Genomic DNA, 60820 nt, shown 5'->3' on the forward strand with positions numbered 1-60820 from the left:
AGGTACCCACCAATTGTATAAAATCTGCCGTCTATCACCAAAGTCCGAAACATTGTATCAATAATAGTAATGCGGATTGTAGCAAAGCAGCTGGTATGTGGCATTCCACGCAACATCTGCTTTAGTTCATTCAGTAACAAATTTAATCAACCAAAACTTAAAGCGTCTGCTACACGAGTGTACATGATTTGTTTACAAAGTAGTTCCTAAGACACTATTGGGCACACGTATCCTGCACGTGAGTGCAATATGAAAGTGTGCAATATCGTAAAATACTGAACGATGCTGACAATGTAAAGTTAACGGAGAAAAAAAATGAGCATATAGTAATTATGCCTTAAGTATGGAGACGAATGTTATGGAGTAAAGATGATGTAACGAGTCTGATTTTGACCTATTTCGTAACACAAATCTATCATCGGGCAGCGTTTGATACCTTTAAGGCCCGTGTTTTTACTAAACATTTCAAATTTTCTTCCTCAAATGAGATTTGAAATGATCTTTTTACTTGTTCGGTTAGCAGCAATATATTTTTAGTTAACACTCGGAGAGCAGCTGTAATTAAAATACAGTTAAAAGTATCTTAAATTCAATTTACCAGAAACGTGTCTAATTTATCTCTAATGAGGAATTTGGTCTATTATAACCTTTATCCAAATGGTCTTTTATCCTGTCCACTATAATTGCCCCTGTATTGTCAGAGGTATAATAAAGAAGACAATGTCAAATGTACATTTTAAGGGAAAGTCTGGAAAATTCAGTGAAATCAAGTCTGAGTGATGAAACTATTATATACATACTATAAGTCACGACAAAGGGCTCGGTTCATTAATACTTTATTTATTTCATATCAGTTGTACAAATTTATAGTGCCATACAGTACTTATTATGAATTGTTATGATGTTATTTTATTGATGTTCGATATTGTATCATCAAACTATACAAAATTTATTATTGCAAAAATTAACTAGAAATGGATGTTTTTATTGTGCCATGTTAGAGGTCCTCATCCAGTTCGATTGGCTAGATCTGTTCGTACGGTTCTCACCATAGTCTCGGACAAATATAACCGGATTTGGGCTAATACAACGGGCATCGGACTGCACAAGAAAAGAAATGCGAAAACATACATTTAAAAAAAGGAAGATCTTATTTATATTTACCATAGCTAGTTATTTCTTCGTCTATATGTCTAATGGTCAGTTATTTGAGAATATTTAGCCCACGTGGACCGCTGGGAAAATGTTATGAAAATGCTTGATTCACTATATGTATATATAGTAAATTAACGCTATCGTTTCTTGAAGAAAATATACTTTTTTTTCCACCGAACACCAAGCAGCTCAATCTTCCAAACTTTTCATTTTTTTATACCCGACTTAAGTCGGGCTTAATATGTAATATGTCTGAAGGTCGTCTGTCAGCCGGTTCGTTACCATGTACTCGTCCAGCCGATATTTTTTACAAAGGTCAAGGTCAGGACAAGGAAAATGTGTACTGTTGTGACTTCTACCCCGTTCAAAGTATAACGTTTGAACCGCTTAAGATGTTTAAGTGACACATCAGGCAAAATAGCGCTGTTTCGCATGCCACCAGCCATAATTCTAAGATCAAGTCTACGACAATGAAAACTGTAATTCTGTAACTTGTACAATGATTGTCCGGAGTATAACATTTATGTGATCTGTATCATTTTCCATCATTCTTGAACCAAATACGATATGTTAATAAAGTTTTAGCCGCCTATATATCATGTACATAAAACGTGTTCACACCGCCACGAACCTCGACATCAAGAACACAGTAACTGAACTTCATCTTTATCCAGACCATAACTTTTGAATAATGTATAATATTTTAATAAAACTTTACCTAGCATATGCCATATCAAGACGATGTGCTGAGAACCGTAACCAAGTTCATTTTCCAGGCAAGGGAAAATGTCATTGCTTGACATGCATCCTTGTCTGGAGTATTATCAAACTTTAGTTAATTATGTATCATTCATATACGGTGTGTCAGGTACGACAGCGACCTCTTCCTGTCTCGAAAGCAGGAGCACTGGATTTTAGACTTCGGGGTTGTTTTAGTTCAAACTTAATTTCTGTAAATTTAATTCAGGCCAGTTCGTGTAATTTGAGATTTGCGGTTATGGGTCGTAAGCAGGTTTAAATTCCACTTATACGTACTGATTAAATACTTTTTGTTGTACGAAAAGAAATATTATAGTTGATGATTTGTCCAATATACATGAAGTTTAATGTTATAAGAGTAAGACTAATACATTTTTAACTATGATTAAACGTTTCCAGAACAGCAACTACAAACCTTGAACCATCAGTTACAGACGTATTGGTTGCACGTAAGTATGATTAGAGACACTCGTGGAATAACATTTCGGATTGTAAATTTGTCTCATTTGATCCATATTCTTTTATGTTTAATTGGAAATCCAAACTAATTCTGGTAAAGCAGGTATCAGCCTGAGATCATGTTTAATGTGATTGCATTAAACATGATTTCAGGTTACACCCTTATAGTCAAGAAGTAAAGAGCAAATCTCAAATCAGGATTGTGCTTTTGTGCTATTTACACATCCATATTTCTCATATATACTTATTCTTTGAATAAAGTATTGGTGATTAACGTATAAACTGTAAATGTTTAAAATAAAGGGAAATCAAATAATTCTAATAATAACTAGATCAATTAAGACAGTTGTTCCCAACCATTTTTGGTCCCGACCCTAATTTTTTTTTCTTCTGAGCCGCACGAACCCGATTTTCATTTTCATAAGTTTTTTCACCCTCAAAAAATTTAAATCCTGACGCCCTCCAAAACCCTCCAGAACGTCCTTGCGACCATGACTTGGGTCACGACCTGGGGAATGGAAACCATTGAATATCAGACACCTGAATTAAGATGTTTAAATTATTAATTTTACCCAGTTTTCGGGGAATCAAACATTTCTATTTTATTTTCAATCAGATTACTAAAGTGGTATTAAAGTATGGAAACATTCGTGCAGGTAACAAGGAATCAAACACAGCAATAACGCAACAATAGCGTAACAATAAGGTTCAATCTTAACAACCATTGCGATACTCAAAGATAAAACATACAAAAGTGTGACCAGTGAAATAAAACTACGGTGCATTATTATTTATATCATGTAGATCAGCGAATTTTCAAACACTATATAATGCGTCATTCCTATTTAACATTTTCATGACTTGGATAACCGGGTTGTAAGTTGTAGTCCTTATAAACAAACAACCCCGTATCCCCAATGTTTCAATATAGATTTTTTTTTTACAGATGGCGCACCTAGTCGAGCTCTTCACTTTCTTATAAAATGACGGAGATAATGTCTTTCGTAGGAATGTATGTAGAAATCAGAATTGTATTATTGTGATTACAGTTTGTATTTTAGAAGACGGTTTTCAGGCTCAAGGAAAATAAGTGTTTTTTTCCTTGAAAACATAAAAACATAAACATTCTGTCTTCAAATGGTTGTGCAATATTTTATGCTACGATACTACAAAGTGTGCGTTTTATTTTCTTCATTATTGCAAGATCTGATTTAAACTAAGTATAATTACGAACAACAGTGTAACAAAAATGGGGGTGGGGGGTGGCAGCAAAATTAGCTGATACTATTGAATGCAAAAAAAGAAAAACATTGCTTGAAAACAAAACAACAAACACTAACTAACTCAATTTACAGACTTGTTCAACAGCCAATCCCTTTTCCTATGAATATTGTTTATGTTTTAATTTATGTTACCTCACGAGGACTATATTTTGTCTTCAAAGCATTAAGTGGACTGAGCCTTTAATGCCGATAGATTACCAAAAGGTCTGAAGATAACTTAATGAGTACATTAACCAGTCTCTTCCGTTGTCCATCGTAGCTTTAATTCGTCAGCATTTTCCTTATCTAATCGTTGTATGTACTGAGTAACCTTTTCATGACTCTTTTGATATTTTTCTCTTTCCAAGCTGAGGACGTCTCGAATTGTCAATACTTTCGTTGTAATACCTTGTTTTCTGAGTCTTGCTCGTCGTCGAAGTTCCTGACGAAGCTGGTATGCGGCCTTCGATTTGTCGAAAAATATGTCTGAAAGCCGTGGTCGAAAGATGACAAGTTTATCGTTAGATTCACCATTAGTAGCATTTTCGTCAACACTTGTAATCTGTAAATCTCTGGGTGAAGAATTTTTGCTTCCAGTCATATCAGTCCTCAATAATGGCAGAGCACTCTGGTATCTTGTAAGATGTGTGTTAGGAAGTTCCGGTATTTCCTTATAAGGAACAGCCGACAAACTTCTAAATCGGAAATCGTCAATTTTTGCTGAATTACCTCTGCTAGAGCATGCGCTAACATTATCATCCTTTTTGATAGAATATTTGTTGTTTGTTTCAATGACGTCATTGAACACAGAAAATTTTACACTAGGTTTCTTAGCACGGGTAATAATTCCTTTTCTTCTTGGTGTATTAATACCAGACTCCGATTCGCTTTCCGAACCGGAATTTGACTCTGTTCCACAAACGTTCGATTCATCCTCTTTCTGGGTTTTAGGGGTCATAGACCTAGGAGGAGGGACCGTGATAATAGCTATCGGAGTGTCTGCTCCAGTTGGCCTGGAAGAGGTTTGAAAATATTTTGAATTCTTCTGTCGAAATTTATGAGTTTCGTATCTGAAGGTCTTTTGCATGGTGCTCTCCTGTATAGATATGTCATCCATTATCATATGGAAACGAGTCAAGACGACGCGGTTTCTGCGATATGCATCCTTTTCATTGTCACTCCAGTAAACACTAGGCGGGGGTAGTTTTCTTTTCGAAATATCCATATAAAACTTTGAGCTTTTCCGTTTCTGTGAGGAAACATTTCCTCTGTCATCTGCCATTGAAATTATTGAATTTCAGACAACACCATATTACAATTTGAATTGAACGTTTCTACCTTTTGTACGAGTCACGCACTTACTGTCAAGAAAAAAACATTATTCCGAGACCAACATCAATGAGTATATGATCATTTCCTAAACGTTTTAGCAGAAGCACGCCAGGCACAACAACATATATAAACATAAGACGAAATAACCACGTTAAAGTTATTGTATCGTCTGACGCGTTTTATGAATCTTCATATAGAATCGAACATTATTGGTGTCCGTTATTAGAAATTCCTCTGCAAAAATGAATACCCAGAAAAAGAATAATAAAGATACATCCTGGATTATATTTGAATATTCAAACTTGAATCGATTGTAGCTCATCAATCATTGAATGTTATCCATACTTACTATGTTTTATAAGGTGAACGAGGAGTTTCATATACATTCACAATAATTATGTATACTGTCCATATGAAACATACAACTGTCACCATCAGGAGGTTGATAAATTCTACAGCAATGTTGAATATGCTGTCGTCGTAAGTTTGGAAGTCTTACTATTATAACCAAACTGACACAAGACAAAGAGTATTAGATTCGAGATTGCATCAAGTTTCGATATCACTGAATCGAACACTGCGTTTCAGTGCAAGTCGAAATAATATCCACATGTAATGTTTGAAGGTTTCCTTTTTATATGAAATAAATTACTCCTTGCGACATATAAGTCGTTTCGATTCTGTATCTTTACGATCGGATATCTTAAATCATGACTGCTTTCCCGCATGCATTCTGTCCTTTGTATTTGAAATCGTCGTCGTCTGTTGATAAGAAACTCTTCAAATAATGGGTACACAAATGTCGTTAGCGTATTTGAAGCACTCATTAGTAACTGGGTTGAGGAAATGTTTTTAATACCCAGATCATCGATGAATCAAAATACAGTTTATCTTGTCAATATTTTCCCTCCATTCGCTTTCGTCTGCTATCGTTTGTTACCTGACTTTCCGTGCTGATTTCGCTGAATCGATTGTCCACGTCAAAAAGGGGTGGTGTGATAAACTGCACTGAAGCCATACCATTTGTTTCCGTATAATAAAGTAATATTCACGGCAATGGGCAAGTAAACGTCGTTAGCTAAGCGTTTTCATATCACATTCACATGGCGAAGTTTTCATATATCTTTGTATAAAGAGACAGTTTATACAAATACTATCTAGAGACATTCATTTCTTTGTTCGGCTCGTCAACCGGACTCTCAATACTTTTATAGGAATAATGAGCTTATAATTCAGAACCTCGTGTATATATGTACGGCGCCTTAAATAATAATAACAGAGTAGTTTAATCGATATTGAAATTTATACCTATTATTTGACAGTCCCAACTGACACAAGGTTGCTAACTGTAATACTAATTGTACAGAAATTATTCAGCGTATGTTATATAATTTTCCTTTATATCTGACTTAAATAGTTGAAATGATAAGGTTGATATACTGAGATTCGCAAACACGAAACAAAATCACACGTTATAAGTGTATGCTGACTGAATCATATCATGCTTGCATTTGACAAGATTTTGAATTTTAGGTAAATTATATTTGTGATCTCGACTTAAAGAATTAATAACAGCAAAACGACCACCACTTGCCAAAGCACAACGCGTGGCAATTTATCAGCCAGGAAAGCAAACGCAAGATTATATTCTTAATCCTCCCTAAACCCACTATTAAATGCATTTATATAAAATACAATTACAAGTGGAAAATAATTATAAAAATCTTGAACAGTGTGAAGGAGTAATAACCAAGTTACGGGACAAGTAATAATTTCGAACACCTTGTGTACCTATATTTACTTCAAAATCAAATTATACATTGCTCAATGGAACTCTCTCATATGAGCAGTTACGCGTGGCATGCGTCAGACAAGCATAAATCCTGTCAATATCCTGCATAAACGTTTGACTTGACAAAAGAATTTCATTTGAAATTAGAATTTAATCTATCTCAGTGCGCTGCTATCCAACATTAAAATATCGATCGTTTCAGAGGCTAAACTTTTGACTTCGTATGCATGCTATCATGAATTAGAGGCTTTTTTCTTCTGTTGTAAAATGTTCATTCAAGATTCCATCAATATTTTCTATCGGCATTGAAACAACTAGCCAATGCAGGATCTAAAATATATATCTAATAAACATCACATGAAATATTTGAAAATTACCCTCATTAATTCTACTCTTATTCGTGTCGAATATTTACCACGTTCTCGCAAGCACTCAGAACTCATAGGACGGTTATGGTGTAACTCCAGATGTATCTTAAAGTATTCGAATTATGGACTAATTTCGGTTGTGACCTGGAACAGTTTTGTTTATACAAAAACACCAAAAACTTAAATTGACAAGTATAACACACACACACACACACACACACACACACACACACACACGCTCGCACACACACGTATATAGCAGTGCACGTTAGGATTATAAAAGGTGTTGAAGTTACTAGCTTGCAAATGGCATTCATTTAGCATGGGGATACGTAAATTTCATTATAGAGCAGTTATCTGGCATAATTTGATCTCAAATGCACTCTTTAGACGAACGAAGCGATACTTTAAAGCTTCCTGTGAAATTTTCTACAAATACTCGTAGTTGTTCTGTAGGAAACCCCAGTAACCCATACCAATTTCGATAACATATTTACAAGCCATTGTCCACATAGATATATGTCTGTCTTCTATGACATTTTACCTTGGCCAATTTACCTAACTGTGGCGTGCTACCCTTGCGCACTTCCGTCATATATCGCAAATAAGATTTATATGTGATACGCAAGTGTGCAGCGGGGCAATACACGAAACTCAGTTGCGACGTAATTGTCCGAGGAATTCTGAGTGCGATCACATTCAATGGATACCTTTGAATTTAACCTTGTGGATTGACCTCAAGAAATTGCTTGAAGGTGATGTGATCCTTCATCTGAGACCACGCACGAAAGCCACGTGTAACGGAGAGCTGCTTTTGCCAAAATTGCATAATTTTATATTTTGTATTAAAATAAAACGAAAAGACCATTGATGCAGTAAAAAAAAATTGAACATATTTGCTGATATAAACATTCTTGCATAGTAGACACGCCCGCAAGACGACACGGTAACGAAATCGCAGATACAAAGACAAAGCGTACCTCTCTACACTAAAGCCCCAATGCCGCCGTTACTTAATCTGAAAAGATATTGGTTCTAAATATCGCTTAGTTCAATTAAAATCACACAATATCCACGTTTCATCACATTATGAGCCATGTAATGACTCCCTCGAACTGAGAAACCTGGTTATTTTTCACGTGTACAAATTAATCCGATGTTGATCGGCAACATCCTTGGGTCAATCAATTATAGTCGAAAACTGGAACACACGATTTGATGACGTCACCGTTTAAACCTAAAAGCTCACAACTCTATTTATATTACCTGGGTTTGTCATCTGCCTCAGAGACTGAATTACTGGATGGTACCTCTTTATTTTAAACTGAATATTTGAATTTAAGCCTAACATCTTGATTAATTCAAAGTACGATTTATGTCAGCTAGCATTTTAAACAAATCATTTCCTTCCTTCCAAACATTAGTTAGATTGGAGGAATGGTGAACATTTTAATTGAAAGGGAAGTTGTTGATTGATACATTGTTAAGTTTATGTCAATGTAATCATGTATGTACATTTGCTCAAATATTAATTACTGTTCGAATTTAAATACTGTTTCATCAAAGTCAGTTTCATCCTGGTTTATGAATAATATACACTTTAAAAAATAACAAATAAAAAGACTGAGATGAAATTATTCATCATTGTGGAGTTTTAATACGGAGGCTAAGTTCTAAATTGGATCTGTCATAACAAATAACAGGGTAGTACTATATTATTCTTTAAAACATACACATTTCGTTATAGCATCACAGTGTATATCATTCAATCCGGTTTGTAACGGATTACACCTTTAGGCGTGCCTTATCCCAAAATGACAAATACAAAGAAATGTGACCGTATGCGAATCGTAATAATGTTAACAATCGCCATTTAAATGTATGTGTAATCAAGTTGTAATAAATTACACCAATTACTGAAATGGTCGATAGTGAATGCCTACGTGACCTTTATGACATGTACTTTATCAAAGATTAGTTTGACTCTCTCTCTCTCTCTGTGCATCCATTTTGTATGTTTTTTTATTATTATTTATAAATCATATTTATTTTCTATAGTTTCTGTGCCTTGTAAATCTTTGAATGTGTTCAGATTTCTTTATTTACTTTGTATCGTAGATAATGCCTGTGGATGAGAACTAGATTGGCTGATTTACAAGACTGGTGTCAGGTAGAAAGGGTTTCAATCTTTGTCAACATCAGGTGGCCACAATATTTATGATATGGTCAGTGTTCCATGTTTCTGTCGCCATTTTATTTAGCTGTAGCCAGAAGTAGGTCATCGAATGCGGGCACTTCTTTTAACCATATAAGGAAATGTTGAATATTTTTACTTAACTAGATATTGATTGGTAGCAATAGCGTTAAATTAGTGGGGCGAATTAGGAGGTCAGTAAAGCTAGACTGGTGTTTAAATTTCTCAAGTAATTGCCAACTTTTCCATTAACGGCTTGTCAGATAGTTCTTTTAAAAAATCATTTCTTTCCGTCTAAACTTTAGTCAGATTGGAAAAGTGGGGAAATATATGATAAATGTCGGCCTTTGGACTTTAACTTATAAATGCTTTGATTTTTGTCATAGGAATTCGGAGTGAATGTGTATGAGATGGAGTCAGTTTGCTGGGTCGTCATGCGGTTGTGTCTGCTACGTATTACTGCTTATACCAGAGACTAAATTTAATCGTATTTTCGGGAAGTGTGCACTGTCGACAATCGGTATAGGGGTTGTTACGTGCAGATAAGATTACTGCTGCTGTCATCCGAATACCTGCAAATGCTGGACATTATTCAACGAGTTTCAAAAATTTGATATTAAATCATTAACTATTTCAGATTCTTTTTATCACATATTTTTTTTATTTCCGTGGAAATTATTTAGATAGAAAGAAGAACGAATAATTCGTTCATTCTGACAGACGGTGCACCTTTCATTGGTTGTGCATGAAATATAGTCCTAAACAAAATTTGAAATAGTAAAAGTAGATTGTACATATTTACAAACTATAAATCAAAGAAAAACCTTCCATCCGAATAAACAAAACATTTTATAACGACAAAATCATTTTTCAAAACAGAATGATTAATGCGATGTGATGCCACATTGATACGGCAAACATCAGGCCTAGAGGACATGTTTACGCTAAAATGTCACTTACAGAACTAAAAGTTACATTGTTGCGATTTTGATGTGAAATAGGATTACTGGATGCATTCCCACATTTACTGCAATGCATTTGTGACCAGATATTTACAGTATTTGACTGGAACAAGAGACTATACAGAAGACGTAAACAAATTTCTTTTTGAATCAGATTAGCATCCCATATCTACTGCGTAAAGATGCTGTGGTTGGATAAAGTTCTGTCAGTTAGGAGACCCATATATGTCCAAATTCTTCAGTGAACAGAGGTGAGTTTATTTACTTCTTTAAGTTAACATTTAAACCACGCTTAAGTCGGATTCTATATCTATGTTACAGATATAACGCTCCTTCTCCCCACCCCGCTATCAAATAAGCAATACCCTTAGTTTTACTTCTTATTGTTGTTCTTGTCTTGTAGTTTTACGCCATGTTTCTTATTATGATATTGTTATACATGACATAACAAACCCCTGAGCGGGTAACATATCCATATTCAGACAGCGGAGATAATTTTTCTTCAATTTCCTTTCGCAAGTTAAAAAATGACCGCCAAAATGTTTATTCAAAACCAAACATTCAAGAAGGCGGGGTTAAAAACGTTTACCCAGGATCACAGCCATTCAGTAAAGAGAATACTGCACAATAATTTCATGGCCTTAGTTGGACCAATGAGAATCACATAAAGTGATATTTTAACATGTGGTAATATCAAAAATATGTAACTGCACATACTATAGGAAAACTATATATATATATATATATATATATATATATATATATATATATATATATATATATATATATATATATATATATATATATATATATATATATATATAAAGAATACAAATCATATGCCTGATAACAATCCTTTGAAGCGCACTGGATCCAGCAAGGAATCATGTGTATCAGCGATTGATTAAGATTGATTAAGATAAATGCAATAAACTGACAACGAAAAGTGCAAAACTAGTATATAGCTAGCCTGAGCGCTTTCGACTATTTAATGAGCCTTTTTCGAAGGCAATTACAACACATAGACAAGACAAACAAATAAAACTGAAAAACGGTTATGTTTGCGAAACTTGATATGGCTGTTTTTACAGGAATTCAACCTTTCACTCTATTATGTGTCATCTAGTTTATTTCAGCTTGTTGCTGATACTGGACAATATTTGTATTGACCTAGAAATTAATGAGCCATAATGACATCTGTTATTTTATGTAAATTTATGTAAGCGCAGATTATATCGCGGATATTTCATTGTTATCGAAGTCATAGGCTATTACGCAAATTTAGAGAATTATTTAAAAGAAAATTTGTCGGCTGCAAGTGATAATTGTATTTGTGCATGGTTGTCTTTTTCTAGTCTTCTTGGTTTAAACTGGTTGGTTTCAGTGTTCTTTTGCGGCGTATCCAGTAAGATTCCTTTTCTTTCCTGGTTTGGGGAATCCAGTCGGGGATGTGAGCAGTTGACCTATTGCCACTTGTCAATCATTCTGCTCGATTGACCAATCGGCGAGCGCTATTATACACACCTTTACGTCCGCCATTTTCCTCCGACAAGCTGCTTCTGTCGATATCGACACGGCAATTGTATATATTTACAAATTTTGCAACGGTTCGGAGAAGTCGCCCCAAGGATCATATATAGTAATTCTGAGATGTCGCCATATGGTTAAGGCTTTATTTATTGTTGATTTTCTTCAACTTAATAACTTATTAAATTTATAAAATGTGCAATTTTTCAACTTTTCCATTTGATCAACTCCGCTTCTGTACTTAACGAAAAATAAGCGTTATCTGTCCTTTTTGCTCTGCTCTTCAAATCATTAGATGCATTTTAATAATATTTGTAGGGATAGTGTTATCAATATTTTTTATTACCTTTACATCTAAAAATGAAGCATGTGTACTAGATGTAGTATAAGTAAATTTAATCGTCAGGTGAAAATGATTTAGGCGATCAATAATTTTTTTCACTTCTTCAGTTGAATGCTTCCAGATCATAAATATGTAATCTAAAAATCTGAACCAAAGAGATGGATTAAACTTTTCGTTTTAAATAAAATCCTTTTCTAATTCACCCATGAAAGGGAAGAGTATATAGGAGCCATATTAATACCCATTATCTGTATGTAATCCGTATTATTAAATTGAAAATAATGATTTTCCAAGATAAGATTATTTTACAAATATCTTCGCTAGATAGTGTGCTATTATTAGGATTATTATCAAGAAAATATTTGCACGCTTCAATACCATTTGCATGCGGAATGTTGGTATATAGTGATGTTACATCTAATGATACCAGGATTTAAATTATCAGATAGATGTGGAATAGACTTCGACTTTTTAATGAAAGTAGTTGTATCTTTAATGTATGAAGGAAGTGATTTCATTAAAGGTTGTAAAACACTATCAATAATATTTGGATAGGTTTTCAGTATATGAATTACAACCTGATATAATGGGTCGTCCTGGAAAATTTAAAGGTAAATTATGGTCAGGATTTGTATGAGTTTTGGGTAATATGTAGAATTGAGGTGTACGTATGTTAAGAGGGAAAATATCAACTTCATCATATACGGAATTATTATTTTTGAGGTGTACGTATTTTAAGAGGGAAAGTATCTAATTCCTCACATACGGAATTATTATTTTTAGCGATCTCATTAATGCATGTTGAATTTTTTTATTTAATTTCTAATTGACGTTCAACTTCTTTAACATAATCATCTTGATTCACAATAATAATAGTGTTTGACTTATCGTCCTTTTTAATCACTATACTGTCGTCATTCATTAGATTATATACAGACTTAATTTCGTCCCTATAAATATTACTATGATATTGCTTTAATTTAGTTAATATCTCTTTTGTGATCGCGTATATATAAAAATATAAATATGAATAACGTAAAAGATGACTTAATTCTGTTATGAAAAGGTTATTTGGGTGACAAGTTTTGGGATGACTTCTCCAACCAATTGGGGCGACTTCTCCAGATACATGGGGGCGAGTTCTCCGCATGCCGACGTAACTTAGAGAAGTGCAAGCGATGGATAAATGCTCTCGCTTTCTGTCTCTGTCTCAGTGTTGTTTCATCTGGCAAATATTGCTCACCAATATCGTCTGGTATATATTTTAATGTTATCACGCCCGCCATTTTCACAGAATGTTTGTCGGAGGTTAAGAGGCTGTCAAGTCACGTGTTCGGTAGGCGGAGCGATCTACCTTCTGGCGTAAGGTCAAATTGATTGGCAATAAGTGTAATATCACTGAAAGTGTGGCCAAGGGAGAAGTGTTTCGCCACCGGGCTTCTGTACAGCTTCTTTGTCATCCAATCCGACCTATGAAGGTTGATCCTTTTGTGTAGCTTTTCAGTTTCTGCAGTGGGTACAAAAATGGCCCTTCGTATGCTAATACCTTTATGGGAAAATAACAGATGACGATATGGCTCATATATTTCTAGGTCAATATAAAATATCTTTCAGCATCCTCAACAAGCCATAGTCATGTAAAGTTTTACAAAGACAACGGTTTGTCTGTTTTATTTGTTTGTCTTGTCTATGTTTTGTATTTGCCTTTGAAAAAAAACTCAGTAAGAGTAGAAACCGAACTGCTTAGGCTAGCTAGATTCTAGTCATGCACTGTTCTTTGTCAATATATATATATATATATATATATATATATATATATATATATATATATATATATATATATATATATATTAAATAAACAAATTGTAAATGAAATAAAGAGGAAGTTATGGTCCCAAAAATATTTTTAATCAAAACATCAATTAGAAAATTAGAAACGTAATAGATGCAGAAAACCATTGGCTGACATGCACATAAGGAGTCAAAATAATGTGTTGGTTAGAGTAAAGTAAATACATTGAATGTCAACAATATATATATATATATATATATATATATATATATATATATATATATATATATATATATATATATATATATATATATATATATATATATATAAAGACCAAGGTACCTGTAGCATGTTCGTATCAATTAGTAAACGCGTGAATGCAACTTTCCCACTCTGAAAGGCAAAGTATTCGATTTCAAGTTGTTTAGCGCCAAGCAGTTTTGGACCCTTATAAACATTTCACAATATAGAAAGGCATGCTTCAGATGATTCGATGGTGTGAACGTTGGTGACAAAATTAATGGGTCTTTATGTTGCTTCAACCATTTGACTGAGAAAAAAGAACGAATATATATATATATATATATATATATATATATATATATATATATATATATATATATATATATATATATATATCAAACAAAGCTAATTTGTGTTCAGCTTGCATAGAGGTCAACACGCTTTTGAATGATTTTTGACGTATATTGGTTAAAAAATAAGTCAAACAAGAGAAGGCACATGAAAAGAGAATAAACTTTTTTAAATTATATATATTTTTTTACATAACTTGTGTAGTTAGACGAATATATCTTTTAGATCACTTTTTTTCAGCTACTACATAATTTTATAAGGAGGGTTTCCCCTCGATATATGTTACACAATGCCTTAAAATATAAAGCTAATCAAGTAATATATCCATCTAACATTTCTTCTATTGCTTTCTTACTGACTGATAAACACTGGTTCTCTTTTTCAGATATTTCGGCCACTGTAAAAAATTTAATTCAAAACAGGGTAAACTGTGTACATATTCACAGATCACTGATATCTTACCTATGGTTCTAGTCTCGGCTCGGAAAACGCTAGGTAGGCGAGTACCTTCCCGTCGGTCACTGTTTTTCCTCGGGCACTGCCTCCATCAATATACTGGCCACTATGTATTGACTATTATGTGCGAAAATCGTGTATAGACCAGCAACCCCCCCCCCCCACCAACCCAATCCAAACCAAACTAGTAATTCAGTCTATAATGAAAATTGATAACTAAAATAGTTGAGAAAGACGTAAGAAAATAGACAATATGGATAAAGTGATAATGCTTACTACCGATGTAAACAATACGCATACATACATAAAAAGGATGGTGGGTATTACAGGGCTTACTATTTTACATGGAAAATCATTGATGATTAAATGTTTACATGCAAGTGTAGACGATAAAATATATATCGTGTAAATAATATTTTTTTTAAAAAGTACACTAAAAATATGAGAAAGAGAATTCACACAAAAGGAAATAAGAAATATATGAATAAATAAATATAGATAAATATAAGAGGAATTACGTACACTAAATGAAAATAAACAAAAAGGCAAGAGAAAATACGAAACTGTTCATGATTCAGTTAAAAGTATACAGATGTATAGAAAAAATCTTACCCTGAATAAAAAAGCAGGAACCAAGTTGTTGGATGGATGTATATCCTGGCTAACTCATTTCGCTGTCAAGCTGATATACCGTTTATAGTTGTCTAGTAAGTAACTAAACCGATCCATCTAACGACTGGCATGTTCTGATTAATATAGAGTGCAAACAAAAAAAAAACAACAAAATAACAATAATAATAATAACAACGTCGTCTGTGCTTTGTTTTTGTCGTTAACATATTCTGAAAAATAAAAATATTTGCATATCAATGTTTTTTTTTTCTTTCTTTCCGGTGATATCCACCTTTTAATCTTCTCAGAGAGAGAGAGAGAGAGAGAGAGAGAGAGGGCAGGTTGGTTGACATCTCCAAGTCCGTATTTAGTTTGTTCACTTCAAAAATTATAACTAGGTTAGAATCACGGAACTTTCGAGATGGTTTTAACGTTGATTTCTCCTATAAATTTTCAATGACACATTTATGCTCGAGTTATCTCTTATTTTGCAAGGGTTCGAAAACGACGGGGCCAGTTCTGATGAACAGATGCGGTTTAAAAAAAGTATCTAAATTCATAAATTTCCCCTCTTCCACCATTACATTCTTATTCAAACAGTTTCTCCAATAGATACTAACGAGATCAAGTTAGTTTAGATATAATTAGTACAGTGTTTACACACTAACCTGAATACGTGACGTATATTAAGGTACTATTGAAGATTCAGTCAACATTTGATATCGGCCTTTTGATATGTTTACTTAAATGAGAACGCCAAATTGATTGGTATCAATCCATGAGGTTCTATAAACAAAATAGAATTGTTAGTGATACCCACATCCTTCCCATTGTTAGGGGTATTGTCATGTTGAACCGTTTCTAGTGCCTTTATTTATTTTCACCGCATGGACGAAATTATTAATTATATAGCTGCAAATTTACATATTATTTCTAAGGATAGTCCAGTGTAATTATTCAGTTTGAAGGTGATCGTCTAAGTATATCAGTTTTATATTCCGAAAGGAAAACTCCCTGCGAGGCCCCGAAAGTTCTTTATCTCTGATTCCGATGAAATTTCTTCTTCCCTTTTCTGACGATCCGATAGGAGTAATTCTGCCAAGCCACGTAAATAACACTGAGTAGAATCATTACATACAATAAATACAATATTAAATATACAATATTAAATATATAATATCACAAATAATTTATTTAATATACAAAAAATAAAACATACACACTATTAAATATTCAATATTAAATATGCAATATTAAATATATAATATCAAATATACAATATTAAATATAACACTTGTGCTGAGACGATGTGTGTGTGTGTGTGTGTGTGTGTGTGTGTGTGTGTGTGTGTACTTTAGATTTTTAATGTAGCTTTAACATTTTTTCAGCCATATCGCTACGATGTCTGCAGTGTGGCAGTTTACAATGATGTGTAGCACTGGGGCATCATGCTGCAGACATGTAGCATGATGTCCAACCCAGTCACATTATCCTGACACGAGGCCGACCAGTCCTAACACTAACCTCTTGATGCTGAGCGCTAAGCGAGGTAACTGTTAGTACCATTTTTGTAAGTCTTTGGTATAACTCGGCCGTGGATCGAACCCACAACCTCCTGCATCCGATGCGGACGCTCTAACCACTAGGCCACCGGAGTGGTGTGCTGAGACAAAGAATCGGCTGTAAATAGGGTTTGTGATGAATAACGCAAACAGGAAAAACGGAAAATATGTAAAACCGCCATGGTGGCGTTCGCAAACGTAAATTGTACTATTGTTTTCATAATATTTCTAAATGAGAAACAGCGAGAAATAAAAGTAGATGAATGGTACGTTCAGTTCCAACAATGCGTCATCATTTAGCACCCTTACTCTCGGGTCGGAGTTGTTTCTTGGCTTTCGATTGGCCATTCTAAACAACCTGTGAAATTTGTGCTGTAGCCGAAATCTACACTGGAAATTGACAATAGGGATATGCTCAGATTTCATGTATATGCAGCAACAAAAAGTATTCGGTGGTTTTATTTGTCATAAACATATATCACCGAAAACTGCAAGTAATAATGAACAAAAAAAATACTGTTTCTCATAAAACCTCGCAAAGCATTATTGTTCAAGTATGTGCCAATTATGTGTTAGTGACATTTTATTTTAAATTATAATCGTTGTAGCTAGTGCAAGTTACCTAATTGATCTTTTTTTTTTTTAAACCTAGCGTACAAAGTGTACTTAATATTTTCGAAAATGTTACCCTTGATCGGGCAAGAATCAGCCGTTACATTTGCTGGTGTCCTTAATCATGTTCACGCGAGACTAAATAATAGTTTTTTATACGGCGAGACGAATGGATCAAAGTTGTCATCGTAATAGGTTTTCGGACCAAAATGGAAATTCCGAGGCAGTTTGATTTTCTTAACGCTTAAATGAGTCATAAAGAATTTTTCGAGATGGTATCTTGGCTTGAACGTGCTTCTAGTGCGGTTACATGGGCCCATCGGTTTAATAAGATCAGCTACAATGAATTTGGCTTTGAGCTGTGGAAGGTAAAATCGGTCTGCTGCATGTCGTGGTGTTCTATTAGCCAATTGCAGATGAACGATGCCAGCGCGAACGGACATTCACCGTATTTTGTACGTTTAAGATATATATTAAATAGCTGACTTTCTCCAACGGGCTTTGGTGGGTTAGTTTTTTAACCCTCTGGTAGCACCTATAACCAGCAGATCGTCTTCAATATGTTGTCTTACGGTTAAGGTGCAAGTCCGCAATTCCACTCTCTTTCGCTTGCTCGTAACGTACTGCAGGGTCTATTGACATAAATTTTCTTCAGACTTTTTATTTTCGACCTCGACAATAGGCAGCTTCCGTGCTGATTTGGCATGGGGTAGGAGCTGCGTACTCACTTCCGCCTGTTGTTTCTTTGCCTGTTGTGTTTCCTCTTTCTCTCCTCATATCTTTCCTGTCTTACGTACACTACCCATTTTTGTCGATTATCGCTTACCGTGCTTTGTAGTGATGTTATCGCAGCGATCATTCTGGGTTGTTAGGTACGGGAGCCAGGCGTAGGCTTGGTTTCTTGCGTTTGCTTAATCAGCGCATGCGGTCTTCCTCCTTGTCTCTCCTTGAAGCCCTCGTCTGTTGTCGTTTATCTACTGTCTCCGCTGTCAAGATAAGAGTTGTTCTTTTTTGCCATGCCCGTAAATTCCACTGTGTTTCAATGTTGATGCATAGACCTTGGAGTGCATTCAGCGCTTGGATAAGAATCATGGTTTACATCTCTAGTGCTATTCTGTGCTCGCTGCTCAGCTCTCCGAGATTGTGACAATGAATGAAAAATCAGAACTGATGTTTGACAGAGTTTGAATTAACGTCATATGTATGTTTTGGGCCATTCATAAAAACTATTTAAATATACGCACAGTGTACTAATGAAATTAATTCTGATACAAGTTGGTAAAGGCATTCCCATAGGAGCAAAGAGGTAACCGAATCACGAATTTAAATTGCGAGTTACACTCTTTGTCAAATTCTGCATTAATTTGTTAAAATTCGTTACTCAGGCTGTCCCCTTCGGTCAAGTATTTGTTTGTCACATATTTCAGTAGTAATCATTCATATTTGGAATTAGTGTACAAAGTGTACAAAATATTACCAAAATATGTAAATCAATATGGGGTATAAGGCACTATTCAATAATTTACTTACTTTGTTTATTATTCCAATTTCTTGTCCAAAAGTATATTACTGTTTTTGACGGTTGTTCGGAAAAGTAAAACTTTTAATGCTTAAATAAAGGATTTTGAAGTCATTTTGAACACCCATATACTCGGCCATGTTCAAACAACTGGTCGCATCATATGGGGTGTGGTGTAGGAAGAATTCGACACCTCCATTCCTCTCCCGACTTGCCGCTACTACTCCAACCATTCAACCATTGTGTTTTCCTCGCTTTAACCACTGTGACTTGTTTGAAGAGGTACCGTGACTATTGTACATGAAGTCCAATCATCATTTTCAGATCCTTGCCTTGCTACTTCTGCTATCGGGCTACAATGTGAAATTAGGTCGACTTTACTGCACGAGCTATGGTAGGTCGTCCCCCACCCCCATCACGTACAATGGCTAGACTCCCACGATATGCTGTCTCCGACGGATGGTGGCAGACTATGTGAGTGTGGAATGTGTGATTGTGTTAAGACAACCTTACTGATTTTGAATTCAAATCATTTGCGGTTTTTAGTTCATGTACCGACTGATCTTCGATTTGAAACGTATGAGGTCATTCGGCCATGTTCGTCTACTCGTCGAATGGGAAACAGGAGCCACCAATCAACGTGATTTTACCCCTAATTTGAGTGCAATCACTCATTTCGGGGGTGAATTTAAAACTGCGCACGACCCACTAATTAATAGCTCGTCGAGTGGGAAAAGAGCCACCACCCGACGTGTTTCTACCCCTGTTATGCGTGCAAAGTACGCTCTTCGGCGGTTAAAATAACCATGCTTTCGAACAATCATGTCTGAGCGAGGAAAAGGATAAGTCCTACCGGAAGCCACCATACGTCACTAAACTCCCTTAAACGCCATGGGTATACAAAGGTTCCAGTTCTGCCGAAGTTTACCTAAGTAGGGCAATCCCTAAAAACCAATGATGTGTAAGCCATATATTTATTTAAGACAGTCCTATAAGTTACAAAGTTCATTAGGTATGAACATTCTAGTTTGAATTTTGTGTGCAAAATCTGCAGCAGTCCTCCAAAATTATAACCAATCCGAGAGCGAAGGTTACTCATTTTAATTTAGTATCGAACATTAATTTATAAATGTATAGATGTATTTTTGACTGTGGCACCATAACAATCAAATTGGTGATTTAAAAGAGCATTATCAAACGGGGTTTGCAAAAATCTGAAAAGAAAACCACACACAGTCAGGCAATTTTAGTCAGTCTGCCACTGGAGAAATCCACCTATACATCTTTTCCAGATGCATCCTCAGGCGGGCTAATCCAATTCCAGTCCTCTTGTGTGCTGCAATCCCAGGATACTATATAGCGGTATTCTCCCATTGGTTGATGCACGCCATTGGTCTGTTATTTGAAAGTCCAGAACACTTCTATTCACCTTTTTATCGCTCTTTTTCCCTAGCCTGATACACCTCTAGATTGGCACCCGCAGCGTCTGATCGTTTGGACTCCTCGACTTCGGTGTGTGTGTGTGTGGAGGGGGTGGGGAGGAAAGCAGGATGGCCATCATCTGTGTCGTTCTACCAAGTATACGCAGCTATGCTCGTGTCTTCCCTCTACGAGAAGCATGTTGGTCATTAGCTGCACGTGGCAGCAAGGGCCTATCGCATCTGGTTCCCTCCCTTCTCCTACCACAGCAGGAGCGATGTTGTTGAGGCTAGATAGCTGGTGTCTGACTGGAATAAATGAATGAATATTATTGAATGGAATCATGTTAAGAAGAGACTAACTGATCATTTGTCATCCTTGTTTATGCATATTAGGATTTGCTCGAGTCGTTAATGTCAGCACCGCTGACCTTTTAATTTATCTTCGGGTGAGTATAAGAACCACCGCCCGCCGCTTTCAAGTGTGGACGTATACTTTTTAATTGCCATGTCTGGTCGAGGCCACTAAATAAAAGGGGGCAGGCGAGCCGCCTTGACACCACTTGAAGTCACTCCTTGATCCTGGCTTATTGCTTTGATGCTCGTGGTCGAAAATGTACAGGTGTCATCTTGCCGAAAATTTTGAGAACGTGAATATCTATGTTATTTTCGTAAGTTGTAAGGAGTAAAGAGTATGAATGAGGTAAACATTATAAAAAGAGACGAATGATGTAATCATTATAAAAAGAGACGAATGATGTAATTATTATGAAAAGGGGGCCCCGAGTGGTCTAACGCGCTATCCGTTACTGATCACTGCCAGCTCACCTCTGTTGGGTGGGTTCGAGTCTCAGATTCGGCCAATGTGGTTATGTGAGAAAGCTTGCTAGTAGCTTCTCGTGGGTCGGTGGTTCTTTCGGGGGGTTTTCCCGGGTTCTTCCTTTACCATTAATACTGGCCGCCATGTATAGCGTATCGTGTGCTGAAAAGAGCGTCAAACCCTACTACAACAACAACAACATTATAAATAGAGAAATTTTAATCTGAGTTATTACTAAATATATATTAGTAAATTAAATTATGGAACCATTGACCCTAGGTTTGGGGATCTGAGCGTATTCAGTTTTGATCGCACCTAAATTTTGCACCTTACATGAATAGGCCTGTTGGTTTTGGGGCATAATCACCTTATACAATCTAATTGTTAGGGTGTACGTTTTGGTCATCAAATCTAGCGGGTTTAATGTTTCCTAAGATTATTTTATTTCTATTTTGTTTTGCTTTGTGCAGAAGGCCCTGATTGTTTATGGATTTGACCACATTTGGTCTCATTGGGGGTTATAAGTAAAGTAATCTAGATCATTTTAGTGTATGTTGCTGCCTCCTTGTGCAGCTGGGCCTGAAGGTCTGGGGGTTTGAACCATCTTATTGTTACGATAGCCACTCAGTTCTTTTAGTACTAAGGAATCCTATTTAATGAGTGTATCTCAATCTTGGCCACCTTGTATGGATAGACCGGATTGCTTGGACTTCTTCAGTCAATTACATCTTTTCAGTCATAAATCTCTTGATATAACCATCTTAGCATGCACAAGTATTAGTCAGTATTAAGAGTCGATAAAGTAAGAAGAATTTCTTTTTTACACGGTCGAATGCAACTCGTATTCATTACAATTGTAGCAATGCGTTTTTATGGTGATGTATTTGGAAATAGTTCACAGATTTGCCGCCAGAATCTGCTCCTAAACACAATCCATGAAATGTAATCACCAACACGCACAAGACACGTCGCGCAAACTTCCATGGTATCGTCTCGTCCTATGGAGTCATTTCTTTTATAGCAGTTGGTAATCCACTAAGTCTTGAATACAGTCAGTGACTTGCGCGGAATTTGGTTAATGCTTGTGACAGAAGTTGTGGCATGGCAAGCTTTATCATGTCATTGCATTTTCTCAGTGTCTGACCATCTAAACATTTTCAAAGTAATCATTGTTAGTAAAGCATTCCGATGATCAAGAACTCTATACTATTTCTAATGCTACATGATGTTTTTGTTCATTTGAATCGCGACAAACTCACTGTAAATGCGTTCACGCAGCTCCAAATGCAAACTGCAAATCTTCTCCTCTATTAAAATATCTAATAAGCGGATGGTACTCTAAACCGATCAAAGATGGTAGTGATAGCAAGGAGACATTTGGGCTCATCAAGTAAAGCTGCATCGTTATAATCCCGTTCGTGAAGAGTCACCCCACAATTGAAACACTGTACTTGTCCGAAGGAGAGAATCCTGCTCTGGCTGAAGATTTGGGAATGGGCAGAGTGACAATGTCATATTGCATTAATGGTGTCGCTGGGTGCAACATCACTTTGGTCGCACAGCACATTATCATATTACATTTAATGGAACTATGAGTCAAAATTGGGATCATCAAGCCGTTTCTTGGCTGACTTCATCATTCGCTGTGAACATCTGTACTCAAAGTAATCTCTCTTTAGTTTGTTGGAAAGTTTTTCCTTTACTGGAGATCGGTATGCCCGTGAGATAACGTTCGGCGATCGGAAAGTCAAACTCATATATTGTAGACGATCTGATACACTTTTTCAGACGGGCGTCTTACCATCTAATTACTTTTTTGAGAAATATATACTTCTTGAGGTTCCATCGTGCTCGTCTAAAAGGCGTGATCTTGACCAGATATTAAAGTTTATTCAAACACGCCAAAAGGTGATCATCCGACTCTAGTTATAGTTTAACGTCCATCCTTTGCATTTAATATGAGGTTTTTCTTTCAGGTCCCGGTACATCAAGCCGTAATGTTTAGGTCCGCCATTGTAAAAACTCAAATTAGTCTCTTCGAGATGTTTGTCGGTCGACGCGTGGCTGATGTCTATCAGGGCAATTTATGTAAATAGTCTTAACAACCATTGCGATACTTAAAGAAAAAGCATACAAAAGTGTGATCTATGAAATAAAACTACGGTGCATTATTATTTCTATCGTGTAGATCAACGAAGTTTCAAGCACTATATAATACGTCATTCCTATTTAACATTTTCAGTTTACTTGGATAACCGGGTTGTGATTTGTAGTCCTTATAAACAAACAACCCCTACCCCCAGTGTTTCAATACAGTTTTTACAGATGGCGCACCTAGTCGAGCTCTTCACTTTCCTATAAAATGACGGAAATAATGTCTTTCGTAGGAATATATGTACAGATCAGAATTGTATTACTGTGATTACAGTTTGTACACCAGAAGGAGGTTTTCAGGCTCAAGGAAAACAACACTATGTTTTGTTCCTTGAAAACATAAAAACATTAACATTCTGTCTTTAAATGGTTGTGCAAATATTTTATGCTACGGTACTATAAAGTGTGCGGGTTTTTCCCCTTCATTATTGGAAGATCTGATTTAAACTGAGTAAAAACAAATGGGGGGGGGGGCAGCAAAATTAGCTGATACTATTGAATACAAACAAAAATTGCTTGAAAGAAAACAACAACAAACACTAACTCAGTTTTCAGAATTGTTCAATAGCCAATCCCTTTTCCTATGAATGTTGGTTATGTTTTAATTTATGTTACCTCATGTGGACACTATTTTGTCTTCAAAGCATTAAGTGAACTGAGCCTTTAACGCCGATATGTTACCAAAAGGTCTGAAGATAACTTAATGAGTACATTAATCAGTCTCTTCCTTTGTCCATCATAGCTTTAATTCGTCAGCATTTTCTTTATCTAATCGTTGTATGTACTGAGTAACCTTTTCATGACTCTTTTGATATTTTTCTCTTTCCAAGCTGAGGACGTCTCGAATCGTCAATACTTTCGTTGTAATACCTTGTTTTCTGAGTCTTGCTCGCCGTCGAAGTTCCTGACGAAGCTGGTATGCAGCCTTCGACTTGTCAAAAAATATGTCTGAAAGCCGTGGTCGAAAGATGACAAGTTTATTGTTAGATTCACCATTAGTAGCATTTTCGTCAACACTTGTAATTTGTAAATCTCTGGGTGAAGAATTTTTGCTTCCAGTCATATTAGTCCTCAATAAGGGCAGAGCACTCTGATATCTTGTAAGATGGGTGTTAGGAAGTTCCGGTATTTCCTTATAAGGAACAGCCGACAAACTTCTAAATCGGAAATCGTCAATATTTGCCAAATTACCTCTGCTAGAGCATGCGCTAACATTATCATCCTTTTGATAGAATATTTGTTGTTTGTTTCAATGACGTCATTGAACACAGAAAATTTTACACTAGGTTTCTTAGCACGGGTAATAATTCCTTTTCTTTTTGGTGTAATAATACCAGACTCCAATTCGCTTTCCGAACCAGAATTTGATTCTCTTCCACAAACGTTCGATTCATCCTCTTTCTGGGTTTTAGGGGTCATTTGCCTTGGAGGAGGGACCGTGATAATAGCTGTCGGAGTGTCTGCTCTAGTTGGCCTGGAAGAGGTTTGAAAATATTTTGAATTTTTCTGTCGAAATTTATGAGTTTCGTATCTGAAAGTCTTTTGCATGGTGCTCTCCTGTATAGATATGTCATCCATTACCATATGGAAACGAGTCAAGACGACGCGGTTTCTGCGATATGCATCCTTTTCAATGTCACTCAAGTAAACACTAGGCGGGGGTAGTTTTCTTTTCGAAATATCCATATAAAACTTTGAGTTTTTCAGTTTCTGTGAGGAAACATTTCCTCTGTCATCTGCCATTGAAATTATTGAATTTCAAACAACACCATACTACAATTTGAATTGAACGTTTCTACCTTTTTGTCAAGAAAATAACATTATTAATGTTTATGATCATTTCGTAAGTTTTAGCAGAAACACGCCAGGCACAACAACACATATATAAACATAAGATGAAAATAACCACTCTAAAGGTATTGTACCGTCTGACGCGTTTTATGAATCTTCATATAGAATCGAACATTATTGGTGTCCGTTTTTAGGAGTTCCTCTGCAAAAATGATTATTTTTGAATATCTAAACTTGAATCGATTGTAGCTTATCAATCATTGCATGTTATTCATACTTACTATGTTTTATAAGGTGAACGTGGAGTCCCATATACATTCACAATAATTATATATACTGTCCATATGAAACATACAACTGTCAACATCAGGAGATTGATATATTCTATAGTTATGAATATGCTGAATCGATATAATTGAATCGAACACTGCGATTCAATGCAAGTCGAAATAATATCCACATTTAATGTTTGTAGGTTTCCTTTTTTATATGAAATAAATTACTCCTTGCGACATATAAGTCGTTTCGATTCTGTATCTTTACGATCAGATATCTTAAATCATGACTGCTTTCCCGCATGCATTCTGTCCTTTAATTTAAAATCGTCGTCGTCTGTTGATAAAAAAAAACCTCATCAAATAATGGGTACACAAGTGTCGTTAGCGTATTTGAAGCACTCATTAGTAACTGGGTTGATGAAATGTTTTTAATACCCTGATCATCGATGAATCAAAATACAGATTATCTTGTCAATATTTTCCCTCCATTCGCTTTCGTCTGCTATCGTTTGTTACCTGACATTCCGTGCTGATTTCGCTGAATCGATTGTCCACGTCAAATAGGGATGGTGTGATAAACTGCACCGAAGCCATACCATTTGTTTCCATATAACAAAGCAATATTCATGACAATGGGCAAGTAAACATCGTTTAGCTAAGCGTTTTCATATCACATTCACCTGGCGTAGTTTTCATATATCTTTGTATAAAGAGACAGTTTTTACAAATACTATCTAGAGACATTCATTTCTTTGTTCGGCTCGTCAACCGGACTCTCAATACTTTCGTAGGAATAATGAATTTATAATTTAGAACCTCGTGTATATATGTACGGCGCCTTAAATAATAATAACAGAGTAATTTAATCGATATTGAAATTTATAACTATTTTTTTTTGACAGTCCCAACTGACACAAGGTTGCTAAATGTAATACTAATTGTACAGAAATTATCCAGCAGATGTTATAAAATTTTTCTTTATATCTGACTTAAATAGTTGAAATAATAAGGTTGACGTATTGAGATTCGCAAACACGAAACAAAATTAAATTCAATCACACGTTATAATATATGCTGAGTGAGTAATATCATGCTTGCATTTGACAAGATCTTGAATTTTAAGGTAAATTGTATTTGTGATCTCGACTTAAAGAATTAATAGCCACAAAACGACCACCACTTGCCAAAGCACAACGTGTGGCAATTTATCAGCCGGGAAAGCAAACGCAAGATTATATTCTTAATCCTCCCTAAACCCACTATTAAATGCATTTATATAAAATACAATTACAAGTGGAAAATAATTATAAAAATCTTGAACGGTGTGAAGGAGTAATAACCAAGTTATGGGACAAGTAATAATTTCGAACACCTTGTGTACCTATATTTACTTCAAAATCAAATTATACATTGCTCAATGGAACTCTCTCATATGAGCAGGTACGCGTGGCATGCGTCAGACAAGCATAAATCCTGTCAATATCCTGCATAAACTTTTGACTTGACAAAAGAATTTCATTTGAAATTAGAATTTAATCTATCTTAGTGCGCTGCTATCCAACATTAAAATATCGATCGTTTCAGAGGCTAAACTTTTGACTTCGTATGCATGCTATCATGAATTAGAGGCTTTTTTCTTCTGTTGTAAAATGTTCATTCAAGATTCCATCAATCTTTTCTATCGGCATTGAAACAACTAGCCAATGCAGGATCTAAAATATATATCTAATAAACATCACATGAAATATTTGAAAATTACCCTCATTAATTCTACTCTTATTCGTGTCGAATATTTACCACGTTCTCGCAAGCACTCAGAACTCGGAGCACTCAGAACTCATAGGACGGTTATGGTGTAACTCCAGATGTATCTTAAAGTATTCGAATTATGGACTAATTTCGGTTGTGACCTGGAACACATCTAGTATCACAACAGTTTTGTTTATATAAAAACAGCAAAAACATTAAATTGACAAGTATAACACACACACACACACGCGCGCGCGCTCACACACACACGTATATAGCAGTACACGTTAGGATTATAAAAGGTGTTGAAGTTACTAACTTGCAAATGGCATTTATATACCATAGGGATACGTAATTTTTATTATATAGCAGTTATCTGGCATACTTTGATCTCAAATGCACTCTTTAGACGAACGACGCGATACTTTAAAGCTTCCTGTGAAATTTTCTACAAATACTCTTGGTCGGAATCAAGCGAGAGTAAAAGCAACTCTGTTCATTGACTGGAACCGAAACTCAATAGAAATAATCATTCTCGATTTTATACAATATTGCACAGTGAACAACCACCTTTACAGAGTCAAATTAAATAGTTTTTGCACTTCAGGCGCAGTTTCGTATCCTTTAGAGTACCTGTTCTGTAGGAAACCCCAGCTACCCATACCAATTTCCATAACACATTCACAAGCCATTGTCCAGACACACACACACACACATATAGATATATTGGTTTCCATACCTAAAAACTTGCATTCTAATTTGAGGTAACTTCTATCGTATTTTACCTTGGCCAGTTGACGTAACTGTGGCGTGCTACCCTTGCGCGCTTCCGTCATATATCGCACTTCCTCTGAGTAGCTTTACAGCATGAATAAATGAGATTTATATGTGATACGCAAGTGTGGAGCGGAGCAATACACGAAACTCATTTGCGACGTAATTGTCTGAGGAATTCTGAGTGCGATCACATTAAATGGGTACCTTTGAATTTAACCTTGTGGATTGACCTCATGGAATTGCTTGAAGGTGGTGTAATCCTTCAGCTGAGACCACGCACGAAAGCCACGTGTAACGGAGAGCTGCTTTAGCCAAAATTGCATAATTTCATTTTTGGTATTAAAATAAAAGGAAAGGACCATTGATACAATACAAAAATATGAACATATTTGCTGATATAAATATTCGTGCATAGCAGACATGCCCGCAAGACGACACGGTAACCAAATCGCAGGTACAAAGACAAAGCGTACCTGTCAACACTAAAGCCCCAATGCCGCCGTTACTTAATCTGAAAAGATATTGGTTCTAAACATCGCTTAGTTCAATTAAAATCACACAATATCCACGTTTCATCACATTATGAGCCATGTAATTACTCCTTCGAACTGAGAAACCCGGTCATTTTTCACGTGCACGAATTAATCCGATGTTGATTGGCAATATCCTCGGGTCAACCAGTTTTATTCGAAAACTGGAACACACGATTTGATGACGTCACCGTTTAAACATAAAAGCTCACACCACGATATTTCTGATACCTGGGTTTGTCATCTGCCCAAGGTTAGCCCTTCAAAGTATTATAGCGCACCAACTGATCACCAATGTTCATTCGAGTCTTATGTTTTTCTAATGCATGCTTTTTCTTCTCACATACACTTTAAAATAGCCTGCCTGCTTTCCTTTGGTCTCTCTCGAAACAGTTTGTCCATCATGTAGGCATGTTGTTGTTATTAGATTAGTCGCAAACGGAATTTGTCGAATGGATCACATCCCTAATTTGAAGCATTCCCGGAAAAGAACGGAATTAAGAGCGACCTCGGAGACTGAATTAATGGAAGGTACCTCTTTCTTTTAAACTGAATATTTGAATTTCAGCCTAACATCTTGATTATTGCAAAAAACAATCTATGTCAGCTAGCATTTTAAACAAATTATTTCCTTCCTTCCAAACATTCGTTAGATTGGAAGAATGTTGATAATTTGGAAAACGGCGGCATTGAGGCTTTAATTGAAATGGAAGTTGTTGATTGATACGTTGTTAAGTTTATGTCAATGTGGTCTTGTAGGTGCATTTGCTCATATATTAATTGCTGTTCGAATTTAAATACTGTTTCATCAAAGTCAGTTTCATCCTGGTTTATGAATGATATACACTTTAATAATAGAAAAATAAACACTATCCCAAAATGACTACATACAAAGAAAAGTGGACGTATGAGAATCTTAATAAAGTGAATAATTGCCATTTAAATGTATGTGTAATCAAGTTCTAATAAATTGCACCAATTACTGAAATGGTCGATAGTGAATGCCTACGTGACCTTCATGACATGTACTTTATCAAAGATTAGTTTGACTCTCTCTCTCTCTCTCTCTCTCTCTCTCTCTCTCTGCATCCATTTTGTATATTTTTTATAAACCATATTAATTTTCTATAGTTTCTGTGCCATTTAAATCTTTGAATGTGAACAGATTTTTGTATTTACTTTGTATCGTAGATAATTTTTGTGGATGAGAGCTAGGTTGGCTGATTTACAACACTGGTGTCAGGTAGAAAGGGTTTTAATCTTTGTCAACATCAGGTGGCCACCATATTTATGATGAGGTCAGCGTTCCATGTTTCTGTCGTCATTTTATTTAGCTGTAGCCAGAAGTAGGTCATCGAATGCGGGCACTTAAAAACCATATAAGGAAATATTGAATATTATTTTTACTTAACTTGCTATTGATTGGTAGCAATAGTGTTAAATTAGTGGGGCTAATTAGGAGGTGTGTTAAATTAGTGGGGCTAATTAGGAGGTAAATACTAAATAAAATGTAAGTGTCAGTAACGCTAGACTGTTGTTTGAATTTCCTAAATAATTGCCAACTTGGCCATTAACGGTTTGTCAGATAGCTCTTTTGACTAATAATTTCCTTCGATCTTAAGCTTAGTTAGATTGGAAGAATGGGGAAATTTATGATAAACGTAGGCATTTGGGCTTTAATTCCGCTTTGCTTTGATTTCGGTCATAGGAATTCGGAGTGACTGTGTATTAAATAGAGTCAATTTGATGGGTCTTCATGCGGTTGTGTCTGCTACGTATTACTGTTGATACCAGAGGCTAAGTTTCATCGTATTTTCGGGAAGTGTGCATGGTCGACAATGGATATAGGGGATGGTGCGTGCAGATAAGATTATTGCTGCTGTCATCCGCGGATCTGCGTTTGAATCTCGGTACTCTTACAAATATGACAATATTCTTTCTCAGTATATAATATTTTCACTCTGTCTACCACGCATTCTCATGTAGGATTCAAGGGTAGCACATTTCACTCTGTTTGGTATATATATATATATATATATATATATATATATATATATATATATATATATCTTTGTGTGTAGTTAGCGGCAGTAACATATCATTAAGTACATTAAGTATTACTTTCTCACAGAGGTGCGCCACCATGCAATGGCCAAAGCTGTGATGAATTGTTTAGGCAGACACAGTTTTATTGCCGAAACGACGAAAACATGATGTACCGAATTGCTGTCGAATAAAAGTAGATTGTAAACATTTTTGCAAGAGGTGAATACTTTTACGATTAAACACTACTGGAACTATTCAGGACGGGTAACTTTACATCCAAGGTAGAATGTCTTACTAAGGGACCATTTGCTAAATATTTTGAAATCATAGTATAGTATAGTATAGTATAGTATAGTGTGGTGTGTTGTGGTGTGGTGTGGTGTGGTGTAGTGTAGTGTAGCATAATATAGTCTATTGCAGTGCAGTGAAGTGAAAATGCAGTGTAATGTAGTGTAGTGCGGTGCGGTGCGGTGTACTGTAATGTAATGTAGTGTGGTGTAGTGTAGTTTAGTGTTGTGTTGTGTAATGCAGTGTGTTGTGATGCGGTGTAGTGTGGAGGAGCGTGGAGTAGCATAGTATACCATAGCATAGCATAGTATAGACGCAAGCCCTAGAAGAATCTTGATTTATTGCAGTCGTTCATTTCAAGCAAAGGTCTCAACCGCTTCATTATATAATATGGTATTCATTTTGTCTTGTTTTTGATGGAAATGAAATACTGAACACTTTCTTTTAAATGTGCCCGATTTGATCACCCATGATTTAACCCCTATTGTACTCAGTAACCTCCATCATGTATATGTACACGTATCTCTGTAAGTTAAGGGGTGGTAAGTCTTTACGGTGGTGGGGTGGGGGCTTGAAATTATGGGTTGGGGTATACATTTTGCAAACACAAAAACAGGATCTAATTTTGTGAGGAAACCGTAAGGCAGAATACATTTGCATGCATCATGTTGGGGCGTGTAACTTCGACCTGCACCCTTATACCTAACGACTGCTCCATCACAGATCAAATTTGAATGTTGAAGTAAGTCGATAAAATGTAGCATAAACTATTTTCAAAACATTTTTTAGAAGGGACGTAGTGGTGAAATGGGCTGGTGATGTTTTCATGTCGAATGACAAAATTGCATCCTTTGGGCGAATCCGAAATTAAACCAGCTGAAACAAAACAGCCATGCGTTGTAGACAGATTTTCATAGCAAATATCAATTTAAAACATGAATTTGCATTCGTGTGCATTAATTTTTAAAAACTCTTTATTTATCATTAAATGGCGAACATACCCATGCTCTTTTTTTCTCTCGCCCAACGTCCTTAATTTCCCATTTTTACTCTGGCTTTAAATTGGCTGGTATGCATGACTATCTATTAAATACAATGAAATGATAAGTGTAGAGTAAATCAAAATAACTTAAGACCGTCCAATACGATACTAGTATATTTTAGTTTTAGATACTATTCATTATGTTTTAAAACGACCATGAATGGTGTTTGTTTTAATTTGATGATGTGAAAAAGGGATGGATATATATATATATATATATATATATATATATATATATATATATATATATATATATATATATATATATATATATATATATATATATATATATATATATATAAAAGAAATTAGGTAAATGAATTGCAGATGAAATAAAGAGACATTTATGGTCCGAAAAATATTTTGAATCAAAACATCAATTAGAAACGTAATAGATGCAGAAAACCATTGGCTGACATGCACATAAAGAGTGAAAATAATGTGTTGGCTAGTGTAAAGTAAATCCACTGAATGTAAACAATATATATCAATTAATAAACGCGCTAATGGAGCTTTCCCACTCTGAAAGGCGAAGTATTCGATTTAAAGTTGTTTAGCGCCAAGCAGTTCTTGACCCTTACAAAAAATTGATACGGTTTAAAAAAAGTTATAAATTCATCAATTTCCCCTCTTCTACCATTACATTCTTATTCAAACAGTTTCTCCAATAGATACTAACGAGATCAAGTTAGTTTAAATATAATTAGTACAGTGTTTACACACTAACCTGAATACGTGACGTATATTAAGGTACTATTGAAGATTCAGTCAACATTTGATATCGGCCTTTTGATATGTTTACTTAAATGAGAACGCCAAATTGATTGGTATCAATCCATGAGGTTCTATAAACAAAATAGAATTGTTAGTGATACCCACATCCTTCCCATTGTTAGGGGTATTGTCATGTTGAACCGTTTCTAGTGCCTTTATTTATTTTCACCGCATGGACGAAATTATTAATTACATAGCTGCTATTTTACATATTATTTCTAAGGATATTCCAGTGTAATCATTCAGTTTGAAGCTGATCATCTAAGTATATCAGTTTTGTGTTCCGAAGGGAAAAACCCTGCGAGGCCACGAAAGTTCTTTATCTCTGATACCGATGAAATTTCTTCTTCCCTTTTTTGAAGATCGATAGGAGTAATTCTGTCAAGACACGTAAATAACACTGAGTAGAATCATTACATACAATAAATACAATATTAAATATACAATATTAAATATATAATATTACAATTACGTTATTAAATATGCTATATTTCATACACACTATTAAATATACAACGTTAAATATGCAATATTAAATATATAATAGTAAATATACATTATTAAGTATAACACTTGTGCTGTGACGAAGAATCGGCTGTGAATAAAGTTTGTGATGAATAACGCAAACAGCTAAAATGAAAAACATGCAAAACCGCCATGGTGGCGTTCGCAAACGTAAATTGTACTATTGTTTTGATAATATTTCTAAATGAGAAGCAGTGGGAAATATAAGTAGAGGAATGATACGTTCATTTCCATCAATGCGTCATCATTCAACACTATTACTCTCGGGTCGGATTTGTTTCTTAGCTTTCGATTGACCATTCTAAACAACCTGTGAAATTTGTGCTGTAGTCAAAATCTACACTGGAAACTGATAATAGGGATATGCTCAGAGTTCATGTATATGCAGCAACAAAAAGGTTTCAGTGGTGTTATTTGTCATAAACATATCTTACCGAAAACTGGTAGTAGTAATGAACAAAAAGGATACTGTTTCTCATAAACCTCGCAAAACATTATTGTTCAAGTACGTGAAGGAAAACATCCACTGTCACCAAAACGTACAAAACCCATATTATCACCCAAAACAAACATGGACTGCGCGGACCTAAAATAAACACTTGCTCACTTTCTTTTAATTACAAACACTAATTACAAATACAAAAACATACAGACTATTTTTTGACAAGCCACCTCAACTAAGTGCTTATAGACACACTATTTTCGTTATATATATAAAACAAAGAAACGAAGTGCTTATAGACACACTTCTATTTTTTTAAAATACAAACAATCACACATACACATATTTTTGGCAATTTAATTAGTATTTCGTTTTTAGAATATTTGGCAGCCATGAAAAGGGCTGTTTTTGTGGACGCGGAGTTATATCAATCTTTTGTGGTCTAAGATTGCGTCCCCGTCCGGCGACAGGCTTTCCCACAGGATAATGCTTGCTTCTTCTGAAAGAAAAGGAGAACTCTTTTGTATCTACACGGCAGTCAAGAGAACCTCTGTCTGGTTCCTGTTGTTGCTGCTGATGCTGTTGCTCTTATTGTTCTCTCTGCTTCTGATGTTTGTACTTCTCTGTCCATTCTTTTTTCTCCTTCTTGATTACTCTCTGAAGAGCTCTTTTACCAGGTCTTCGGTCACTTTCAACATTCTGACCTTCTCTATCATTTCAGGTTTGGGTATCAGGCTTTGCCTGACACGATGTAAAATGACGTAACATTCATTCAGCGTAGCTAGTCTTGAACACATATTCATAAGGAAATGAGTCAACAATGAATCGTCAGACCGGAGACTCGCCCGCTTTATATTGTTGAAGCGCGGACGCGATAGAAAATATCCATACGATTTTTTTGTTGAGTCGGAACGCTAGGATTGTTGATTTGAGGTAGAGGGATAGAGACAAGTCAAAGAGAATGTATCATCATTAAAAGTGAAAACAAACGACATACACATTTGTTTCAAAACATAAACTTTTTATTCAAACAACAAAGAACCAACAATTAACCATCATACATTTGTGTTTTCAAACAACTTTTTATATAAAAATAAAAACCTATTTTTGACAAGGTTGAAACGTTGTGAAGTGAAGGTAGACTTCCGTCGATGTAAGTCATTGGGGCTATTGATGTACAGAACGTTTCCTAGCTAAAGACAAAAGATAATCATAATGGTTACAAAAGCATTCATCTACTTTGTCATCGTTTCTGGAAGAGTGACGATCAAAATAAGTCACTAAATGTTCTAAAGAATATCCAAGAATGCGTTGATGAAGAACATACACATAATATTGTCCACACACCATGGAATATGTGCCTTTTAATTTCACATTATTGAATCGTGTCGTCTGGGCTTTTCTTCTCATAAAGTCGATGATGTCGTCTTCCAAAGGTGGCAATCCATACCAATCAAAATACTCCACACAACCATCACGGGAGAAGTAGACGGCTACACAGTGGGTTCCTGGGAGATGACTGTCGACCGTGTTGATAACATAAGCTTGTTGGTCTTGAGGTTTGCGATGAGGCAGTTCATCTTTACCACACACGACAGGATTCCAAGAAGCAGGGTACGAACTGTGATTCAAAAGGTAGGTTCCAAGGTATCTATTTTTGTGCTGCTTTTTTTATTTTTATTTTTCTTCCTGGTTTTGTTTCTACAGCTAATGATAAGTCATCAATTCAATCTGAAATTTTTGCTTAAAAATCTCTGACAGTTAACCGTTACTTCGCTTCGTCTCTACATTCTGAGCAAAGAGATCTTCGATGTGATGGATCTCTAGAGACATCATTGGAGGAGAGGATTGACTACCTAAGTCTTTATACCACTGATGCAAGACGGATTCTTCCAAGACGAGACTCCAGGCTAAGTCCAGATACTCGTTCAATATTTCTTCTTGACTCAGAATCAGACGTTTATCGTGTTGAATTTGACTGGGATGATCATTTTTACATCCATATCAATCTTTCTTGATCAGTTCCGTAATTTTTTATTGCCAGGTATTTGGAAAAACAGGAAACTAAATGTAGTTCTTGTCCTGGTCGTCTGGACCTCATCATTATGTCCTTTTCATCTTTGACTTGGGGTTCTGCCTCACGGTATCCTCTCATTCCATTTTCAAAGATTCTCCACTATTCAAAGAAGGAATACAGTCTTCTATTGGTTCTAGATTAGAATCACTTCTCTTAAGCTATTGATTTCTATGGTATTATCAAATTCAGCATACAGCGTTCACTTTTAAGGACACTGATCTTTTAAACTGATGTTCCACACGGTTCTTGTTTTCTAAGTCTTTCTAGCTTTTTGAGTGTGAAGGCTTCTGAAGAGGTGTCTTCGTCGTCTCTTTATGCCTTGTCCTTGCTGTGGCGTCAGGGAAGCAGGAATGACTGACTGGGCAGCGTCCATGGCATTTATAGAAGTTTCTAGACGACCCAAAATATCTTTACCCGTTGGCAGCAAGACATTTTTGCCTGCTCTCAAGAAAACTTCTTTGGGGCTTTTTTTTTCGATGATGACATTTAGGAGAAATTATTTGACGTGCGTCAAAGCGGCATCTTTCAAAGCGTGCAATCCCCGTGTCACCGTCGGTTTCAAAACGGGGACCACCGAACGAAAGGCTGATTTCAGCATATCTCCTAAACCATGTCGTTGCTGTCGAGCGACGACTCGGCACACTTGATACATGATTTGTGAGTCGTTAGAGAATCGTTTTCGAAAATATAGGTTCACCTTGACTTTTCCGATGGAGATTGGAATATTTTGTCCAAGATCTCCTTTTATATGTCAAAATACGACTTACTGACAGGCAGATAATGAGGATGCACAAATTACCGGTGAAAGTGATAGGTGTTTCTACCTTCCTCGTCAGGGGTCGTGGTAGAATCAACTTTGAGAGGAACAATACGCCGTAACGGTAGGGAGATGTCCCACCACGTTGTACGCCACCACATCGGAGTACACAAATATCAAATTGAGTCCTTGGTTCAGTTCTACCGGGGATCCAAACACCTTGTAAAAATCCATATTGCTGTTGATCTCCGGGCTCAAATTCTTTTTTACCATCTGTGGATGTCCACCCAAAATTTCAGACAAACTACCATTAAAAGTAATGACCATCGTTTCGGTATCCGAAAATTTCATCATTAAGAGTCAGTCACCTTTATGGTACTTTTGGGGCTTTGCCAAACGCTTCCTCGAACCTGGCAGCAATTGTGTCGACCAAATTTTGACTGCTAAATAAGAGCCTGATGGAATTTTCAAAATGTAGATGCTGAATTATGGATTGTCTTTCCTTGATTTATGGTACATGAAACCTTGATTTTATTCATCTCTTGTTTAAATTTTTCGTTCTTGATCTCAACGTGAAAAACGTTTAGAGTTTCTGTGATGGTTTGAAATTGTGTTGGGTGAATCATTTCCACCAAAGCCTCTTCACGATATGCTTCGTGATCCAATTGGATGGCCTGAGCTAATTTGGCCGTGAAACAGCACAGATTCTTTTGGGGAAACATCTCCATGGAACTGTTACTGGGTAACGTTAAATAAAATTCGTTGTTGTTGTTCATAATTCCAGAGTTCTGCTGTGCGAGGGGTCATTGGAAGTCAGAGGAGTGTCTCCGCCCGAAATGTTGTTGGGGTGGTGACTGATGTAGGACAAAAGTCTCCCGTTGCTTCCGTTTGAGGAGTATTTCAGGGAAGGATTGGGAAGAAAGTAACCGTTGCAACTGTTCAGCAAAATATTCCATAATTGTTTGTCTCCTTGCTGCAAACTCAAATTGACAATGGTCGCATCGATGACACAATACACCACAAAGAGTAGGCAGAGAAAAACGATGTAGGCTCACTTTCTGACATCACATCCACAAGGTTTGTTTTTGTAGATCTTGCAGAGAAGAATTTGGTGAAGGAGTGGTCACTGCGGTTGTAGCGGTAGCTGAGGCTGTGTGGAAGGGCATGATGATCACTTCTTTTCATAGTCGATGACTTGCGAAGCGTCGATCCAAGAATCAAAACTGGGTGAATAACCATTCCAACGTACTTTTACTTCTTTGATACCTCTTTTTCCCACCTTTTGGGTTCTTTGTTCGTGAATGATTTCGATGTCGTACACTTCGTCTTCTTTTTTGGTTATGCGTTGAAACTCGGGTAAGTAAATCGTTCCTTTTAACACTTCCCCGTTAATATCGTCCAGTGACACGAAACAATTCGGTGGTCCAGTTGTGTAAGTAACTTTTGTCGAAAGTGCGTTTGGTTTTTTCAGTCTCCTGTTATCATCACTCCACTTTTCTTGGGGGCTGTCACCGTTGGAGACGTACCAAACATACGCTCATAAACGGTCGCTTCGTTTTTGGGGTCACTTCTTGGGGGGTACATCCGATGCTTCGATGGTAAGATTGGTTGTACGCTGCGTAAAATATTTCCACATGCGTTCTCTCAAGTGCGTTGAAAACGTTAGACGATGATGGCTTTGGTTTCGGGACTCTCGGTAGTAAAAAATGAATGTAACGTTTCTTTTATTATTTTTGGAAACCTTTCTTCAGAAATTCTGTGCCTTTGTCGGTTTGACATCGAAGAGGGTGACGACCGCTTTGTTTCAGCACCCGTTGGAGGACTTGCACTAATTAACTGCTCGATTTGAAGGTCAATGGCACGACCCAGGCAAATTTGGAAAAGTCGTCGATGACACAAGACAAATATTTGTAGCCGCGATTGTATGTGACCAAATGAGAGACATCGGCTAAATCGGCTTGCCATTGATGATCTATGCCCTCCATTCGGGTATGACTTCTGGAAACGTTTCGTCGAATGGGTTTGTGTAAGGTATACGTGGCTTCTTTTCGTAACCATTGTTTCACTTGAGGTAAACGGAGAATTTCCAGTTAAGTTTTGGCAGCACGATGCAATTACTGAACTCCACCGGAACGAAGTAAATGCTAGCTAACACCTTCTACATTGTTGTTAATAAGTCACCCACTCTTCACTGATGCTACTCTTTTTCCTCGTGTGGTATTCTTGGTTTGTAAGGCTTTCCGTGTCCGGCGAGCGGTAGATGTCGAGGAGGAGTTTTCGCCCTTCCACTCGATTTCAATGGTCACATCTGAGATATTTGGATCCAGAGGTCCCTTTTATATTCTTGGTCCTTATTTTTATCTTGTTCCCATGAGTCCTACCAGCATTGTTTACAATACTGCTTTCAGCAAGGTTCTTAACAACATGGGGGGCGAAATTCCTTCGCGCTGTACCATCGTTTTCTTTTGACGCTTGGTATTTTCTTTCGGACGATTTGGCGAAGAACGTGTCGATGCTTTGCTAAGCATTCTTTCTGATGTTTAGACAAAGGTGTCGTACCCTTCAAGACATTCAGGCAACATTCACACAAGGTATCGATGACGTCTTTGGAGGCTGTTTGAATGAGTTGTTTTTGCACGGGTGAAACAGCTTTGGACAGGACAGACAATATGTCCCAATGTTTGGCTAAACGAGGAGGAAGTCCTTTGTTTTTCTCTTTCCTATTTTAGCCACAGAGTGGTGTATATTTCTTTTAATGACATCTTGGGCGTTCAGTAGAACGAAAACACCAATAGCCGTCCTTTACAGCAGGTCTTTTTTATACTGCAATGCGTCGCCACTGATTGTCTTTACGTCGTATCAAGTTGATGACAGGCATCACACTTCGTGGAGAGGTTCGCAACGGACTAAATCAAGACAGTTCTTCCTTGGATAAAGCCAGCAAACTCTGTAAAATGCCCGATTTCTCTTGGACTTTGATTTTGGGGGGCATGTACTTTGTGAGCAGCTGCCACTGCAGCTGAAGAGAAGTGTGTCACCGCTGTATAAGTTTTTGGAGACGTGGGGTTCCCTTGTTTCATAAAATGAGGAAGAACGGGTGTCAGATTGGTTAGGCAGGCTTTGCTAACAACGGAGAAGTGGAAGAACCTGAGGCTACTGGAGACGCGGTCACCGTCGCTGCATGTCGTGGTTTGCAACTGTAAGGTTGCGTCCTGGCCGAAGTGACTCTCTTGCGAGCTTAAGCTGTTTCCTGGGGTCTTTTCTGTGTACTTTTCTTTTTATTTTTCTGTTTGCTTTTCTTTATCTAGGGATGTGACAGGGTCTTGACACCGGTGGTCTTTGTCTTCTTTTGGGTCCCTTTTACTTTTTTGTGAGCGGCTTTGTCTTGCAGAGGACGTTGGGACAGATGCCGTACAAGGCACGAATCAATTTGACGGGAAGATGAGACTGAAGGGACGTCATGTTGACTCTGTGTGAAAAAGATCCAAAGTTACCGAGGCTTTTTATAGATATTTTGTTAAGTCTACGGTGGTGACGTTTACACAACAGGCTATCCGTCTTGGTACCAGTGGTGAAACAGATGGGTACGAAATCGTAAATAATCGGGGTAGTGAGTTTTAAATCCACTAGTATATAGACGTGTAGGGGGTTGAGTGGCATAGCCATACGTATGAGTCAGCCAAGGTGATCCTGTTTGGCTAAAAAAATTCACCTATTTATCTTTAGGGCTTTTAATCAAGACCACGTAATGAGCATTGAGACTGATGGTGTGATGGGATTTACTTTGTTGAAACAAATTTTGGGTGTTCTAAATGACAATGGCATTACGATGATGTCCTTTGCGCGTAAACCAGTTTAATTTCTTCTTCGTCTTCCCCTAACATGCCGTCGAAAATGACAAGATGGGTTTGACTGAGGTCAAACACAATCTCGTCGTATTCGCCAGGAACGCTTTCCACAAAAACGACTTGACTTTCTCGCAAGAGACTGTACGACGATTGCCACTCTTTGTAACACGACACGATTCGTTGAGGTGGTCAGTCGATCAAATGATGTTTATGTTCGATCAAACTGTTGACAAATTCAGTTTTGCCTGAACCGCTAGGTCCGGTAATTAACATGTTAAAGGGATGACGAAGATACAGGGCCTCCCACCTGGCACGCTGTAAGTGTTCGACGATGAATTTGAAAGTGAATGAAGAGGGAGCAGAGGCATTAGAGGTAGCCATAGTGAAGGATATGTCACGTTTGACAAGAAGACAGACGCGACAAAAGTTTTGTAATCTTTTAGGACAAGTTTATTGATTTTTATTAAATGGAACAACACGAAAGACAAAAATACATAAAAGCACAATGGTTAAGTACAGCGATAAAATATACATCAAAACGATCAAAGTGGAATATGAAAAAGTCATTGTACAAAATGTTTTGGGTAACAAAGGTGTCCTAGGGAAAGCGTGCAATTTTCTTAGTCTCTACATTCGGTATAGTCACACAGGTGTCCTCCCGGAATGGTCTTTCTGGAATGTTCATGACATTCCTGTCCCGAAGAGGTCGGTTGGCCTCGGTTTCTGATTCTGTTTCTTCTGACACAGTCACTAACACAGGTTTAAAAGTTACTTTTTTCACTGGACGTTTGAATTGAGGATCACAACTCTTGGGCATAATTGGCGACTTCTTTGGTCTAAGCCTCGAAACTCTAATTTGTCCAGTCAATTACATCTGTCCAGCGAGGTTTTAAGTCACAAGCTAAACACACATCGTCGAACACACCTTTAGTACCTAAAAGTTGACGACTCTTTTTTCCCCGTAGAGCTCGAGAAGTATCCAGATGAAAACGCAAAGCTTTTAACAAAATGAGTTTCTTGTGAACATTTAAAGGGACCAATTTCATGTTTTATTTGGTGGTAAGTACTGCTCGTAAAGAGTTCACTAGGAATCGATTGGTTGTTGCTGTTGTTGTTGTAGGGTTTAACGCCATTTTTCAGCATGGCGATAGGCTATACATGGCGGCCAGTATTAATGGTGGAGGAAGAAACCGGGAAATCCCCGGAAAGAACCACCGACCCTCGAGAAGCTACTGGCAAGGTTTCTCACATATCCACATTGGCCGAATCCGAGACTCGAACCCACGCAGACAGAGGTGAGATGGCAGTGATCCGTAACGGAGAGCGCTTTAGACCACTCGGCCACTCGGGGCCCCGGAATCGATTGGTAAACGAAATCTCGGAACTCTAAGTGAAGACACACGCCACACGTCGATCCCAATTCATGGGACACAGTTCTTGTAATAAGTGTTGGTAATCCTCCAAATCTTGAAAGCATCACTTTCCATGGTAGGTGCAGTGGTAGTAGTAAAAGTCGTAGCAAAATTTCCATGATGTGGTACTTCATCGCTGAGGATACAGCGTATGGCATCGCTCTCATCGCAAGGCACAGCATTGCACTACACTCGAGAATCGACGAACTTGAATGATGTCTGTTTAAAAGGATTAGTCTTTCTCGCTTGGTATTTGTAGTTACAATGAACTATCGGTCTTAGACGTTTTCCCTTTTTATATGCTGACCAATAGCGACGTGTCCGTCGTAAAGTAAAATGGTTGGGAATCTGTACTCGCTTCTGGTACACGATTCCATACTCTTTTTCCAAAGGTCACTGACGATTTGGTGTGTGGGTAAAGATGCAAGTTAGTCACTTTAAAGTTTCCATCCTGTCCAGACTGCAAGGCTTCTTTCAAGACCCCAAAGTCACCACTCGACTGGTGCGATAACTGAGGGTCAATCGTTTCACTTTATTCTCCGTGTGCACTTCTCCGTGTTTGTCCCGGTATTCGTAGCCGTAAGTTTTAGGACTGCATAAGCGAAACGTAGAATCTTAACGTCGGGGTATTCGTCCGTCCAGGCTCCAAACGGTCTCCTTCGACGTCAGGGTTACGTTGACACAGGAGATCGATGTAAATGCAACTGTCTGTGTCAAAGTGCAGGACGCGATCTCCTAACTGGTGTAACACTTCATAGAATTTTAAGCGAGCATGGGCTGTCATGTAAGCCACAATGATGACATTTCCTAATTCGTAGGCTTCTACAAAGTCCAGCCCTTTTTCGTAATTGACTAAGATCAAGTACTAACGAACGACGTCCATGTGTTTCATGTATTTGGTTTTGTCGTGAATCATCTGGAAGTAGCTGGAAGGTTCTGTCAAATACTCCGTCTTGGGGGGAAACACTGTCGCTGTGCCATTTTGCCCCACAAGCAATTCAACATCACTTTGGCAAACGATGGCCTTCCTTCATTTTTCTCCACTTGGTCTAAAGTGATGCCTTCCTGCTCCCAGTATGTTTCTTTGAATTTTGTTTGCTCTTCGGTAGTGTGGCACCAGGAAAGATAGCTGCTGACGTTTTGTTTCAGTTTCAAAAAGTCATCTGCATAGTCGGCGAAAATGCCTTTCTGAGTGTGGTCATCCTTGTGCTATTTTTGTGTCTTGGGAAAGTGGTAAATTTTGTACACTTCTAACAGTTTGTATCCTAGGTCCAGAGCTTAAACAATTTCACGCTGATCCACGTTCCCGTCAAGGCGCGTTCTTCCTGGGTGTGCTGACAAGGTCGGTCTTGGCTGCACGTTTCGGCACAAGTACGGCACAAAGGAAACATCAGTTTTCATTGGCGACGGTAAGGTAAAACGGGATGGTACAAAGCTACGGGAGGCAAGACTTTGCACTTGATGAAGCCTTCGTATTGTCGAATGTTGTCCATGTCGATGTGTTCTGGCAGCAGTTGCGTGCACCCTGCAGCAAAAGTGACACTATTTGCCAACGTATGGATACAGCTAACACACGTCAAAGTATTTGATTTCTTCTCTATTCTCCTAGTCAGCTTGGTACAAACTATTCCGTGGGTTCAGTTGGTTCAGCAACTTGTACCTTTCCACGATGCGTTTAAACTCGGGATCAGTTTTCAAACAGTGATCGTACTCGTGTTCCCACACTTACATCACTTGGTATCCTTGCCTTTCTAACTTCAATCTCCGCTGACAAGTGGCCTGGTACAAGTCTTCCATGGTCCGTTGTAAAAACTGATTTTTTGTTTCACACTGAGGGTAACAGAGGGACATCCATGACATAAGCATCCGTTAAACTCGTACACGATCTTGGGTTTTTCTAACTCGCAGCCATCCACCGAATACGTTCCGATGATCTTATCGCCTCCTCCTCTGCGAGCAAGCTGAATCCATTTGTCTTCCTTGTCGCAAAAGTAATATAGCCAGCGTAGGGTTTTGACCGAGTATTGACGATTGATAAAGTTCGTCGTTTGAGGGCTGATGGCAGCCAGTGAGTTTTCGGACATGAACCATTAGTGATACACTAGGGAACACGCGTTGGTAATTGTGCAAACTTCTTTCAAGTGATCAATCCCTCCGAGTTCCATGAATAATTCTCTAAATTTTCCACAGCAACGCCATGAAAGTCGAAGATGTCCTATGCGTGAGTCTTTTACCAAGCGTAGAAAGCTTGTCGTTGTTTGGTACGCATGTTGTCGGTGTCGTAGGTGTGAGCCTCAGGCAAATGGGGTAGAACGGCGTGTTGATTGGCTTCGATATTGAAAAAGTGTGGAAAGTAGCCTTTAGTCATTTCTATCATTCCAAACGTTTTAGGCATTCGACTCAAAAGCATGGCCAAGTAACTCATCGAATCATTAAACTGCACTTGTCCCACTTGAATGGAAATGATTTTGGCTCCTTTCAAAGTCACTTTAGGACGTGCGGTGCCTTGTTCTGTATAGTATCTCAAAAGAAACTGTCCATCGTATCCCGAAAAATTGTGAGCCATTACTATGGCATGGCGATGACAATCTCCGTAACGTTCGATGTCCTCTTGGCTCCATGTCTCGTCGATGGGGTCTAAGATCCATTGAGTGAAATCGGCTAGCGTGTTTTTTTTCTCTCACTTTTCAGGAATCTTGCTAAGGTGAGGGCAATGACTAAAGATAGGCTCTTGAATGCACTTCTCACACTCTCTGTCAGCCGCGCAGTATTTTAGGAATGTGAATGCTGGTCTCTTGCATGCATTTGAAATCGAAAAAGATGATATTCCCTTTCTTCTTGTGGTCATCGTTTTCCTCTTGATGTTATGAATGTAGCATTCGTATTCCTTGTCCACGATTTGGTGTCAAAGGTGAAATCGTTTCTTTCCTGAACATACGTGTGTCTTGGTATTATTGGTACGTATGCCTTGTCCACAAGTAGGGCACAATCTCTGGAGCTGACAAGCACTTTTCTTCTGTGAACCTTACGTCTACAGATGTTGTTGGTAACAGGCAGAGCTGAAAAAGTTCGCTGACAAGCAGGGCAATGCACTCGTTTTTGTCCTTCATCCAGACAGAGTTGAGAGGCCAAATATCCCTCCCATTTGGATCCACAATGCTTGTGTTGCTCTCGATTGTTATAGCCATATTCACATTCCTGACAGTAATAACCTATCCTAGGAATGAAGCAATACTGGTAATGGCATCGGAATGTTAATCCTGATGATAGACGTGAATATTTTCCCGTCTTTGAAATTTTTGCCTCGAAACTAAAGATGTACTCGCACTTCTTGAGGTTGGACTTTCAAGATGTAGCATGGATCCAAGACGTCTTACAGGTTTTGCATTTCATGAATGCAACAGGGTGTGTCTTTGGATAGACCCATTTGCCGTAACATGAGTTTTGCCTCTATTTTATTGTTTTGCTCGGTTCGACTTTCGAATGTTCTCCCAGGCTCTTTTCCATTCTGCCGTGTCATTCTTGCCGGCATACGTTTGTCCCACTACGATGGCACGGACTAAACACATCTAGTCTAGGGTGTTGTTAATTTAAACGAGGCTCGTTTTGGTGCTTTGAAAGTCGTCCACCAATAACACCTTTTTTGTAGTATTCGGCCTCTTTGGAAAGAGACACGAATGTCATGAACAGTGTCGCTTTTCCATCGTCGAATTGTTGCTTGTGTTGAATCTTGGTGATGACTTTGGCATGTGTCAATTCTTACGGGGTGCTAAACTCGATCCAAACGGGGGACCTCAAACTGTCGTGATGAATGAAAAGTCTCAAGTGATCGTCTTCTTTAGCTTCACATTATCATTTCAGTGTGCTTAATAATGAATCCCGCACCTCGGTGATGAACCCCTCTGCTTTCTCCAATGGTACTTTGGACTTGAAATCTTTAAACTTCGCCGTAAACGTGCAAGCCGTAGTTTTAAACTTTCTAGAGGAGCGCTTTTCCGTCTCTTGAAAGTAAATGTACTTTTGAGGGTTTATTGGTGGCTGTGGTGAACTTTGATTGAGTGTAGACTCTCTGGGTCTGGATTCTGGGTCACTCATGATATCTTCAAATTCGCTGGCATGAATGTGAGCCAAGATTTCAGCTACTGTGCGAGGCGATAAATCACGTTTCTGCCTCCTCGATGTCAAACCAGAGCCTTCCTTTTATAAAGAGCCTGTGTCTTCCCTTGCATTATTCATTTCACTCTCAAACCGACCAGAATGATGGAAGAGCCCATACATATCGAACTTCTGATCAGAGATTTGTGAGGTGTCATACGAAAGTTTTCTTCAGAAAAACCGACAGACTACTCCCCCTCCATTTGAGATAAAAGTCAAGATACTTGCTATATCTGTAAGAGGAAAGGCATTGGGCTACAGAGTGTCCACAATGTCAGAAAAAGCAAGACAGGTGTCAGAAGAGACAAAAGTCAAGATGCCTCTTATCATCGTCATAGAGAACGGACAATCGCCTTCAAAATGCCTTAAAAAACAACAGGAGCAACAGGAAGAGAGTGGAACCGAACATGAAGAAGAGGTATCCTCCCAAAGGAAGAACCAATACACGTCCAGATAAAGAAAAAGAAAAGAAAATAAGACGAGGAGAAATTGAGGAAGAAGAGGAGGAAAAACACGTGAAAGTGCAGCAATTCAAGAAACAGAGAGTGAACAAACACACAGAAGAAGTCTATGAACTTTTTGAAGTGTTGTGTTGTGAATTGGATTGTAAAATTTGTAGTAGAATATACCAGACACAAAACGTACGTGTCTCTTGGCTTTGATTGTTTTAGAATAAGGACCTACACTAACGCATTCACACACGTACATCATGGAGCAAAATAATGGATTTTGATTTTAATTGATTTTGGCAAAATGAAAGTGGCTGGCCCTGAAAAGGAGACCGTTGGGTATTTGTTTTTAAAAACACTCAGGTACGGGATGTAATCCGCTTTAACTGCCTTAAGCCTTTGCCACAGCCAAAGCCTACTTCTAGACTTGCTCCTGTCAATGATTTGGTAGAAATCACTTGGGATGGTATCTCAAGCATAGTAATAGGGTTGGACTGCTTGGCTCAGGCAGGTCTTTTTCTCTTCGGTCGTAATGAAGTAGTCTGATACATGTGCTTCAGACTGATTATATCTGTCAAAGCATCTAAGAATAACGTCACCGTTTGACTTTCACTGTCCTCCTTCTCTCTTAGACCTTGTTTTTTTCTCTGTTGCTTCTTCCCGTCGTTTCCTTCTTAATTCTTCCTCTTCTCGCTGTTGCTGTTGAAGGAGAAAAGCTTGTTCTGCTTCTTTCTGCTGTTGTAAACATTTCTTCAATTCTTCTTTCTGTCTCTGTTTAAAATCCTCGACGTGTGGTAAAGAAGGAGAAGGTGGAAAAGGTGGCAAAGGTACTGTAACCGGAACAAATTATTTCGAGGAAGAAAGAATATCGACTAAATCCCAATTAAAATCGGTCTCTTCTGAAGTAAGACTGTGTTGACTTTGGTAGTCGATTATATTCCACTGCTTCTCGTCTCCACAGGCGGTGCACCCCAATTCATCGTCTTCTTAGTTTTCGTCATGTTTGAAAACCTCTGAAGAAGTTTGTGGGAAAGAAGAAGACCTATGCAATGCCCTCCATATTTACTTTCTTGCAAAAACTTTTTTTTAGTCGGTTGTATAGTTCTTTGTGTGATAGATTGAAGTTCATCAATCTATGTCTGTATGTTGTATGTGTTATACATGTATATGTCCCGCCAAGCGTTCTATGTTTTGTCCCGCTGTTTGGTCAAATTGTGGTCAGCTCCTTGCTTCATTGTTACCAATCTTCAGTACCGTGACGTCACCTCACCTGTTCCGTTCCTGTTGTACCTATATTATTGGTAAGTCCCATTGACCCTATACACACACAAGACCTTTTTGACTGGGATTTCAATTGTCCCTATACATTTTATTACCATAATGTTCCACGACCTTATTCACTGGATTTTCCATTGTCCCTATAAAACTAGTCCCCAGAAGGTCCCACGAACCTTTTGATTGGATTTTCCATTTGTCACCAGGGTATCCCAGTATTGTACTTGTCTTGATATAACGCGCGTAAAAACGTTTTCTTTTGTCATTCCTTCCTCTTGAATCTAACTCCATTTTCTTGATTCCTCCTGTAATTCAGTCATATAGTAGTCCAGATTTCATCTTGGTTTTTGTGTTCACTGTTTTTGTTTAAATATCTTTGTTGGGAGGGATTAATTACTTCATCAGACAAAGAGCTTGATTAACTGGAAACAGTATCAGTATAATTTCTGGAAAGACTAGCAGCATTGATACTTACGTGAAATCAACAAGACCAAATCCAATCTAATATTTTAAATGATTTAAATGTTTAGTTTCGTGAAATGTTTCAAGTGTAAACAAGCTTTAGACAACGAGAAAGAAGAGAAGGACGAACTATGTGTCAGAAGCGCACGAATTAGGAGACTGTACAATGTCTGTCGATTGTGTTTAAAATGATATATACCATGTGTGAATGCAAACTGGCATAGGCAGTGGAAGCGATGAGAACGAAAGATAAATCAGTAAATACTGGAGACTAGATAACTCTAAAAAGATAACTTTTGTTAAATAGTTAATAAACTAATGAGCTAATGAATAAATTGCTGCACATATCATTTGAGAAAGACAGGTAGACAGAATGCGAAAAGGTAATATGAGCAATACATTTTCTTTTTGGAATAAATATACGTAAAAATGTTATGATTAAAACCTATGAAAATGAGTAAAGAATACAGCCACTCATTCTGATTTTGTTTGGAGATACATATATTTGCATAATTTAAAGTTACCAGCTAAAAAGGAAGAAAGTTAACTTCCGTATTTATTGAATAGGAGCGTAGATATTACCTCCCTTGGAATGATTCGCTCGAAACAAAAAAATGAGAATTTATGGCAAACATCTAACTGCAGATAACGAATAACGACATATGTATGTATGTATATATATATATATATATATATATATATATATATATATATATATATATATATATATATATATATATATATATATATATATATATATATATATATATATATAATTTTACCTCACTCAAATATTCTGACATTTTCTTACTTTAGTAATACAATTTCAAAGGACTGTGAGTTCACCAAATACAAACCAAGGGTTATGAAGCATCAATTAATGAGATGCAGCATCAATTCAGGAAATGTAGTAGCAAATAAATAGATGCAGTATCAGTTAATCAGATTTATAAATTAATGAGATGTAGTATCAGTTAATGAGTTTTTGTATTAATGAGATAAAATATCAGTTAATGAGATGTAGTATCAGCTAATGAGATGTATCGCTTAATCGTATGTTGTATCAGTGAGATGCAGTATCCATTAATGAGATGTAGTATCATTTAATGAAATGTAGTATCATGGAATAAGATGTAATATCCATTAATGAGATGTAGTATCCATTGATGAGATGTAATATCCATTACTGAGATGTAGTATCCATTGATGAGATGTAGTATCCATTAATGAGATGTAGTATCAGTTAATGAGATTTAGTATCAGTTAATGATATGTAGTATCAGTTAATGAGATGTACCCATTAATGATATGTATTGTCAGTTAATGAGATGTAGTATCAGTTAATGAGATGTAATATCAGTTAATGAGATGTATCACTTAATCGTATGTTGTATCAGTGAGACGCAGTATCCATTAATGAGATGTAGTATCCATTGATGAGATGTAGTATCCATTAATGAGATGTAGTATCAGTTAATGAGATTTAATATCAGTTAATGAGATGTAGTATCAGTTAATGAGATGTAGTATCCATTAATGAGATGTAGCATCCATTAATGAGATATAGTATCCATTGATGAGATTTAGTATCAGTTAATGAGATTTAGCATCAGTTAATGAGATGTAGTATCCATTTATGAGATGTATTATCCATTAATGAGATGTAGTATCAGTTAATTAGATGAAGTATCAGCTAATGAGATCTAGTTTCAGTTGATCCATTAGTCTGATGCAGTATCAGTTAATGAAATGTAGTATCAGTTAATGAGATGTGGTATCAGTTAATGAGATTTATAAATTAATCATTTGTTGTATCAGTGAGATGCTGTATCCATCAATGAGATGTTGTATCAGTTAGCGATATGTAGTATCTTTGAATAAGATGTATTATCCATTATTGAGATGTAGTGTCCATTGATGAGATGAAGTTTCCATTAATGAGATGCAGTATCAGTTAATGAGATGTAATATCAGTTAGTGAGTTGGATCAATTAATGATATGTTGTATCAATGAGATGCAGTATCCATTAATGAGATGTAGTATCAATTAGTGAAATGACATATAGTGATGGGATTGTTTTTGTCGAAGATTTCTTATGATATATTGTTAGTCCTAATGGAAATGACCTCAATCTAATATCCAATAAGATGCCATAGTGACCATATTGTTTTTACACTTAAAGACTTAAAGACTTGTTATGTTGTCAAGGTGGTCCTAAATGAAAAATTTTCCGATATGATGTATTATATGGTCGCCAGTGTCTATCTTTAAATACTTATCCGGAATGGATGGTCATATCAAATCAGGATGGGTTCTTACTAAACATCTTCTAACCATGTCAAGTTGGTCAGACATGAAAACTGGCCAAATAGACTTTCCAATATATTCGCCAAAGCGGGCATCTTGAAAATCTTGTTATCGCTACTCTTCCTGTACGGAACGTAATGTTGTCATGCAGTTTTCAACAGAAGACATTTGTTTGGTGTCTAGTCAGTCATAAAAGAAAAAAATGATGATCTAATGACCAATATAACCGCCAAAGCGACAGTAGCGCCTACAGAATATTTTTTTGGTGTTGGTGGTGGGGGCAAACAAGCAGTGTTCTGCTATGAAGTTTTAAGGATGTAGACCAAAACATGTTTAAAGGTGAAACCCCCACGCTTTGCCCCTATGTGCGGGCACCAATGCAAAATGGCCATCTTGACGATCTTGTTTTCATGCTGTTCATGAAAGACTGGTAGGATGAACATAGAATACTTACTAAAAACAATTATGATGTCTACTTGGTCGTAATGGTGCCATTTAGACATTCAATAGCCACATGGGCGATCTTAAATATCTTGTTATCATTATTTTTCCTAAATGAATGATCATATTAGCATGAAATTCACACTGAAAAACTGCTTAGTTGGTCGAAAACGAATGTGTTGCCGACCCGACATGCAACATGACTGCAACAATGGCCATCATGAAAATCTTGTTATCCCTACTTCTCGTTGATTCTTTGTCATATCGACATTGTACCTGTCTCCCCCCCCCCATCTTCTTATCATGTCTAGTTGATGCTAAATAGAAATAGTGCCAATCTCATGTCGAATATGGACACAATGGCATCCATCTTGAAATTTGTTTTATCGTTACTCCTCCAAAACGGAAAGTCATATGAACACAGGGTTTCCACCAGCAGACTTCTTATCATGCATTCTTTGTCCTAAATAAAATGGTGCAAAGCTGACAACCAATAGGTCAGCAACATCACCTAATTTGAAAATCTTGTTATGACTGAATAATTTCAGAGACGATTCATCACTCAGCAGTTTAAAGGAAGAAATGGTCTTACCTTGAATTCCTGGAAATTCTTTCGGCCAGTAGAGCCTCAGTTCTCTCGAGGACTTTATTGTTTTGGAATCGAACCTGTGAAAGAAAAGTTTTGTATGATTCACTCAATGTGTTCGGGTACAATGGACTATAGTGGCTACGACCCACAGGTCAAAATACCCTAAAGAAACAATATATTCTGAAAGATCATGAGCATTTAAATTTCGCGCTTGGCATTAATAATGTATACAAGAAGAACGGAATGTTTCCCAATGACAACTCCCCACCCCACCCCACCCCGCCAAGAGAAAACAATGGCTAGAAACAAAACGGTGACATACATCAACATACATCATTAATTTTGAATATCGAAACGAAGAATATAATCCACATGGAAAGAAAATAAGATTTCCATAAATGTACTGGTGTTACAATTTATTCGACCTCCTACAGCTGGTCTTGGTACACCGTATATAATATATGTATGGGAATGCACGTGCATAAAAGCCGCCACCCCGTGGCCTCTGGGATTTAGAAAAGGCTCGATGCACCCTTCTGCATGTCGTAAGAGGCGGCTAATAGGGACAACTTTTCTACCGTGTCCTGAGCTCCATGATGAGGTCCTTGAGGTTGGTGGGTTTTATTTGTAAGAGTGCAGTGTTAAAAACGACTTTGTAATTTATGGATCGGACACTTTTTTTGACCTTTATGCTTGTTTCTATGCCGTTTGTGGAGTACATTGTCCTATTCAGCACTATAGCCAATATTGGCATTGATGTGCCTTTAATCCACATACATACATACATACATACATACATACATACATACATACTTCATCGGTAACATATTATCTAACAAATTAATATGAAATACATAACACCAAGACGCGAACGAAACTTGCCGGACATTTGGATAGTGAATGACGTCGAGTGAGGTTATTGACATGGGATAAATCGTGTCTCTCGCGTGTTCTTTGTGTAAAGAAATGCTTTCGGGTTGCAAGAAATATTTACTGATAGTGTCCTTAAATTAAAATAAGAGTGCAAATCTTTCGATATTTTAAATGGTTTATACGCGCCATGACCAGTAAACAATCTATGATTATTTTAAATTCCTCCTTTTCCTTGTTTATTTTCCGTAACCATGCATTAGCAAAACATAGGTAAATAATCGTAGCGAGTTTAGGTCCTTCTGATGCCACTGTTTTTCAAACTTCCATAGTACAGCTTTTACATACCATGCATTCCAAACTCACAGGGTACAGGTTTTACATATCTTGGTTTTCAAATTCTCAGGGTACAACTATTAAATAACCTTGTATTTCTTCAATCAGACATTCAGAATTTTGAACTTAGTTGTGTCTGATAATTTGGGGGAATAGGTTAAAGGACATACGGTACTAATCATATGGAAAAATGGGAACCAGCCTGGAAATGGGTCAACATAAAATAGAGTATATATGGGTTTGGCTGACCAGGATTGATTAATAATGTAAGTTATGTTTTAGGAAAAAGAATCTTTTGAGAGCTTATCCTGATTGTAAGTGAAAAAAAAATAGAGACATTGTTTTATTGATGAAATTTCAGTTCTTTAACAGTCTTGAGTTTGGAACACTCATTACTAAACTTAGCACTTGATTCTTTGGTGCGGAAATGAAAGCACATGTTTCAAACACATGCAGGTCCAGAAAATGCCGCGGCTCCTATCCTTTCCTCAACACAGAAGCTAACATCCAGTTTTATCTATACTGATAAATATAGGTTTGATTATGAGCACTCAAAAATTTTTAAGTTGTTGAATCTTTATTATCATGGTGTTTGCATAGGTTTACTATTGGAACTGAATTAGTAGCGTGAGTCCTTCAAGCACATGCAGGTTAAAAAAAAAATGCCGCGGGTCATATTCTTTCCTCTACACAGAAGCTGACATCCAGTTTCATCTATACTTATAAATATAGGCTTGATTATGAGCACTCAGAAATTTTAAGTTATTGAATTTTTAATATCATTGTGTTTGCATAGGTTTACTCTGGGAACTATTGTTGTTGTCGTTGTAGGGTTTAACGCCATTTTTCAGCACAAGATAGGCTATACATGGCGGCCAGAATAAATGGGGGAAGCAGTATAGGACACACGTTCAGTTCGACAGGTAGTTAGAGCGTTTGCCTCGAATGCGGGAGGTCGCGGGTTCGAACCCTGGCCAAATCATACCAAAGACTTATACAAATGGCAGTAGCAGCTGCCTCACTTGGCGCTCAGTATTAAGAGGTTAGAGTTAGGACTGGTCGGCCTGGTGTCAGGATAATGTGACTGGGTGGGACATGATGATACGTGTCAGCGGCATGATGCCCCAGTGCTAGACATCACTATACACTGACACACTGCAGACATGGTAGCGATATGACTCAAATTGTAAAAGCTTCGTTAAAAAAAATACCAACACACATACAAACACGTTATTGGAACCTTTTAAAGTTGATGTAAAATGCTGATTGAATTTATAGTCGTTAGGTTATATTTAGTGGCAAAGAGACTCGCCCACTTCATAAAGTCTTATGAATTACTCCAGGAAAATAATTTGTCACTAACAATAACTTGCTTACCTCCCTTTACTATACAACTCTGTTATTTTGGAAAATTGTAACAGTGGACGGATTGTCGATTAGATTTTGTTAATCGTTATTTGTCTTTTATTGCCGACATGAGACCAAAATGAGTGTCATGCTGCAGCAGTCCAACTTTTGAAGATAAAGGCGAAGAGAAGGGAAACTTAACTACCGGCTACAACAAGTTGTAAAATACAAGACTTTGCTTATCGTTAGAGCCATCTTTTTGACCCATAAAGTTATAATACCATGGTTGATCAAAAATTCAGTCGACACCTATATAAAATAGATGGCTAATGGTAGAGATAGACTACAAGTGAATTCTAATGTAAGGAAGATTTTTTAATAAAATTTAGCAGGAATATATTTACAATCTCTGGGACAGCACTTAGCCACACTTATCTCAGATTATCTCACAACAATAAATGAAAATATTTTTATTACGGTAATAATAAAAAATAATGATAACAACAACAACAACAATAATAATAATAATAATAATAATAATAATAATAATTGTAATAATAATAAGCTGCAATTACACATAGATTGTTATCTGTACTTTTAATTTTCACATTCACTACTTCTTTGTACCTCACAACCATTCTTTTTATATTCCTGTCAATCGAATGGAAAATTTATCTTTTATGAAAAATAGGAAGGCAATTGGAATGTCGTATTAACAATAATAAAAAGAAGAGATCTAACACAATGAAAACTCTTTAACAAAATATGGCAGAAATCCATGTGCAATCTCTGGGACAGAGATTAACCAGTCTTATCCCAGATCATCTCACAACAATAAATAATAAACATACAACAACATCAACAAAACACAACAAATCAGTCAGCCGCATTTATACTCAGGGTTTTCTCTTTCTATCAAAGAATGAATTGGAAAACCTCCAGAACGTCATCCTCATCTGAAAATATTTGCAATTTTATCATAAAATCACGACAACGAAAATAACATAATCTAGATCGATAGATTAACATCCACTTGGACCCAAATAATGCATTATAATAATATAGGTTTGAGTCTTGGGCTCGGACAATTTCGGTATGTGAGAAAGCTTGCCAATAGCGTCTAGTGGTTTTTACTGGGGTTGGCCCGGTTTCTTCCCCCAACAGTTATACTGACAACAATGTACAGCCTATACTGTGCTGAAAGTAACGTTAACCAACAACAACAACATCTTGAAATGGCTCTTTTTCCAAAGGTTGAATACCTGCACATTGGTATCAGATAGCGATATTTTATGGAATCCATCCGGTCCTGTCTGAGTGCCAGTATGCAAGAGTAGCAGTAATTGTGCAAAACTTATAAATTCAAATATTTGCAATTCTGTTTATTACAATAATGAACTGCAGGAACACTTCCTTTTGTGTAACTCAGTTCCTTGTATAAACATATAGTAATGCATAATTCAGCAGCGTTGATTTTCGATTAAGAAAGCGGTTTGGATAAAATCAATAATATACCGTCTGGTTCGTTGTTGATGTCGTTATGAAAATGACAGATAAATAAATAAAACATATAAACAATATATTAGCGACAAGCTAATTGTTTGTGGCTTGCTCTGATCATTGATGTGTGTTTGATCTGGATTTTTAACGTAACTTTAACAATTTGAGTCAGATCGCTACGAGACGGCTGTTAGTACCATTTTTATGTCATTGGTATTACTCGGCCGGAGTTCGAACCCGCGACCTCCCGGATCCGAGGCGGACGCTCTTACCACTTAGACCATCGGCCTGTCCGTTGATCATATACCCACAACAAAAACAATAACAACAACGAATATAGATGCGAGACATTTAAAGTGGAGGTCAAATAGTTCTTATCAAGATTGAGAATACTTAAATTTGAGACACGGGCAGGCTTATCTCAGGTACAAAATTTAGAAGATTACCCACTTTAGTAAGATCAATAATTCAAAAATCGTTACCCCCCGGATTACTTTTGCAATAGATGGTCATGCACGTGTTAGTTGCACGATTATTTGACCTGCCTAAAATACATCCAATATAAAATGATAAATAGAATGTTGTTTATACAGCCAACTATTTTTTCCAGCCCTTTTATCAGTTTCGAAACTGGCTTGTAAAGATTAATTTCGAGGTGTTACCGCCCATGTCGTGTCATTGGCAGACTAACATGAACGAATGAGAATAGTGAGTCAGAAGTATAATTGTACACTTCGTATATTATATTATCTTAATTACATTTCTAAATCTCATTAAATTTTTCCTACATTTACATATCTTTTTACAGAAACAATATGTTCACATACTATCTAATGATATATTCTTCGCTAAAATTAAAATTCCAAGCAATGAAAATCTTATAGTAATAAAAAAAGAGAAAGAAAATTTGTGTTTCTTACTGAGTAATTACTTTTAATGTGTATGTTTGTAAAAAAAAATGCAACTTTGTAAAATAACCCTTTAAGGCTAAGCCCAACCAAGCCAAACTATTGTTTTTTGCACAATGATGATGTCATAAAGATAAAATGTATCACTGATCACTTTCTATCCCATTAATTCTCTGTCGGGACCCTCATGTTACGTTTCAACGGAAGTTCGTTGTAACGAGAGTTAACCAATTAGGGTTTAATCACTACCACTGTCTTGGAAATCTTCCTCCAGGTTATCTTAACTCAGCTGTAATATGAGTCACTTTTTCCAACCAATAACTTCATTACACTGAAGTTATTACGTATGATGACCTGGAATAAACGGCATAATTTCCCAGCTGTTGCTGTTATCGTGCCATTTCGTGTTCATTTCTTATCTGTTCCTACGACTTGTTTTCCATTAATGATCTTATTGCGTTCTATGAACCTGTAAGCTAGGCTGCCTTATTTGTACATGAAATATAGTAAATGCATATGTGTTTGTACTGGGCAATTTGAGCTAAGGAACAAAAGATCGGTTGACTGGCGTATTCGACAGACAGATAGACAGACATACAGAAAGACACACGCACGCACACACACACACAGGCACACATATACAACAGTGAAGATCTAGCATGTTGCCATTCCCTATCAGCGTGTATTTAGACCATGTCGCTCGTTTTCCGAATGAGATTTGTAAGCTGTGGGTAGATGAGTAAATGATCTTTAGATAGAACCGACACTCGAATCCCGCATACATTTATATAGATTGATATACTGATTGTCTGTCCATAATAAATAGCATGCTATGAGGTTCAAACTACACTCACATCAAGATCAATGTATTATTTTCAATTAGCTTTGTTCAATATAAAATTACATTAAATTATTTTAAAGAGGTAGAGAAAACAATAGATTGAATATTTGTCATATTTAAAACGCAGAGTACAACAGAATTTGGCTCTCGAAGACCATTTACTACAATTGTAATCCGATTATCCGGAGGAATATACTTCAATAAGAACAACAACAACAACAATGGATGATGTAGGGAACCATTTTTAGTTGTGGCATTAGTCTCGTCTAACTAGACTCTAGCGCGACTCCACGAGAGCTGGGCCGACGTGGTCTAGGTATTAGTTCTTTTTTTTAAAGTCTTCTCTCCGAATAATACACCTGATATAAAGTCCATCAACAACACAGTTTTATGTATAATTGATACATGTAAACATAGCTTAGAGATCTAGAAATATCGTTTGCGGGGAGGTGGAGTAAATAAGTAGGCGATGTGTGGGACGAAAGCTCCCTAAAGAGGTCCTGTATTGTACGAATTTGCACGTTATAATTTTAACCATCTAACTGTAAAGAAACTTACTTTAGGAAACGTTCTAGCGGTTTTGCGTTAATTTTTAAGGTTTATTTTAGGAGAGAGGGGTACGTAGATGTCCTACCCACCACCACCACCATATATTTATTATGTATTTAAAGATGATATAATGTATTGGTGCCAGGGCAGACAATATGTGCCCATGTTACATACTCGTTAAGTTATTGACACGATGTGACAAATATTTTCATGCAGAAGGAAAAACCTGTTTAACTTTTTTCATATTTTCATATCTTCCTACGTGTTCGGTCCAAAAACAGAGACAAAATTATGAATACTGTGCGATTATGTGATCTTAGTTTTTATTATGCATGCTGACTAACCTGCCAGACCGTACCATATTTATGTTAAGCCAAGTTTTGAGCCTGTCAAATCTTAGCGTATCTTTGTTAAGCCACGTGTTGTTCCTCAAGGTCATTTGTATAGACCTTTTAAAAAAGATGAGTCTCTCCCCCAGATGTCGTCAATCGAAGATAGCGTGTAAGACCTTCACGTGTACAAAATGTATTGCTGCATCCATCTACTTTAGATATGTGGAAATGTTCTGATTCTCCATTTTCAGTTTTCTTATGAACAAAGGTCTGGTCAATACACACTAAAGTTGTCAACTAATCCCTCAGACACGGCCCGACGAGAGCTAACAGACAATGACCCAATAAACAGAGTCAAAATCACTTTTTTGTCAAGTGTGAGTAGATATTCCTTGTTGTTTTTCTTTACACATAATGAAATCACTATGTCACATCCGTATTTGACAACAGGAGCATCCTTAAGCTCAAACCGTGCAATTTTGAGGATAAATACAGATTGTAATAGCTACAATTGCTCTGTCCTGTTCGTAATCGGTTTAATTTTAATCAATAAACTTTCACGATCAAATAATCAATTGATTTCATGAAAAAGTGCCAGGTTGTTCTTTAAATAAAATCCATTTGAAAAATGAGGTCCCGGCGGCCGCGTTATCTAAGGTGCTCGCTTAGTGACCTTATTACCAAAGTACTTAATCTTCAGTATGTAATATTATGTTAGCTCTACGTTGACACATTAAAGTATATCGAAAAACCAGTTTTCTCTTTAATCTTCCCCTAGAGGAGCAAGATTTAAATAATCAATGCAACCAAATCCAAGTAGACAAATGTAGCAAGGATGGATTAAAGAATAACACGTTCTTTGATAAATTAAGGTATGTAACTTTAAATCTAGTCCAGTATTTTCGTTCGAAATTAAACGAAATATAAGTCATAAAAGTTGAATACAAATTATACCAATATTTAACATTACAAATGTATAATTCGATGCCATAATTCTAGGTTTAGTATTTTAAAAAAACTTTTTCTCTAATTTTAACAAAGATTTTTTGGAAAAGTGCTTGTACTTTAATATACATAAAGATCAAGCTTGCATATCTTTGTATGATAAGGATACAAATATGAAATAACTGATGTACCAAAGAGAGCCCTTTCGCATACAAAGGAACGCATATGTGCATTTTCCACAGCAGCTTTATTAATCAGCGTTCAGTCATTTCCTCGTTTAGCATCACAGCTGGTAATCACTCGTATACACGTCAAGGCCGACTTATCGAAATCGTAATTACCAGTGCCATGTATGGCAATGATCTCATGAAGTCGGACTGAACGAGACTAGTAGTCGTTTGTGTACTAGAGTGGCTGAAGTAAAGAAGAGCCACGTGAAGCTGGTGTTGTGTTTGCCATCAAATCATTGTTAATCAGCAAGTTCATAAATGTCCCAATGAGCTCGAATGACAACTATGCAAATTAGGCTCCTACTAAAAGGAATAAAACTATCATCAGCGCTTATGCACCCACCATGACCAACCAAGATGAGGTCATGACGAATTTTATGAAAACCTGCCGTATCCTAATGCAGAAGTACCGAAGGGAGGCAACTCTTTATCCGTCGTGACTCAGTGGTAGAGTTGGCACAGATCACTAGAAACGTCCAGTTATCATTGGTAGAATTGACGTTGATAAATGTAACAACGGATTCCTCCCACTGAGTAAAATCGCTTAACACAACCTATTAATCACCAACATAGTCTTCCACCTGCCAAAGAGCAACAAGACGTCCTGGATGTACCCAAGCTCCATTGACTACTCATTGACGACGTCATCGTCAGGAGATGAGACAAAAAGGCTGTCCGAGTGAGGAAGGTCATGAGAAGTGCAAAAATGGTGGACTGACCACAGGCTAATAATCTCTAAGCTCAATATCCAGATTCGGCTTAGCAGACAACAACAGGGGAACAAACAAATTGGCCCAGAAACCCTGTCTCCAAAACTGAAAAAGGAAGAATGTGAAATAGGCATTTGATTAATAACTATGGAGTCAACTACAAACAATTGATGTGAATTCCGCGAATGTTGTGGAAAACTGGGAATACTTTAGAGACTGTGTTATCAACTGCATCAAAAAACCCTCAGTCCCGATACGCGTAAAAATCATGACTGGTTTGATGAAAACGGTGCTACCATACAGAGACTGCTGAGTGAGAAGCATAGGTTACATGATGTGTGTTTAGATGACTTTACTTCATGATTTAAGAAGGCGGCCTTCAACAGCAAGACGATAAATGTGCGTTGGCCTGTACCTTCTTCAGTTTGATGCTGTCTGCCATGCTTACTGATGCCGTCCATAACTATGATACTGGGTTTGACATCATATCCCGAACTGATGGCAACTTCTTGAATCTGAAGAGACCACAGGCAAAGAAGAAGTTA

The 60820-nt window shown here is 36.9% G+C and overlaps 2 protein-coding genes across 2 annotated transcripts; both read right to left on the reverse strand.

The window, feature by feature from the left end:
* Positions 1-819: 819 nt before the first annotated feature.
* Positions 820-6051, reverse strand: LOC149801084 (uncharacterized). Its single transcript, XM_089955121.1, has one exon. It carries the CDS (start codon positions 4915-4917, stop codon positions 3886-3888), a length of 1032 nt encoding a protein of 343 aa, XP_089811247.1. The 5' UTR covers positions 4918-6051; the 3' UTR covers positions 820-3885.
* An 18377-nt stretch (positions 6052-24428) lies between these two features.
* LOC149801085 (uncharacterized) lies at positions 24429-25435 on the reverse strand. Its single transcript, XM_089954424.1, has 2 exons — positions 24906-25435; positions 24429-24726 (listed from the first exon to the last, which is right to left on the reverse strand). Exons 1-2 carry the CDS (start codon positions 25433-25435, stop codon positions 24429-24431), a joined length of 828 nt encoding a protein of 275 aa, XP_089810550.1.
* Between the last annotated feature and the right edge of the window lie 35385 nt (positions 25436-60820).

Source organism: Sinohyriopsis cumingii, chromosome 4 (genome assembly GCF_028554795.1).
Source record: "Sinohyriopsis cumingii isolate HCF-2022 chromosome 4, ASM2855479v2, whole genome shotgun sequence".
Lineage (NCBI taxonomy): Eukaryota > Metazoa > Mollusca > Bivalvia > Unionida > Unionidae > Sinohyriopsis > Sinohyriopsis cumingii.

What these genes read in the sequence shown, in the direction of transcription:
- LOC149801084 (XM_089955121.1), bottom strand. Translation starts at nt 4,917, where the DNA reads ATGGCAGATGACAGAGGAAATGTTTCCTCACAGAAACGGAAAAGCTCA.
- LOC149801085 (XM_089954424.1), bottom strand. Translation starts at nt 25,435, where the DNA reads ATGGCAGATGACAGAGGAAATGTTTCCTCACAGAAACTGAAAAACTCA. An exon ending in TCTATCAAAAGGATGATAAT is followed by an intron (nt 24,727 to 24,905) that starts GTTAGCGCATGC and finishes TTCTTCACCCAG; the next exon opens with AGATTTACAAATTACAAGTG.